This window comes from Octopus bimaculoides, chromosome 4, assembly GCF_046866305.1.
Source record: "Octopus bimaculoides isolate indiv1 chromosome 4, ASM4686630v1, whole genome shotgun sequence".
Lineage (NCBI taxonomy): Eukaryota > Metazoa > Mollusca > Cephalopoda > Octopoda > Octopodidae > Octopus > Octopus bimaculoides.
In genome coordinates this window covers 125,335,095-125,392,594 of record NC_142931.1, presented here as the reverse complement: position 1 = coordinate 125,392,594, position 57,500 = coordinate 125,335,095, and the positions used below count along the sequence as shown (strand labels likewise).

Here is a 57,500-nt window from a genome sequence, read left to right as displayed (position 1 = left end):
AGTTGTGTGTGGTGATCGATGTATCGATAGGGAGATGGACTGGTGGTGTGATAGAGCGATGAAGTGATGCGGTTGTAGACCGACAGAGCGATGGAGCGTTGACACGTTGGAGTGATGGAGTGATGGGGTGGTGAAGTAATACAGCGATTCATCCTCCATGTATGCGTGCTTGTATGTATGTATGTATGTATGTATGTATGTGTGTATGTATGTATGTATGTGTGTGTAGGTGCATGGCTTGGTGGTTAGGATGTTGCATTCATGGTCGGAGAAACTGTGGTTCCGATTCCTAGACCGGGCGATGCGTTTGTGTTCTTGAGCAAAACACTTCATTTCACGTTGGCAGAAACGAGTAAACGTGCAATGAATTGGTATCTAGTCCAGTGAGGAAATACATACGAAAGAGAATCCGGAAAATCGGCTTTATAAAGCTATGGCACGTGAACGACCGTTGATTATTATTTATTTATTATGTAAGTATATACGTATACATGTACATGCGTAGAATTATCTGTATGACTGTATGTACGTAGACATAAACACACACGCACAGAAGCACACACACACACACAACACACACAACACACACATATATGTACATGTATGTACCGACAGACGTTCATGCCTATGCATGTATTTAAATGAGTCGAAAGGTAAGGTAGGTAGGTAGGTATATATTTATGCATATATTTATGTAGTTAGGCAATATGTAAATATTCATGTATATATATGCGTTCAAGTATGCATATATGTTTGTTTGTGCGTATGTGTGTCTGTGTGTGGGTGTGCGTGTGTGTGCATGCGTGTGTGTGTGTACATTTGCATGTCAGGTCGCTTGTGAGGTTTCTCATATGTGCTATGGAAACAAGTGCAACCTGCTATATGGTGAGGTCGTCAGCCTTTAAACTGGCGCCCTCACTAGGCTTGCCTGGTGATGAGGATTGCTAGAAACCCAGTAGAACTAAAAACAAGGCCCATATAAAGGACGGATGAACCTCGTGTAATTTCAACTTCTGTCTAGCAATAGCTCGTTCCCTCAGAAATCCCGGTTTGGTATCCAGCATGCTGGAAGATCACTGGGAGTGAGGCACCCCTTAGATTTTGTTAAAACATATCTCGAGAATTAGATCATCCCGATACAAAACCAGATGTACGGGGAATGGCATCGAACACATGGGAGAACATTCCATTGCAGTTAAGATCATGGCGCACCCACATTCCTTGGCCTGCGACCCTTATTGCGATAACTGGCTGTAGTATGTATGTATGTATGTATGTATGTATCATTATTATTCAAGTCACTGTCTGGAATCGAACTAGGAATCTTGGGGTTAGTAGCCCGCGCTCTTATTCACTACGCCATATGCACTGACCTGAACAATAATAATAATAATAATAATAATAATAATAATAATAATAATAATAATAATAATAATAATAATAACAACAACAACAACAACAACATCGAAAAATACCTTAGGAATGAGAAACCAGGTTCGAAATTTCCCCCAAGACACCTGAAGAAGGCTGGAGGGTATATCAGCGGAAACGTTGTGTTAACAACAAACAATATGAGGACAAATATCCATCGAGTGTAAATAATGTAAATAAATTCATTTTCTTCCGCCAGCTTTCAAAATGTATACGTACAGAAATAAAATCTAGATTTAAAGGGGCTGTTAGGGGTTGCTATGCATTTATACACTATATCTTTATAACACTAGTTTTTGGTTACTATATGTAATCGTTTGCTCAGGCTTTATCCCCACAAACTATTTACTTAAGTTAGGTGCTGCCAAATTCCTTTCTTTTGCTGATGCTATATTTGAAAATCCCTAGTGTCATAATTCTAGCAATATAACTCTCTTTCACGGGATTTGGTTTCCACAGTCTTATACAGTGACACTTAGGCACATTTGCTTCACTCGTTTCTTCACCTCCAAAGCTCCATTTCCGCCAGTTCCGTATTAACCAGTCCTTTGTTCCAGGAAATCGGCTCTTTGGAATCACTCCTTGGTCGTGTCTTTCTTACAAGTGTTGACTTGCAAAATTAATTTAAAACGGAAGTTTAACAGTATCAAGCTCACCGGTCTTGGTGGTTGGAGTTGGGCTTACTGCGTCTTCCTCTAGATTCTGAGAGTAAAAATATAAATATGATGAGAGGATTGTTTAGCAGATAGCTCTCATTTAAAATTGTGTAATGATTGCACTGTTCATTTAAATGGAGCCGCTTGGAACGGTCGTACTGCATCACCTCTTGATATCCTGTTGCTTTTTTTGATATATATATATATATATATATATATATAGGTTTAGATTTAGATTCAAGATTGAATATGGTACTAATATTTAATCATCTTTGAAATCCGTGTTGCTTATTTTGATTTTATATATATATATATGGAATTACAGGCTGCAATATGTTTATATATATATATATATATATATATATATATATATATATATAGTCTGTTAAAGTCTGTCATACCGGCCATGACGAAGGGAAATAGCCCTGAAACTCGAGTCGCCTTTATATATTTATATTTATATATTTATATATTTGATCCTTTATATTGAACACTCAATATTTCATCTACATTCAATACTTTCTTTCATGGTGCCATCCATTTTTATTTTATTTTATTTTATATTATATATTGTATATTATATTATATATTGTATATTCCATATTCTATACCCCACATTGGTTCTGCAGGAATATAAATAAAACATAAAAAAACAGTGTTGGAACTCTTTTAAACAAAATAATATATTCCTCTATACACAATCATACAAAAAAACCACCATTTTTGTATTTATTTTTACTCGCATATATATATATATATATATATATATATATATATATATATATATATATATATATATATATATATATATATATATATATATATATATATATATATATAATATATTTATTCACATGTATATAAAGAGAGACAGAGACAACATGTGAGAGTGAGTGAGTGAGAGAGAGTGTGTGTAGGAGAGAAAATTTGCTATTCTCCGTCACATGTTACAGCTACGATTGCGTTATCATGCCACGCAATCTCGTATACTTAAATCATTTTGCATTAATCATCTCTCTACCTGACTGTAACAGTGCCTCGCTTCCGTAAATTTCCATTAGTAAAACAAGGTATTGTTTTCCTTGAATTAACGGAAAAGGTGGAGCTTCCTCTTCGTAGTTTTGCTTTTAATCAACAAAACAAATTTTGTCACCTGGCATCGAACTAATGGTTTTAATGGGAATAAAGTTGTCCATGGTTTTATAAATAACCACTGTAACTTGATAGTTTCGCAATATCTTTACTTTGAAGGAAGGCCGAACAGTCAGCTAATATAACGTCTATATAGATGTAAGTGCTATATATATATGTGTGTGTGTGTGTGTGTGTGTGTGTGTGTGTGTGTAATGTTTATATGCATGTATGTATGTATCTATGTATGTTATCTGTGTCTTTTGGTGGATGTGTGGCTATTCAACATTTATATAAATAGCGATCATCCTTCGGTTTAAAAGACCTTCGGATCAATTTGTTATTTATCCATCTACGAAAATATATACGTTCGCAAATGTTTACGTTAAGCACATGCATGCACATATTCAGATACAAACACACATATATACACACACACACACACATATGCAAACAAACAAGCATACATACGTACATATATAATTTTTACCTATATATATATATACACATATATATATATATATATATATATATATATATATATATACATACACATATGCATGTCTATATGTATACGAACACCCACACACACACACATATATATATGTAATAGTTTATCTTGATTTATTTAGATGCACATGTGAGTTTGTTTATTTGTGTGTGTGTGCGTGTGTGTCTGACAGCGTGTGTATGAGCGTATATATATATACATATATATATATATATATATATACATGGATACACACAAATGTATGTACACGGACATGCAAAGTGTTGTTTGAGTCCAAACAAGTAAATCAATACAATACAAACATGTCCACTAAACAATTCACTTCAACAGTGGAACGTCCGGTTGGAAGAGTCGAAGAATCAATAGAGCGATCCCAGCGACGCTTCCCTTATTTGACCATTTGACCAAAGCACTTAAAAGCGAAGGTCAGTCTCAACGTAAATATGTACATAGGAAGGAAGGAAACCTATCTCATTTATATATTCCGTTTTTAGTGGTAGGTGACTGTGTATACACCGTGATAGAAACGTGAATTAATGTATGACCATGCTAATCAAGCCATATACATACATACATACATAAATATATACATACATAAATATATACATACATACATACATATAAAATATATGTATATATACATATATACACACATACACATATGTGTATATATATGTGTGTGTGTGTGTGTGTGTGTGTGTGTGTGTGTGTGTGTGTGTGTGTGTGTGTGTGTATCTATGTACATTGTTATTAATGAAGTTGAAAATGCAGAAAGAATATATTAGAATTAATTATGTATACATATATGCATGCATAAAATAATATATGCATACATGTATGTATGAATGTATGTATGTATGTACATATGAATGCGCAGTCGGTATGGAGGATGCTTACACCCACTGAAATGAGAAGAAAAGAGTGAGGTTGGCTGGAGGAAGATAGGAGAGGTAACCGAGAAACCTTCTTACTGGTTATCAAGCAAGATGGCGGGAGATGTTGAGCAGTGAATTGGTCACCTCTTCCGACACACTAAAGTAATGGGGTACAATTCAGGGTCGAAAAGCCTTATGATTGTGGGATACCGTCTGATGATATCAGTTCCGCCTGGCCGTCAGAGATCCATTGACTTTGGAGAGTGGAACAGAAGCACCGTCTTCAAGGTGTTATCGATAACACACACGCACGCACACACATACACACACACACACACACACACACACACACACACACACACACACACACACGTGCACACGCACACACGTGCACACACACACACACACAGAGGCACGCACAAACACACGTATGTATATGTATATATGTATATATATATCATTATATAGATGTGTGTGTTTATACGTACATATGTACATAGACTTTTCTCAAGTTCTAAATGTGGATTTGTGTGTGTTAGCTACATCCCAAAAATGGAGCCTAGTAGCTTTGTTGGAAACAGGCTCACTCCTCAGTGGAAGATTTATAATAATTAAAAAATAGAAGAGACATACATACATAATTACATACGTACATTGGGGGTACTGGGATATATAGCACGCTACCTATATACCAATCTTGAGAACTTAGGTTTCTCAAAACCAGAAAGGAGAAAGCTGATTCGAAGACTACTGATCCAAGCCATCACTGGAACTGAAAAATCTATAAAACTTTCGAGAGGTTTATCATTTAAGTATATATGAGCATGTCCAGATATGCAAGTATATGCATGAGAAGACATACATAAAACAAAACATACAACTCTGCACATATACATACATACAAAATACCTTTTTGATGTTGAAATTCCAATGAAGGAGCCTTGGATCTAGGTTAGAAACCGACTCTTTCTCTATTGACAAGAAATTTTGAAGTAAACAGAATAATGATAAACATACATACATACATACATACATACATACATACATACACACACACACACACACACACACACATATATATATATATATATATATATATATATATATATATGTATATATGTATCTATTTATCCATATGTATGTATTGCCCCAGCATGATCACAGTCTAATGACTGAAACAAGAAAAAGATAAAAGATAGGTGTGAGAGTGATGAAGTTTTGGAGGGAAACACCAGGTTTGGATGAGGACTAATTATCTGGTGTTTCGGAGTACTTTTGGGCCGGAGAATACTATGAATAATTTCTAGAAATCTCTCGCCTGGCAGTGCTACCGAGAGGTAATTCCATTTTGAGATAAATTCCACAGGCACGGGGTACCCAGGCAGCGCTGTTTCAGGAATTCCAGGTTTCTTAGGAGTGTGGAATCACCTCTTAGCCACTTTTGTTCCCAGGTTTAATCCGGAGTAATAGCAGCACTCGCCAGTGTATCAACAATGGATTAACTAGTATATCACGGAATTGCTTCCTCAAAAAGTAAGTCGATCACAGACGTCCCAACAGATTCAAGGCAGTTCAGGTCCTTCAGCTCTCTAGCTGCTCATCCAAGAGAAGGTAACTCCGTACAAATTCTGCATTTTGCTAACTACTGAGCTTGTGGCAATTGTTGCACCAGGTCAGTATAAGATTGAAGAACGAAAGTGTGGGACTGGCCATACGCAAACCATGCCTGCAACAAGAAAATTCATCGTGATTGTTCAGTAAACCAAGACACAAGCAACAATAGTATCATACTTTCATCGTACGAACATTGCATTCGGCGAAGCACCGAGGGAAACATTAATCGAAGAGACGAGGGAGCCCACGATCACCAACTCTGATTGTCAGTTGATGGTGAGTGTATCTGCAATCTGACAGGTTTTGCTTTTCATCCTTCATGGTGTCCATAAATCATCTCACTGCCTAAGTCAATTGGTTATGCAAATATAGTAAGTTGACCGCGAACGAAGCATGCCACAGGTTGTCTGGAGTTACATATTACCAGAAGCACTTAGGAAAGATTTGGCACATACATATATACATACATACATACATACATACACACATACATACATACATACATACATACTCACATACATACATACACACATACATACATACATGATGATGATGGTTGTCCACTCGTGACCGAGGAAGACCGCTGACCATTGCATGTGGTCATTGTGCCAACAGTCAGCTTTATCCTGGTTGGCATCCGCAGCTTCTATGTTCACTGTAGCGTCCTCCTACTCGACCGGGCATCAGATAGTGGCTTTCCCATCGATTGTACAACGTAAAGTTTTAGTTTCAATGAGACTTGCGTAGCACCTCGCATACCTTCTCTCCTCCATTGGCATGAAGAGCATGACCATATAGCAGGGTAACAAGTATCATACTTTCACTAAATTGTTTTAGGGCCCCGTTGATTCCCCAGCAGACACTAACAAACGCAGATAACTTCTCGACTTCCTTTGTCTTGATCCAGCAGTACATCAACATGAAAATAATGAATACGTTTAATATGAAAATGACAAAACAAACTATGAGTAAATATCTAATCAATATATAATTTTATTCATTATGATAATTAACAATTAATGTTAAATATTTTATTTTAAAAAATGTTACTGTTAGCAACGGTCATTTGTTCCGCTGATACTGTTGACAACAACAGGTCATGAAAAAATATCATTAATTATAAGCCCTGATTATCCTTGAAAATTGAAACCGGTTGGATACATAGACATTCTGCTTTGATCATGAAGGTTTCTTTTAAAGATCTCACTCTATAGTCTCCTTTGCTGTAATTTTATTTTGATTCCTATGGAAATTCTTAAGTTCTTATATTTAAAAAAAAAATATATATATATGTGGTGCACCAGCATGACCGCAGCCACTTGGCTAAAACACATAAATAAAAAAATATATATATATATACATATAAATATTTGTGTAATATATATGTTCATGTTTTACAGGTGTATATATAAATATATATGTGTGTATGTATGTGCGTGTAATGTATGTATGTGTATATATATATATATATATATATATATATATATATATATATATATATATATATATATATATATATATATATATATATATGCATATGTGTTGATATATATATATATACACACAAGAATATGATATATGTACATATATATTCACATATTTATGCATATATAATTATATACACGCACATACACTTATATATGTATACATATGTGTGAGTGCGCGTGTGCATGTATATATATATATATATATATATATATACATGTCTAGCTGTCACATATTCATCTTTTCAACTCCGCCATTCAGTTAGATGTTAGATATTCAGTTAAACTAACTGTATTCAGATTCTCAACTGTCTAAACACGTTCAGCCTCATAAATACATTCATTTGTATTGCTACTCTCAGTTGTATACAGTTTAAAAAATTTTGATTTGAAATAAGGGATCTTTCTTCTTCATATTCCAGACAGTTCTATAACGCATTTCAAATTCTTTTTTGAAACAACGAAAGGAAATAAACTCGAGATACTCTCACTGCAACACACTGTGCACCATTATCGTCGCCGTCGTCATCACGATGATATTTTTTGTAAAGATAGGATTTCATCCTACAAGATGACGCAGCCATAATCAATATAGAACATAATGTACATTTACTTTGCTTATATTTTCTGTCCACGGTACATGACTTTCTGTGTATGATATATATCTTGATATCGGCGAGTGTATGCGGGAGCGTATGTAAGAGTGCGTATATGTGTGTGTGTGCGATTGTATGTTCGCATGTTGTTAAATATGTCTCCTACCAAAAAAAAAAAAAAAAAAGGGCTCGTGTCACCGGTTTGCGATCTGTAAATATGTAACAGTGCGTACATGAGAATTTTCGTATGTACATACAACTGTATTATATATACAAGCATATATACATACATACATATATATATATATATATATATATATATATATATATATATATATATATATATATATATATATATATATGTATGTATGTATGTATGTATGTATCCGTATGTATTTATGTATAAATGCATATTTTTTGTATGTGTGTGTATATATATATATGTATATATATGACCCGACGAGCTAAGTTGCCGTAAGAAGTCTACAAAACTTTAGTTTGCATGGGGCCGAACTAAACTGCTTTAAATAACAGCAACAACAACAACAACAATAATAGTAGTAATAATAATGATCCTTTCTACTATAAGCACTAGGCCTGAAATGCGGGGGAGGTTACTAGTTGATTACATCGACCCCAGTGTTTCACCGGTACTTAGTCGATAAATTAAGTTTATCGACCTCCGAAGGATGGAAGGCAATGTCGAATAATAATATTGATGATAATGACAATGATATCCGCAACTCCTATTGTGCTAAGTGCCTCTTTCTTTTGTCCATTCCCCGTATATATATGTGCTTGTGTGTGTGTGTGTGTGTGTGCGTGCGTGCGTGTGTGTATGTATGTATTATTTCTTTACTACCCACAAGGGGTTACACACAGAGGGGACAAACGAAGACAGACAAACGGATTAAGTCGATTATATCGACCCCAGTGCGTAACTGGTACTTATTTAATCGACCCCGAAAGGATGAAAGGCAAAGTCGACCTCGGCCGAATTTGAACTCAGAACGTAGCGGCAGACGAAATACCGCTAAGCATTTCGCCCGGCGTGCTAACGTTTCTGCCAGCTCGCCGCCCTATGTATGCATGTATGCGTATCATAAAAAAGACGAATAGATTATCTGGTGATGCTACAATTTATGGCAGGATTTACTTTGATACGTCACGATCCTTTAGTATCCCTTATAACTCAAACGTTATATGTGCGTGTGTATATATATATAAATATATATATAACAGATAGATCAATAATGTCACTATATGTTTTATTGGACTTATTTATGTATTAATGTATGCACAATGTATGTGTGTTTGTGTGTGTGTATATTCATGAATGTGTACGTGTATTCCAGAAAGAGCGTATTCACATCTATAATTCAGCTTATACATACCTAAAGATATGACCAAGACTGTACAAATAAGAGAATCAATCATTAATTATCTACAATGCACTTATAGACACTGTTACCATGGCAAATCAAACGTTGATGTATTTGGTTAAGTGTATCTCGGATCCCATCATGAACAAACTTTTCTGAAACAATTTTTTTGTAAATGATTTTATAGAAAAAAAAAACCATGATATCTGTACGTATTATTTGCCGCTTCATCACTCGTCTGTTCAACGCAGTCATATCGAGGAACCATTCACCGCTTCTATAAGTATTAACACAGGACGGGGGTTGTGAGCCTGTCTACTTGAAGCGTTACACTTATACGATCATTTTGAATTGTTCCTGCCATTTATAATCAATTTCTAACGGCAAAACACTGTTCCCATACTGTGTTGAATTCAATGAGTTTGTTCTTTGATTTAACTTCAGGTCACGGAAAACTGATTACTGAGCGCTGGTCTTCTTTGGACTAAATAAATTGTGGCGATGTCATGGTTAACGTGATGACAACGACAGCTTAATTAATGAACGAAGTCAAACCCTGCTGAGTAGTAATCAGATCATTTATAGTGACGTACACTATTTTTCCCGCCAATAGCAGATATTATATAAGTACATTGCATGATAGAATTACATTTATGATACACCCTCGTACCTAACCACACACATAGTCCCAACATATATATGTATGTATATATGTCTGTGCATTTATATGCATTTATATGCATATATATATATATATATATATATATATATATATATACATATATATATATATATATATACATGTATGTATGTATGCATGTGTGTATGTGTGTGAATGTGTGGGCATATTGTATGTATATACTATTATGTGAACTAATATGTTGTATGTACACGTTAGTATGATTTAACTTCCATATTTACATGTGAGTACACATACATATATATATAAATATATGTATATATATATATGGGTGTGCGTGTGTTTGTGTATGTGTGTGTGTGTGTGTGTGTGTGTGTGTGTGTGTGTGTGTGTGTGTGTGTGTGTGTGTGTAAAATCCTTGTCATACAAACTTTGTCAATTCTCACGTATAACTTTTCTTTGGAAAGGTTCTTTCAAAATATCACCGGGACAAGGATTTGTATTTTTTGCTGTCTTCCTCCTCTTGTTAGAAGTATGCTGTCATCATCTGATGGACATTCAGAGTTTAACACTGATTGAACACACAACTAATTAATATTAGTGTGATATATTTAAGCAGAACTCAACATTGAAGATCACAACATCAGTAGAGCCTCTCATACATCTAAACTGTAAGTCCAGTTTGAAATGGACCAGACTTTTTGACCTGGTAGTGGGTCATGTTGAAAAGCAATAGCCCATTCGTTCATGTTATCGTAGTCATAAATTGCACTCGATGTTTCGTTGATATCATCGTCCTTTTCTGTGCTAAAATCGCTTACGGTATCTTCGGCTGTATCCACCTCATCGGAACTACTGTAAAAAAGTGTGGAGAGAGTGGTATTGTGGGACATGGGATAACCAGGGAAATTGTCGTTAAAGGGGGAACAATAGAAAATGTCAGACCACGAACCGAATGATTCGTCTGATATGAAGGAATTGTCCGACCCTTTTAAGGATTTAGCTTCTTTAATTTTGCTTCTTTTGCTATTTAGTTTTCTACACAAGCGGACTGATATTAGAACAGCAAATATGGTAAACATCAGTAGTAAGAGGCTTCCTACTACGGATATTATTACAAAAGCCAATGACCAGTCGTTGTAGATTATCCGAGTCACTTTGTGAGTTAATTTCGGCGTAAATGTTGATAAAGGCGCGAGTGGATTTAATTCACTAACGTAAATTTTACAGCAGTTTTTAGCGAAGATTGTTTCGTTTGAAAGAAGACTTACGATACAGATGAAATGAGAAATGTTTGACTTAAGGCCTGATAGACGATAAATAGTACTATCGGCAGGTAATGTGTCAATTATGGTTTCGAACGAGCCATTTGTTGCTTTACTCACAAGGCGAAAACCTGTAATTTTGGATATATGGAATAATGATACATTCCATCTAACTTCAAGCGAAACGGATGAGGAAGAATTTGTTTTGATTTTATGCAAATCGAGGTTTATAATTCGATCTTGATAACTATTTGTGTTTATTGATTTACTGCTGTTTTTAGACAACTGAAGCATGCCTCTCATATTTCCCTCTACTTCCATTCTCATTTTCTGCTTCAGCGATTCTCTAGCCTCGTCAAATGACTTGAATTTATCTTTCGATTTATTTCTTAGCTGAGCATGCTTATTTGTGATAGACTTTATGTTTGATATATACGATTTTCCAAGTAATAAATTGATATTTGACGTGCTATTTCTCACATTATCCTCTACTAATATTTTCTTTTGAATTAGTGACGACTGTGTCATATTTCCTATGTTTCTACCAATTCTCCACTTAGAATCATGGGTGGGATTTGTATACGGTTTATCATTTGCTGAATCTAATGATTCTATGTTGGATGTAGACATTCGTTTGAATTTCTGTGAAATACTTATCACAGTTTCATTCGTGAACTTTCTTTCATTTGTAAAAGATTCATTCCTTAATAACTGAACGGCTTTTATACTATCGTTTGCATAGAGACTCCTTTTATTATCAAAAGTTTTGTTTTTCTGTTCAACATCAATTCGCTTATCTTCACTAATCATATTATCTATAACTGATTTATTGAATTTACGTCTTTCTTTCAAAAGAGCAGCAGCAAAATTGTTATTATTGTTAGGAGATAACGTAATGTGTTTTGCGTGGTTATGGCTTTGTAAATTCCCCATCGTGGAAGAATACTTGAATTGTTTCGCCTTCAAGTTATCAATATGAAATCCTCTTGATGTTTGATTCGGAATCTTTCTAATATTCAACTCTTTGTCTCCATTAGTTACTTTCAGTGACATCTTTACTGAATTTATTGTAGAAGAGAAATAACTGTCGACTGAATTTGGTTTAGATGACTGAGTTATAAATGAAAATGGCTTCGTTGCATAAGTCGTCCTGTCTGCTTTACTGGCAGACGATACTTTACTGGCAGACGATACTTTACGATGTTTATCTCCCATCATTTTCGCGACTGAAACCGTAATTATTGAAGATGATGTTCTCAAAGGAGACACCTTAGAAAATAAAGATCTTAATACTTGATCTTCTTCAACTAACTGCTTTCTCTTCCTTCTCGAAGAAGTTGGCCGAGAAATTGTCGACTCCTTAGGTGGCGTAATTCCCCACCGGGGCCTTTTATAAACATGGTTCGTTGTAGATTTGTTTGTTGAAGACGACGGAACAGAAACGTTTTTTGCAAATGAAAATTTAGCGTTAGAAATCTTATGGGAAGTAAACACGTTATGCGTAGAATTTCTCTCCTTTCGGGTAGTTTTATTCACATTCGAAACTGGTTTTGTGGATAACTTTTTACTTTTTAGCTCATTGTAGGGACGAGTAGGTTTGTTCTTATTTTGCTTGGTAGTCTGTTTTCTTGTACTTGATTGCAAGTGTTTACGAGTAACATAACTTCTCGGATTACGAGTTACATTTTTTCTGCTTCGAGAATTTTCTTCTAAAGACCTGGTAACTACATAAGGGTATGTATACGTTTCTAAGTTACTTTGAGATTTTCGAGCACTCGATCGAAATCGATGCTTAACTCGTTTCTTCTGAAAATTATTTATTATATGCTTCGATTTCTTTGAAACAGGAAGCTGACTTTCCAAATGTTCTGATGATTTCAACATATCGAAAGACGTTTTCTTTACATTACTTAACTCCGATTCCCATAACGTGTTAATAGACGAGGATAAGAACGATTCACTGGAAGTAGATAAAAGGATGGACAGATTTCCTTGGGGGGATAACATCGATGATCTATTTATTGACTCGCTTAACAGTGATCCAAGAGATGAAGATAGAAAGTAAGCAGTCGTTGAATTAGAAACAAATGGACGGTATGTTTGAATCACATCCGGCTTAGAAACTGGTGGCATAGAGGTACGCAGCTGTTGAGCCTTATTTGAGTCATAGAATTTCATTCCAAGGATAATATTATTTACAGTCGAAGAACTCTGATTGATTTTCGGAGCAGAGTTTTGCTGATTGATTTTTAGGGGTACAGTGGATGCCTTTTTATGGGTCACTGTGACGGTGTTTTCTAGTAAAAGGGGATCTATTTCACCATTATCCAATAAGAAGTCATTCGTAAGTTTTTTTGTATTGTTTTGCTTTTCGGTTTTCATTAGCATCGTCACTATTGGAGAAGGAAGAGGAAGAGACGTTGAAATAAATGGAAGAGAGGAAAGTGAGAGAGAAGAACTAGGAGTAGAAACAAGAGAAATGCTCGTTGGCAGTGCTTGCTTTGTCATTTTCCGCCTATTTCTGCCACTTAATTTATTGTATTTTTTAGTCTTGAAATTATTTATGTTTCTGTGGCTTTTTATATTTTTAATATTACCGCTGCTGCTGCTGCTGCTACTACTACTACTACTACTACTACTACTACTACTACTACTACTACTACTGCTACTGCTGCTGCTGCTGCTGCTGCTGGTGTCTTTACTGTCACTGACACCATCGACAGTACTAAGGCCATGACCACCAACTGTTAAAATATTGTCATTATTTACTGCCCTATCATAGTAGCTGTCATCAGTGTTATTACTTCCATCTTTAGTACTTACACCATGATCGTTAACATCATCATCCTCATTACCATCATCATCATCATCCTCGTCATCATTACCATCATCATCATTACCACCATCATCATCATCATTACCATCAATACTAACATCAGCAGCATCACCATTACTACCATTGCCGTTACTAAAACCTCCTGTTGGGTTAATTATCGGTGTACTACCTGTGACATTTCCGATAACAATGTTATTCTTGTCGAATAATTTAATGTCATCCGAAGTAGATAGAGTTGGAGACAATTCCATTGCAGATACTGCAACCATTATTATATTGGTTCCAACACTCTCTGTCGAGGTAATCGATTTAATGGAACCACGGCTTTTCGTTACCAAGTTTGTGGCATCTAGTTGTAAATTCCTAACCAACTTCCTCGGAGATTCCGAAGCGGAAAAGATAATAGGCTTCAGAGCACTATGTTTTATTGGCTTACCATTTTTTTGTTTATTGTTGACAACAGCAGGAACTCCATTATTTTTGGTTTGAAGAATTAGATTCTTAGTAATGGCTTTATCATATACATTCGTTGATTGCTTAGCGTTTTTTCCAAAGTTATTTGATTTCTCAGATTTGTTTTTATGGTGATCGGTACTTCTTGGTTTGACGGTTGTACTACTAACATCATTGCGGTGGGCCTGAAATACAGATCTCTTGATTCCCGAAGGTTTCAATTTATTTACGCTGAAACGATGGCCAATGTTTGAGGTTTTAATCTTCCGTTCAACTAAACTTTCATGGCTTTGTGAATTATTAAATGAACTTTCAGTTGTGCTTGCTGAGATAATTATCGAGAAATTTGGTATATGAGTGGAACTTTTCGTCTTCTTTTGCTGCATAAAACTAATATGAACAGAAGAGAAACTATCTGTTGAAACATTGTTGCGGAGATGATTCAATGGAATCCGACCTTCAGCAGTCGATGTTATATTCCTCAATGATAAACTTGTACAGATATTTGAAAACTTTTGGGTTCTATTGCACTTAAAATCTTCTTTTTCCAAGGAGCGAAAATATTTCCTCTGTAAACGTTGAGGGCTTTGGCATTGCCAATCGAGAGCTCCTTTACGATATCTACCATAATGGCGATTGGCCCAGTCCATGAGCCAAGCTAAGTTGCAATCGCATTGAAGAGGATTCGAACTCAATTCAATATCTCTAAGAATTCTGAAGCCGAAGAAAGTACATTCTGATAGGATATTTATCTTGTTCATTTTAAGAATAATTTGTCGAAGTGTTTTTTCCAAACCTTTCAGTGAATTATCACTTAGATACGTCAAGTTATTCCCGGTAAGATCTAAACGGCGGAGATTTTTCAGACCAGCAAATGAGAAATCAGGAATGAAATTGATTGAATTATAACTTAATGTGGCTACTTTTAGCCTGGTTAGTTTGCGAAGACATTGCAAATTATTAAATTCCATTCCAACATGTTGCATACTTAAAGTTTCTAAGCTTTGTTCAAGATCTTGGAAGCTGTTTAATTTTAGAGATTTTCCTATCAATGTATTGTCGAGATAAAGATGTATTAAACGGCGAAAACCAGAAAACAGACCGACGGGAATTGCCTTTAAGGGGTTTCCACTGAATATTAAAACCTTTAGGGATTTTTCGACCCCTTTAAAACTCATTCTATTCATTTCACTTATATTATTAGACTGCAAACCAATGAAAGCAAGTTCACTGAGTTCGTTGAAAGAGCCAGGATTAATATTACTGATAACATTATTTCCGATTTCTAACCGAGTTAGATTGGCAAGATTTTTTAGCGATTCGAACACTTTATCATTTAGTTGATTCTTCTGTAAACCAAGGAATTTCAATGTCGAACGGATGTTTACAAAGGCATATTTGTTGATATCGTAAATGTTATTGTTTGAAAGGTCAAGGTGATACACGTGACTAAGCGGTGGGAATATTTCAGCCGGAAGCGACATGATCTTGTTATGTGACAGAATCAACTTTTTAAGCTTCTTAAATCCTTTGAGAGATTTGCTTGGTATGTCTGTTAATTCATTGGCCATTAAGTTAAGTACCACTAAAGACTCTTTGATTCCCGAGAAAGCTTTTTCTCCAACTTGAGAGATTTTACAAGATGATAAATGTAACTCATTCAACTGTGTGAAAGAAGAAAACAAAGCCTTTGAAATCGACGGCAAATAACAACCAGTTATGTAAAGTTGTTTCAAATGGTGCAGTGAGCTCAATTGCGTGTCTGGGAAATCTTTCATCGAATAAAGACCGAGACGTAACACTTCTAGATTATTCTGAAGACCTTCGAACGCATTTGGATGAATAGAAGAAATAGCGTTTGAAGAAATATCAAGAATCTTCGTCTGAATTCCTTTAAAACCGTCTTTAGGAAGATCTCTTATGTTATTTTGTCGGAGCGAAATTTCTTTAAATCGTCTTTCAGATGGTTTTACAGAAGGTAAAGAAGATAAATGCAGTTGGCGACAGTTGATAGTTTCCTCTCGCACGCTGAGCACACATTGGCAGAGGTGCATGGGACACGTGGTTCTGTACGACACGAAAACCGGTACTTCGATCGTCAGAATAAGTAGCATATGATAGCATAGAAACACTACAAACTGTTTGAAATGAAAGAACGGTAATTCCATTGTAGTACTCTGTAAAAGAAAACAAAATAAAAGTTAGTTGAGGTATAAATAGGCGAACAAAAAATTGGTTTTGTTACAGTAGTTTTGTGATTTTATATGAATAAAACTTTTTGTTGTAACTTAGGAAGCCATTACGCCAATGATTAACACATACACTGGTTCTATTTCATTTCCTTTATAATAATAATAATAATGATAATAATAATAATAATAATAATAATAATAATAATAATAATAATAATAATAATAATCCCTTCTACCGATTGTTAAGCAGTGGTGGTATACACACACACACACACACACACATATATGTGTGTGTGTGTGTGTGTATACACTATGGGTTTCCACTTTTCCGCTTACCAAATAAATTCACAGAGAATTGGTCGGCCCGACACTATAATAGAATACACTTGCCCAATGTACTGCATAGCGGGATAGAACTCGAAACCATGCGGTTGCAAAGTAAACATCTTGACCACACAACCATGCTTGCACGTAATACGTGCAAGCATGGTTGTGTGGTCACAAACATGTTAACGAATGCACTGACCTTCACCATAAATTAGAAAACGATTGAAGTTATTGAAGAAATAGCTAAAGTTAGAAGAGAGACATGTTATCGATGAACAACCGAAGCAAGTAGTAAGACGGCGGGCTGGAAGAAACGTTAGGACGCCGGGCGAAATGCCTCGCGGTATTTCGTCTGCTGCTATGTTCTGAGTTCAAATTCTGCCGAGGTCGACTTTGTCTTTTATCCTTTTGGGGTCGATAAATTAAGTACCAGTTGTGCACTGGGGTCGATGTAATCGACTTAATCCCTCTGTCTGTCCTTGTTTGTCCCCTCTATGTTTAGCCCCTTGTGGGCAATAAAGAAATAAGAAACGTTAGCACGCCGGGCGAAATGCTTAGCGATATTTCGTCTGTCTTTACGTTCTAAGTTCAAACTCCGCCGAGGTCGACTTTGCCTTTCATCTTCTCGGGTCGATAAATTAAGTACCAGTTGTGTACTGTGGTCGATCTAATCGACTGGCTCTTTCTCCCAGAATTTCGGGCCTTGTGTCTAGAGTAGAAAAGAACAACCGAAACAAATATTCGTGTTTTGCTTGAATCACATTCTAAAGAATTAACTGTTTATGACTTTCTTAATTAGATTATCAGTTTAAATATGAAAACGCAGGTAATCGAATAGTTGAATAACTGAACAACGAATGAAGATAATTACCGTAAAACAATTTGATATGATGCATGAAATGAGTTTGAAAACTTTAACCTATTATAGTCACAAGTACAACTGTACGGGAAGAAATTTGCTTCTTGACCACATGGTTTCAGGCTCAGCCCGACTGTTGCATCGTAGTTTCAATTCCTAGACCAAGTGGTGCGTGGTGTTCTTGAGCAAAACAATCTCATGTTTCTCTGTGATCACTTCGACACCTGATGTGTGGTACACCGTGCTGCGTTTGTTCAGGCATCGTCTAACTGATGGTGGGAGTGGGTTAATCTACAGTACATACATTTGATCAGTATAAACAAATCATTTGTTCACCCCCATAAAATGAAATGAAAAAAACTGAACATTTATACGTCATCTTCGACGAGTGATTTCATTATATATATATATATATATATATATATATATATATAATTATGTTGTAGAAATACACAGCTTGATCAATAGATAGTGAATGCATATAATATAATCTTATAAATATGTAAGAAAAAGCACTTAGGATACATGAGGGAATAGAAAGATACAAATATTAATATCAATTTTCTATTAATTTTATGCTCCGCGTTCTTGTATTTTATACAGTGACGTACAATTATCTCCAACGTGAAGGATTTGTATAACACAGCACTTGTATCTAAATATTTGCTTTCGATTGTTCCATATTATCGACCGGTCGAGGTTACAATACTTTTGGTGTCCGCATTTCGTAACCTTACTTTTGATTTCCATTATGAATTTCTTCTTTCTTTATTTTATTTCCTGCTTTCTTTTGGCGGAATCGAAAACGGATCAGACAAAATGTAAGCGGCATTTCTTCTGGTTGTTGAAATTCTCCCGAGATCGACTTTGCCTTTCATACTTTTGAGACCGATAAAGTAAGTATCAGTTGTGCTGTGGGGCGTTGTAACTGACTACACACTTCCCATGAAGTTAGTAGATTTATGCCAAAATTTGGAACTATGATTATGTTATGTTCTTTTTATATATAACAATTTGAGGTCAGAACATAAAGACGGACGAAATGTCGATAAGCATTTTGTCCGTCTTGCTAACGATTCTGCCAGCTCACTCCTTAACGCTAACACTATAATGGTTTCAAAAGTTGACACAAGGCCAGCAATTGTGGCAGAGGGGTAAGTCGACTTCACTGCTCAACTAGTATTTATTTTATCGACCCCGAAAGGATGAAAGGCAAAGTCGACTCGGCGGAATTTGAACTCAGGTTGTAAAGCCGGAATAAATACCACAGAGAATTTTGTCCAGCGTGCTAAATATTCGTTGCTTTAATCATGATCCTTTCTACTATAGGCACAAGCCTGAAATTTTGGAGTAGGGGACTAGACGATTGCTAATCGATGACCACAATGTTTGATTGGCCATTATTTTATCGACCTCGAAAGGATGAAAGGCAAAGTCGAACTTGGTGAAATTTGAACTCAGAACGTGAAGACGGACGAAATGCCGGTGTGCTAACGATTCTGCCAGCACAACGCCTTAACGCTAACACTATAATACAATGTATACATATTTCTGTTCAGTGAACAACTGAAACGCTATTTGCAAAAGCTGACAGAAGATCCATCATACACCATGCATGCGTACTGTATGCATTGCTGGTTTTATTATGTATGATGCTTGTCCTGGTTATATACTTAAATGCTTTATATTTATGTGTCTCTGGGGACTATTGTATATTTTTGTTATGATGGACATGCGATGGGAATGTTTTAGCAACGGGAAATGAATTTGGACATAAACATAAAGCAACAATAGAAAACAAACATGACGCAATTTCACTGCGCCAACATTAATATGAGATGCTCTCGCTTCTATCAATACAAAATTAGTCGAGCATATGATTTTGATCTGTATGTGTATTCGTTTGTGCAAGCACAGGCGCGATTCTCTCTCCTTTACTTGCTCAACTCTCACTCACTCACTCTTCTCTGTCTCTCTGCTCTTTCTTTCTCTCGATCTCTCTGTTCTCTCATTTCCTCTCTGTATTACTTTTAGTGACTATAGATGTCACTCGCAAGCAAGCATGATTTGATACCATTCATCACGCTTTCGCTATAAAGCGGCGAGCAGATGATATCTTCTTTCTCCTTAGAACACACTGTTTGCTTTCCCATCATTGACCTAGCGGAACATCGAGGTTTTGAAAGAAAGAGAAAGGGGAGAGTACTCATTTACTCATTTCTGGTTGGGTTGCCTGAGTTCAAATTCCGGTGTGGTCGATTTTTCCTTTTATCCGGAAAGGATAAAATAAACACCAGTCGGTCACAGGGTCGATGCAATTAACTTCCGCACCCACCTTCCCCAACATTGGCGGCCTTGTACCAAAATTTGAAACCATTAATGACAGCAGGGATTGAAGCCGTAATGCAGAAACATCTTATCAAGCGTCTGTTTTCTTTATTTCCTTGGCGAATACGGAAAGGAAAGAAAAACATTGATTTCTTATATTAGTACAAGGTCACTTAATGTAAAGCAAATATATAGTTGATGGAATCAACGGCAACATATTATAGAGGGGCTCAGCTGTAAAGCACTTGATCATTGATCTATTGGTTCAGAATTACTCTAAGGCTAAACAACAGAAACAATAACTAGATGTACTGTATAGAAAATGGGTGTTAACATATTAAATGGAGAATGCTAAGACATGATAATCAAGTAAAAGTACGCATACATACATACACATGCACACATACACACATACATACATATACACATACGCACATACATACACACTTATGTTTATATTTCCTTTGAATTGGTAAACTACCTAAAAAAAAAAATAAAGAAGTTGTTTCACGCCTGTCCATAAAGGTAGGAGCAGTGAAGATGCTAAAAACTACTTCTCAATTTCTCTGACTTTACATATCACTAAAGTCATGGAACGAATTGTCAGAATAAAACTGATAACCTACGTAGTAGAAGAAAATGACTTCTTGAACGATCCAAAGCATGGCTTCCGTCTAGGAAGCACCTGCCTCAAACAGCTCTAAGGACGCTATCACTGGGTTTTGAAGCAGCTGCTTAACCATTCAGATGTCAACGTAATATATCTTGACTTCGCAAAAGCGTGGATCATGGCCTGATGCGTCATAAGCTGCGAAACCTGGGCATAACTGCTAAACTGGGAGAGTTGGCAAAGTTCCGGCTATTGTGAATGCTCTGAGTCTAGGAAACTTCCTTTTCTGTTACTTCTGCATTAAGGGACCTTGCTCCTGCTTTGAAATTGCAGCCGAATCATATGACGTCTTTGGTAAAGCACGGGCTATTTTTGAAGGCGCTTTTTCAAGGTACCGTGGAGTGGAAACGCTCTCAGAAACAAACTGTGAAAAGAAGCTTTATAACCACACAATCATGACTGCACCTAGATATGTACGACTTGAAGTAGAAGTCGAAAATGCATTATGAATTTCACTCACTACACACACACACACACACACACACACACACACACATCTATATAAGTGTTTTACTTGTTGCAGACATGGCTGTGTGGTCAACAAGCTCGCTTTACAACCACATGATATCCGGGTTCAGTCCCACAGCACGGACCTTGATCAAGTTTCGCCTCTTATTACTCCGAACCGACCGGTGCCTTGGAAGTGAAATTAGTTGACAGCAACTGAGTGGAGGCCCATCGTATATATAAGTGTGTGTGTGTGTGTGTGTGTGTGTGTGTGTGTGTGTGTACTTGCGTGCCTTTGTGTTTACTCTCCCCACCACCGTTTAGCAACCAATGTTGGTTTGTTTACATCCCTTCATCTTGTGGTTTGGTAAAAAAGACCAATAGAAAAAAAAACTTATACCGGAGTCGAGTTGTGTGATTAAACCCTTGAAGGCTGTAGTATGGCTACAGTCCAATATTTAAAGCAAGTAAAAGATAAAAAAGAAAAAAATTATAATTAAGGTTATTACTGTACCGTTGGGTTGTTTTGATTTAGTTCAATTTTTCTGTGGTACGCTACCCGTTATGATAGAGAATATATATATGTATATATATATTTTTTTTTTTGAAGATCTTTAGTTAATCTCATTGACCAGGTGTGAATTAATTACCTGTCCTCTGTCGGTGTTTAACCGTGAGTGAACCAGGAAATATTTTACAATGATGACAGGACTGACAGACAGGTCACATAGCGAGAGAACAATAAAGGAAAAGACAATTGAGCAGAAAGCTACATAGACACACAAACACGGGAGCATACAACATAGAGGGACATAGAGATAAAGAGAGGAAGGGGTAATACGAAAAATAGGGATCGCTTCTCCAAGGAAGTAGACTAAACGTTAGGGAAAGCGATGTAAAGATCTACTTACTTTCTTTTACTGTCCCTATTGAGAGAAAAATAAATAATTGAATAATGGAAAGGGGAAGATTTGAAAATCAATGACTTAAAATTAGCAACGTTAGCATTGTGCTAGCTTAGATCCAGTCTTTATTGTAACCCTAACAAACAAGAACACCACTATCACCAGCGTTTGCCCCTGCACCGCCTCCACAGAAACGAACACAGCAAAAATGACAAAAGGACAATCACAAAAATAGGTAAGTGCTAGGAGGATTCTAAGAGTGACAGACAGACAGATAATAGTTTTTTTTTTTTTTGTTTACCTTCATCGTATCTGCAGTGAATATTTCTTTATTTGGTGTGTGAGAATAGACGAGGAGAAAGTAGAAAATCTCATTGATTGTTAATTTAAAATAAAGTCAGGTGTATGTGTGAGTTAAGGTATGTTTGCATGGATACGTGTACATATGCACAGGTGTCCGTGAGTGTGTATGTGCGTATATATATGTATGATGTATACATAAATATGTGTCTTCGTGTATGCATATATATGCATTTGTATGTATATATATATATATATATATATATATATATATATATATATATATATATATATGTGTGTGTGTGTGTGTGTGTGTGTGTGTGTGTGTGTGTGTGTGTGTGTGTGTCTGTGAGTGTATGTGTATATATGTGTGTATATATATATGTATATATGTGTGTGTGTGTGTGTGTGTGTGTTGTGTGTATGTATATGTATATATATATATATATATATATATATATGTATATATATATATATATGTACGTATGTATGTGTACATATATGTATATACATATATTCTTTTATACGTCTCATCGCTAAGGCTGTGGCCATGCTGAGGGTACGTACGTACACACACACACACACACACACACATATATATATATATATATACATACATCCATGCATACTTACATACATACATACATACATACATATATGCATACATACATACACACACATATATACATACATACATACATACCTAAAGACTATAAAAATGTGAATAAAATTGTATACATGTGTGTGCATGCGTGTGTTTGGAATCGTGGGGGTGGGGGTTCCGTTCATGTGTGTGTGTGTGTGTGTGTGTGTCTGTGTGTGCACCACCGTCTGCGTTCATGTATGTAGTATGTATGGGTGGTGTGTGTGGTAGATGGTAAACGACCGTCAAATGACCAAATATTTATCATTAACGGCGACGATACAACATTGGAGTTGCTGTTTGTGGGAAAAGATCAGTGTGAGTAAACACGACTGCGAAGGACGTTACGTGATTTGATTGGTTATCAGTTGCTGGACCAACTCGAATGCAATTTAAATCTTATTGTCACATGGACACCAGAATCTCATTTAAACACGGCACCCACTGTTGTATAAACACACTTCATCTCACTGTGCTTCACAAATTTTGCTGTCGGGTTCAACTCTGGATTGAGCATTTCAACAGGAGACAGTCTGATGTATGCAGAGTTAGTTCATATCTCTATTCATTTGTATGAAAAGCACAATTGGCAGATACATTAGAGCGTCGGGTACATTGCTCTGTGGTAAGCCTTTAGAAGTTGTTAAATAATTTACTAGACCTACACCAGAGTCGATTATTTTCTACTTCTCTCTCTGTCTTCTTGTCTGTCTATCTCTGTCCACTCCCTCCTTTCTCTCTCTCTCTCTCTCTCTCTCTCTGTCTCTCTCTCTCTCTCCCTCTCTGAAAATAATCGACTGTGGTCGGACCTGGAATGTTACTGGCCCCGTCAGGTTTAAAATGTGTCCAAGACATGTCGTATGTCACGACGTTGTGCCAACAATTCTATTAGGAATCGACTTCATGACATCATTACACGTGAAGATGATTTATATTTAGACAGTCACACCATTCCACGGCTTTTGAAAGACTCTAATCTGAATATAGTTCATTCATGGGTGTGTTCAACAAGGAGAATGTTGTTACATTAGAACAACAACGCAGATAGCCGAATAAATGTGATAACTGGCCACTGTGGTATCATCCATAACCGTTACTTCACTCTAACCACAGAGACGTAGGTGATAGAGCCCGTACCGCTGTTAATACCTGAAACACTCTACGACTAACGCGAGGGACTCACATCCCGTGGGGCATATCAGCTACTTCTTTCTTGCGGCTCGATAAATCAAATACTAATCAAGTACTGAAGTCAGCTTTACATAATCCCTAAATTTGATGCCTTGTGCACTTGAGTAGCCCATGCGATATGGGATCAATTTTTGTGGTTATATCTAATCTGGGAGCATGTTGCAAACACAGCAAAGTAAAGATTTGTTGTTCGGGGTGCAAAATGGAAGTTAGGGTATGTTATGTCGATTTTGGTGTACAATCTAGTTTTACTTGGTTTGGTTAAGATTCACCTGAGGAAGCGATCAGCAACCCAACACCAAATTCAGAATTCAGAAACAGTGAAGCTATTAATGTTACAGAGAGTATATTTCTATCCACAGACAGATTGCTTTTGTGTTGGAAAACCTCGGTCAGTGGAATGTTTCGACCTACTATGTCTTCAACTGCCCACACTCTCTTTACTTTAAGCTAGTGTTCGGATTGTTTCAACTGTAAACTGAATTGAATTCCTCAACAATTGCTTTTAAAATGGTGAAGAACAGCAGGTAAGATTGAAACAGAATAAAGGCGACGAGCTGACAGAAACGTTAGCACGCCGGGCGAAATACTTAGTGGTATTTTTTTGCCTTTGCTTTTCATCATTTCGGGGTCGGTAAACTAAGTACCAGTTACGTACTGGGGTCGATCTAATCGACTGGCCCTCTCCCACCAAATTTCAGGTCTTGTGCCTAGAGTAGAAAAGAATATTGAAACAGAATAATTGTCTCAAGAGAAGTTTCATATAGAACCTAACATGGTTTCATGAAACAAATATCATTGTATTATTGATTTTCAACTAAAGGCGGCGAACTGGTATTTTCGTCAGCACGCCGGACAAAACGCTTAGCGACATTTCGTTCGTCTTTACGTTCTGAGTTTAAATGCCACCGAGATCGCCTTTCAACCTTTAGAGGCCGATGTAATTGACTAGTCCTCTCCTCACAGATTTCAGGCCTTGTGCTTTATATAAGGGAGAATTATTAATTTACAGTCGGTGATTTGAGAGAATCGTTACCACGCCGGATAAAATACTTCGATGCATTTTGTCCGTCATTATCTTCTCGGTTGTCCAAATTCCACTGAGGTCAACATTACCTTTGATTCGTTTAGGAGCGATAAAATGCGTACCAGTTGATAACTGGGGTCGCTGTAATAAACTAACCTCTCCCCTTAAAATTACAGGATTTGTGCCAAAATTTGAAACCATTATTAAGGCGGTGAGGTGGCAGAATCGTTAGCACACCGGACAAAATGCTTAGCAGCATCTCGTTCGTGTCTACGATTTGAGTTCAAATTCTGCCAAGGTCGGCTTTGCCTTTAAACCGGAAGGCTTTCCAAACAAAGCTTCAGGAAAAATCGATCTTATACCAGTAAATAAGTACTCTAGGCATAAGACCTGAAATGTTGGGAGAGGAGGCTAGTTGATTACATCAACCCCAGGGCTCAAATGGTATTTATTTAACGAACCCCCGAAAGGGTGAAAAGTAAAGTCGTCTTCGGCGGAATTTGAATTCAGAACGTAATGACGAACGAAATGCTGCTAAGCATTTTGTCCTGCGTGCTAAAGAACCTGCCAGCTTGCAGCTTTATAGTTGTATATAAATAATGCTTTCAAGTTTTGGCACAAGGCCTGCAATTATATGGTGGGTGATACAGATTGATTTGATCGACCCCCCCCCTCCCAGTGTTCAACTGGTACTTAATTTATCGACCCCGAAAGGATGGAAGGCAAAGTCGACCTCGGCAGAATTTGAACCCAGAACAGACGAAATGCTGCTAAGTATTTTGTCCAGAGTGATGACGATTCTTTTCTACTCTTGGCACAAAGTTCGAAATTTTGGGGGCAGGAGCGCCAGTCGATTACATTGACCTCAATACGCAACTGGTACTTAATTTATCGACCCCGAAAGGATGGAAGGCAAAGTCGACCTCGGCAGAATTTGAACCCAGAACAGACGAAATGCTGCTAAGTATTTTGTCCAGAGTGATGACGATTCTTTTCTACTCTTGGCACAAAGTTCGAAATTTTGGGGGCAGGAGCGCCAGTCGATTACATCGACCTCAATACGCAACTGGTACTTAATTTATCGACCCCGAAAGGATGAAAGGAAAATTTGAACACAACGTAAAGACGAACGAAATACCGCTAAGCATTTCGCCCGACATGCTAACGTTTCTGCCAGCTCGCCGCCTTATAGCTGTACATAAATTATAAATATTATAACAATTTAACATATATTGTCTTCTGTTTTTAGTTTATGCCACTAATATATGCTTCAGAATCACAGATGCCTAATCTCACCACCACAATCCTTATGAAACTGAAGATTTGCTTTCACTGAGAACGATATATGGTAATATTTAATTCATGATGTGTTGCGGCATTTTAGCAATTAATTAGTATTCGACAACGGTAAATAGTTGTTCAATGGTTTAGAAGCTATAAATGGCTAATGTTGAACTTTCAGCCTTCGCTAAAAATGCACTAAAGTGCTAATTCAAATATTCACACAGACAAAGTTACATGCTCTCTTTCTTTCTCCCCTATCATGTATATCGATTTCCAGCATTAAATGCAAGGGCACACATAACTGAAGGTGAGATATAATTGATCGAATTGACGCCACTACACGACTAGCAATAATTTCATTCTACTCGCGGATGAAATTAAAACCTAGGAAAATGGAACGAGATTCGAACACCGAACGTCGAAAACAACATGTTAATTGCTACAAAGCTTTTTGTTTTCAACTCTATCGCATCGGCCACCAAAACACGGCTGTGGATATATTTAAATATAAAAGCTATATGCGCTAATCATCATAAATCCAGCTACTCGCATCCTTCCATGCAAAAAAAATATGATAAAATGTATTTTCTGTCCTCATTGTCATTAGTAGTAGTAGTAGTAGTAATAGTAGTAGTAGTTGCAGTTACTGTTGTTGCTTAAGCTGTTGATGTTTCTGCTTAACTCCAGTGCCGTCCTGATTGGGAGGACACTATTCTTTTATTCTTTTACTTGTTTCAGTCATTTGACTGAATAATAATAATAATAATAATAATAATAATAATAAAAAAATTTTTTTTAATATTCAGACAAATAAATAACAAAAACACCAGGACTTACAAATATATATAACATACAGAAAATTGCACTACTGGGTACTGCACACATTCTACGCAAAACACTTTCAATACAGTAAACATAAGAGCACCACAGCAAACCACAGCACATACCCAAGGCGCACAGAGCTGCGCTCGGTAGTGAAGTGAAAGCACGTTATAAAAATAAAACTACTGAACAAGAATAATAATAATAATGCAGGGACCTTTTGAGCGTGATGGGCTACTCAACCTGAAGAAAATTCTAACTGGGTCCCACCTGCGAGGTCATGCGCTGTTTATATTGATATGAGATCACCAGGTCGCGCACATATGGTTGTGATGCATGTGCCTGGTGTACCCTTATCAGACGGGTAGTCATGATGGGTATACTGGGCTTCGTATATTTTACCCCAATGTCACTTTGACGGCATGCACTGCTCTCTCACTCAATAATAATAATAATAATAATAATAATAATAATAATAATAATAATAATAATTCTGCTATTACTGTCGCTGACATTGTTGTCATAGTTATGGTTTGCTAGAATCAATCAAAATCTTGTTTTTACTTTCTCCTCTGCTAGATTTATTCTGGCATTGCAGGTCATATTTCCGGTCTCGAGATAGGGAACCCTGACCCTAACCTACCCCTACAATAGACCTGCCATCCACCACCTGCACCATCGCCACCACAACCCCTGCTATATATTTCTCACTAAGTATGTATTCAGTTATGTCAATGTTTAACTTCGCAGCTTCCCCTATATGCTGGACATATAGGTCCAGTTATTTTCGTCCACAGCTGTACTTCCGGCTCCTCTTTTCACTTCAGATTAAAAGAACTTTCATATTCCTTCTGTCTCTCTCTCCCTCTCTCTCTCTCTCTCTCTCTCTTTCTCTCACACTCCCTTTCGCTCTCTCTTTCTCTCTCTCTCTGTCAGTCCCTTCTCTCTCTCTCTCTCTCTTTCTCTCTCTCTCTCTCTCTCTCTCTCTCTATCTATCTATCTATCTTCCCCTTCTCTCTCTCTCACCCTCTCTACCTCAGCATGGCCGCAGTCTAATGACTGGAACAAGCAACAACATCAAACGTCTATCTATCTCTGTCTTTCTCCCCCTACTCTCTCTGTGTCTCTTCCTCTGTTTGTCTGCCTCTTTATCTGTTTCTCCCGGCCTCTTTCTCACTTCTACTCTATTCTCTCTGTCTCTTTCTCTTTTCCTCGCTCTCTCTTTCTTTCTCTTTCTTTTTCTTCTCCTTTCTCTCCATTTTTATTTTCCCCTGTGCTTTTTTTCTCGCATTTCCTTTTTATTTCGCTTTCCTATTTTTCATTCTTGTAAATGCAGACTTACACATGTTCATAGTTCAATAGCCGTTCTCTAGCATTGTTCCCTATTACTACTACTACTACTACTACTGCTGTTGCTGCTGCTGCTACTACTACTTTTGGTTCTACTGGTACTTTACAGCTCCTTCATTACTAATATCGGAATTGTCCACGCGTGTCTACAAAAACATTAGAATCTCACATATGTAATACAATGAGTTGAAAACTTTTCATAAGCTGAGATCATCCATGCAACTAGTCAACACATATTCCCTCAAAGGTGTGTTTAAATTCGAAAAGTAGAGACAGACAGAGATAAACTCAATAAGATGAGTCGATCGAAAGCTTTGGAAAACAAAACTAATATGAATTTCAGTGGATACTGTCATTAAATCCCACTGGTGAAAACAACTGCCATGTTTCGGTTTTATTTGACATGCTCAGTGAAGAATATTATATTATTAATACATTAATTTCTAAGATTGATCATTATGTCAATAGACATATAGAGAGTATACATGACATTGATGATATGTATAAACAATATGGTTGAGAAATAATACTGCAGACGGACTTTTTGCTTACTAAAGAGAAATAAGGTGTATCACATATGTAACATAGTGAGCTAGGTGGAGGTGCAATAGCCCAGTGGTGAGAGCAGCGGATTCGCGGTCGTAGGATCGCGGTTTCGATTCCAAGACCGAGTGTTGTGAGTGTTTATTGAGCGAAAACACCTAAAGCTCCACGAGGCTCCGGCAGGTGATGGTGGCGAACTCTGCTGTACTCTTTCACCACAACTTTCTCTCACTCTATCTTCCTGTTTCTGTTGTAACTGTAATTCAAAGGCCAGCCTTGTCACACTCTGTGTCATGTTGGATCTCCCCGAAAACTACGTTAAGGGAACACGTGTTTGTGGAGCGCTCAGCCACTTACACGTTAATTTCATGAGCAGGCTGTTCCGTTGATCGGATCTACTGGAACCCTCGTCGTCGAAACCGACGGATTGCCACGACAGTGAGCAAAGATTACCCAAGTAATTACTGTATAAAATCTCCCTCTAAGACTGTTGTATCCTTATTTACATGTGTGAGTATTCAAATAAATGAGTGTGTGTGTGTGTGTGTGTGTGTGTGTGTGTGTGTGTGTGTGTGTGTGTGTGTGTGTGTGCGTGTTTGTGTGTGTGCATGTTTGTGTGTGCGTAAGTGTTGTTTGAGCGTATGAGCGTGTATGAGCATCTGTGTGTTTTGCTATACGTTATCAGCTTATGGGTTATATCTGAGTATATGTACTTGTGTGTGTGTTTCTTAATGTGTTGCTTGTGCATGTCTTAGTTTATCTTTATGCACCGATGTCTCCGTCTATGACTTGGTGTGTTCGTGCATTTCTCTGTTAGTGCGTGCGTGCGTGCGTGCGTGTGTGTGTGTGTGTGTGTGTGTGCGTGTGTGTGTGTGTGTGTGTGTGTGTGTGTGTCTATATACCTGACATTAGTCGTAGTGTTTTGAGGTGGTGAGTGGTTGTGGTGGAAATAAAAGTAGAAATGACACAGGTCTGGTGATGATGAGGTAGAAGGGTAGAAAATGAGAGTTGTTGTTGGTGGTGGTGGTGGTGGTGGCACCCGCGACGGCGGTGGTGGTGATGGTGGTGGTGGTGGCGTTGATATTGACTAAGGTTGTGTACCGGTAACGGAGGAGTGATGGCTGCGGTATATATTAGTATAGGCCGCCACTGATAATGACGGCGTCTGCGATGTTAGTGATGTTGAACGGAAATAATGGTGTTTTGTGGTGTAGCTGTAGTTAGTTATGCACAGCTAGACATATAACACGGACGTGCTTAATTAATAACAGATGATTAAATCTGTGTTGCAGTCATCGGTTCTCAATATTTGTCGTTGGGAACGCTGCTTTAATATTCTGAACTTACAAAGGCAGAAGGTAGACAGAATCGTTGAAGCTTTGGGAAATGCTTCTTGGTATTCATTTCAGCTCCTTACCTTTTGAGTTCAAATACTGTCGAAGTCAACTTTACTTTTCATCTTTTCGGGATCGATGAAATAAAGAGCCAGTCGATACTAGCATTGATTTAATCGATTAACAGTTTCCTTTTAAAATGACTTGTTTTCTGCCTAAGTCAGAAATAATATTTAAGACTTAGAACATTTGGCTCTTATGTGAAAGATAGTGAAAATTTTCCATGGCGCATGTAGATCCCACAAGGCAATTCAGATTGAAGGAGGCACAATGGCCCAGTGGTTAGGGCAGTAGACTCGCGGTCGGAGGATCGCGGTTTCGATTCTCAGACCGAGTGTTGTTTGTGTTTATTGAGCAAAAGCACCTAAAGCTCCTCGTGGCTCCGGCAGGGGGTCGTGGAGACCCCTGTTGTACTCTTCCGCCCCAACTTTCTCTCACTCTTTCTGCTTGCTTCTTGAGTAAAATGCTGCGATGGACTGGCGTCCCGTCCAGCTAGCGGGGAGCACATACGCCATGGAAACCGGGAAACCGGCCCTATGCTTCACAGGGGACTAAGAGGATTTCCAAATTCAAATTGAACAGTACAAAAAGAAAACATACATGTGAGTTGTAATGAATATATTGCAAAAAAAAAACATGTAACCTGAAAGGTTAACTCTTCAAGGTTCTACTGACAGTCAGAGATTTTCAATATAGGGGTGACATGCTGACATCTAACATGATAGTCTAGTTCTTGCCACATTTGTGCCAGCATAGCCTAATGAATTGAGTCGACCCCGTCGCCTATACGCCGTTTTAACTCCTGGAAATCCTGTGGAAGTAAGGGAGCACCTTTGTGTTTCAGATATACCCAAAGGAAACAATCACAAGGCGTTAGGACGGAAGACCTGGTGTGGGAGGGGGTGCAGTCCATCAATGGGACATCATTCACCCGCCCCCCCGTACGGCCAAACCAGCATTTTTGAAGATTCTACGGGATGTAATCCTGCCAATGTGGCAGGACACATCTTGCTGCATAATGAAGTCGAGCACCTCTTCTTCCAACTGGGGCAACAACCAAATAAGACAACATTGTACCATTGAATTACTGTGTGTCTTAAGGCAAGTTGAAATCCAAGTTAATCCTATTAAACAAATATACGAACTTCTGGCAGAATACAAGGCGGCGAGCTGGCAGAATCGTTAGCGCGCCCGGTGAAATGCTTAGCGGTATTTCGTTTGTCTTTATGTTCTGAGTTCAAACTCCGCTGAGGTCGACTTTGCTTTTCATCCTTTCGTATTCGACAAATTAAGTACCAGTTGCGTACTAGGGTAGATCTAATTGACTGCCCCCACTCTCCTAAAATTTCAGGCCTTGTGCCAAGAGTAGAAAAGAATTGTTAGCTCGCCGGACAAAATACTTACATGTGTTTCGTCTGTTCCCGCGTTCTGAGTTCAAATTTCACCGAGGTCGACTTTGCCTTTTATCGTTCGGAGTCGATAAAATAAATACCAGTTGAGTAATGGGGTTGATGTAAGCAACTTACCCCGTCCCCTGAAATCCTTGGCGTTGTACCTGGACAGAATGAGTCAATACGGATCAGTCTGTTATTGATAATTTTATTATAACCATGCTTAATCGAATGTAAGCCGTTAGATTATCTAAAGGTGGGCCAAGAAAACTGGATTATTTTTTCATGAATTCAAGTTAAATTACTTCGCTTTTGTGTTTGGTTTGCAGGTAATTATAATGTGAATTCGAGTATTGGAACATATATTGTATATCGGGAGGGTCATTATGCTAATAATGATGGAATCAAACTTGGATTAGAGAGACACGTCAATGATGAGGTGACGAATGGTGACGAAAGAAATTTGACAGATTAAGCTGACTGACTGACTGATCGAACGATTAATCGAATAATCGATTAGTTTATTGGTCAATTGGCTAAATGATCAACCACTTGACTTATAACGATGATGATGATGATGATGATGATGATGATGATGATGATGATGATGATGATGATGATGATGATGAGGAGGAGGAGGAGGAGGAGGAGGAGGAGGAGGAGGAGGAGGAGGAGGAGGAAGAGGATGGCAGTTTTTCGTGCCAGAAGATCATAAAGAAGGGCGGCAAGCCCTTAAATAGCTATGTAACCGGATCTTTGAGTAACGGACTCTGGCACACTTGGAACAAATGAGCAAGCTTTGATCAGATGGCGGGTGGTGACAATAGCTCACCCATTCTTTGATTTTTCTCATCCCCCGCAGTAGCTCTGGCTTTCTCAGAACTGCTTGTGGTAGTAGTAGTAGTAGTAGTAGTAGTAGTAGTAGTAGTGACGGCGATGGTAGTAGTGACGGCGATGGTAGCAGTAACAGTAGCAACTGTAATATTAATAGCAGCAGCAACAGTAGTCGTAGTAGTAGTAGTAGTAGTAATAGTAGTAGCAGCACGCAGAGTTAACGTAGTTGCGTGTTGTGCTGATAGACTCAACCGTGAGTGACCCTGAATTTATGCAGGGATTAAATAAGAATCCTTAGGGATTTGCTGTCTTTGGTGTTTTGCTTTTCTATTTTTTGCTTGTTTTTTGTCCGCGATGATGATGATGATGATGATGATGGTGCAGAGAAGGAGGACAACGACAGCGACGACAGTTGTGGCTTTGGTTGTAGTAGAGGTAATAGTAGTTGTAGTGGTGGTTGTGGTAATAGTTGTGGTGATGGTGGTGATGTTGGTGGTGGTGGTGGTTATCGTGTATGTGACAGCCACTCCTGTTAGGATTGTGGTTGATGTGGGTCGATAAGGCAGCAACAACAGCAGCAGCAGCAGTAGTAGTAGTAGTAGTAGTGGTGGTGGTGATGGTGGTGGTGGTGGTGGTGGTGGTGGTGGTGGTGGTGGTAGTAGTAGTAGTAGTGGTGGTGGTAGTAGTAGTAGTAGTAGTGGTGGTGCTGGTGGTGGTGATAGTATTAGTAGTAGTAGTAGTAGCAGTAGTAGTAGTAGTAGTAGTAGTAGTAGTAGTAGTGGTGGTGGTGGTGGTGGTGGTGGTGATAGTAGTAGTAGTAGTAGTAGTAGTAGTAGTAGTAGTTTCATCATAGTCATCATCATTAGCAGCAACAGTAGTGGTTGTAGTAGTAGTAGTAGTCACGCAAGTAGTTGTTGCTAACGTTAGCGAATCGTTTTTATGTGATTGTTGTTGTTCTTGTTGTCGTTATCACGAATCAGCAGAAATAAAGTGGCGCAGTGGGTGTAGGGTGAAACCGGTAACATCAAAGTTGACCTTTGGAAGTGTGCATTATTTCTCCCACTCCCAAGGGTAATCTAACACACACAGAAACACACACACACACACATACACACACACAAACACACACACACACACACACACACACACACACACACACAGTCATACTCACACACACCGATACACTGCAAAAACAGTTACACGACCACGTTTAGTTTACGACCATTGCTAAAATCACCTTGTAACCAATCGCTTTTAACATTTATCTTTTACTTCTTCCAGTCATTGGAATACGGCCAAGCTGGGGCGCCGACTTGAACGTTAGTCGAACGAATCGACCCCAATACTTGATATCTTTTTTAAGCTTTACACTCATTCTACCGCGGTTCTTTGCCGGACCACTAAGTTACGGGGACGTAAACCTGCGAATACCGGTTGTCAAGCGGTGGTAGGAGACAAACACAGACATAATGACTTTCTCACTCTCTCTCTCACACACGCATATATATATATATATATATATATATATATATATATATATATATATATATATATATATATATATATATATATATATTAGGTCACCCCATAGATAATGGAGCTTTTTTCAATTGGATGAACTAAAAGTCGGAAGGGAACGGGATAAACTACCCGCATCAACTTGCAATAAAAACAGGTTGTAATTTTACCTTGTGCTTACTCTTAGTGCAAGTTTTGAAGAGTGCAGTTCGATTTGAACAGTTATTTTTTTTTTTTTTCAAAGCTATAATGGAAGTGACAAAGGAGCATATTCGGTATATTTTGCTTCATGAGCTGAATGAATGCAAAGACGCCACCACCACTACTACTACTACTACTACTACTACTACTACTACTAAACTACTACTACCAGCAGAACTACTTACTACCACACAACAATCTGCCCTTACAATCACAACACCCAAAACCCTCTCCCCACGGGCCCCTTGTACCACAACTACTACAAGACAAATAAAGCATTACCACATCTTCCCCCATACATCAAACGACTCACGCCGCTACAATTCCACTCCTCTTTCTCCACCACCATCTCCTGCTCCAGCCCCTCCTACTACTACTACTACTATTACTACTGCTACTACTACAACTGTTCCGACAGCTACTGCTGCTGTTACACAATTTCGAATTCTTGTTTTTTTTTAACGTGTTTCTCTGATTAAGGGCCGATTAACATGTTTACCCGACTTAATACGGTTGACCCTTTCTATAGAAAGAAGATTGGTTTAGAGATTAGTCGCCGTTGCTCCTCGACAGACATTTAAAGATCCGACAGCGCCCATCGGATTAGTGACTGCAACCGTCATCCTCATGGCAACATCCCCCACCGCCACTACTGCTACTACTACTACTACTTGTTTGTAACAAAGACGCAAGGTTAGAAATTTAGGAGAAAGGGGTCAGTCAACTAAATCGACCTTAGTACTTAACTGGGTACTTCACTTCATCGACACAGAAAAATTGAACGAGGTTGATTTTATCGAGATTTGATCTTAAAACTTGAAGATCCGAAATAAATGCAGCAAGGTCAGAAATTTAGGAGAAAAGGGGTTAGTTAACGAAATCGACCCTAGCACTTAAACTGGGTAGTTCATTCCATTGATACGGGGACATTGAAGGACAAAGTTGATTTTGTCGAGATTTAAACTCAAAATTTGAAGAGCCGAAACAAACACCGCAAAGTTTATGGTTTCACCCAATCCACCGTATGGAAGAATACCTAGACATGATTTGAACTCAGAACATAAAGAGCCGGAATAAATACTGAAAGATATTTTATCCGACACTCCGACGATTCTACCAATCCAAAGACACATTATTCTTTTCTACTCTAGGCACAAGGTCCGAAATTTTTGGGGAAGGGATTCAGTCGATTAGATCGACCTCAGTACGCAACTGGTACTTAATTAATCGACCCCGAAAGGAGGAAAGCCAAAGTCAACCTCGGCGGAATTTGAACACAGAATGTAAAACAGACGAAATATCGCTGACGTTTCTTATTTCTTTATTGCTCACAAGGAGTTACACACAGAGGGACAAACAAGGACAGACAAACGGATTAAGTCGATTATATCGACTCCAGTGCGTAACTGGTACTTAATTTATCGACCCCGGAAGGATGAAAGGCAAAGTCGACCTCGGCGGAATTTGAACTCAGAACGTAGCGGCAGGCGAAATACTGCTAAGCATTTCGTCCGGCGTGCTAAAGTTTCTGCCAGCTCGCTGCCTTCCAAAGACACAATACTGATTTTAGATTTTGACAGAATGTCAACAATTTCGGTGGTGGAGAGGAGTAAGTCGACAACATTGACCCAGTACTCGACTGGTACTTATTTCATCCACCCGCGAAAGGTTAATACTGCCCCAGGTCAATACTGATCAAGACAACCACAACTAACTTGATCAAGTGCTTTTCAGCCAAGACCATCTTTTCATTTGCAATTCTTCGCTCAAAATTTGTTGGCAGGAGCTCTAGGACACACCAGTCATATTAACAAGTCTGTCAATTGTTCGGCGACAGTCCTCCAAGATCAGTCCATGAATTTTCATGATGTTTCCATCCATTCGGGAGGTCGATGGTCGTCCTGAACAAGATTGGTCTTCAAGCGACAAGTGACCATTCTTACAGCGTGAAAACCACTCGTAAACTTTTGTTTTGCTAATGACAGTGTCCTTATAAGCTTTTAAAAGCATGACGACTGCTTCAGCCGCCGTTTTCACCAGCAGAAAACAAAATTTCACAGAAGCACGCTGTTCCATCGTTTCAACCGTCGCAAAAATCGACGAACAGGGGAGAAGCACTGTAAAACAAAGACGCACCACACGGCAGTACGACCTCACTGCACGCCGCCGATCGGCAGACAGATGCCTGAGGGTTGAATCAAGTGGCTTCTAGCGGCAGAAGCCAGAACTTCATCAGGCTTGTCATACAGAGAAAATTTCCGGTTACTTTTGGGTACCTCTTATAATGAAGAGTAATGCAAAATATTCAGCTTTTCCCACTTATGTCAGTCTTCGCGCTAATTCGCGAAAATGACCGTAACCTACAATTAACAGCGTTGACATAGCTGAAGGGAGGTAAGAGTGAGAAAATTTACGAGAGTATGTTGTTAGTAAAACCTAAAACAACAACAAAGTGTAACAAAAAAAAATAGTTAAACCAATTGAAATAGCAGGAATGACGCTCAAAGTAGTTGATAAATTTAAATATTTGGAAAGAATAACGGGATATGAGAGATCAAAGAAGGAACTAAAATGACAGATTACTACAGCTTGAGTGGTTTTAGCTCGGTTAACATTAAAAAAAAATTACTGTAAAAGAACTAAAAAGTATTTATATATTCTGTTGTTATCGTAATATTTTTAACTGCATTCATTGGGTGCTGGTCATTTCGTTTAATACGGAAAGTGAGAAATTCATCATAGAACTTGGTATAAAATCTCATAGTAAGACGTTATGGAATCATTTAAAAATAAAAATAAGAAAAACTGTTTTGCTGCTTTTTTAATACCAATAATTCATTTGCTCTCTTTGGTGCGAGTTATAGATATTTGATACGAAAAGTGAGAAAATGATCATACCTTTGATATAAAAATCTCATAGAAAGACGTTTTATTATACTTAGGATCCACTTTAAAATAAAATTAGAAATAAATATTTGCTGTAGGCATGGCTGTGTGGTTAAGAAGCACGTTTTGCAATCACAAGGTTTCGTGTTCGGTCCCACAGCGTGTAACTTTAGGCAAGTGTTTTCTACATGCCCTGGGCCGATCAGTGACTTGTGAATGAATTTTGTTGGTGGAAAGTGTGTCGAAGCTTGTCATATGTGTTTGATCTGCATCTGCTACTCAAGAAGGAATTTGGTTACTTCTCTAATAGACATTTATATATAAAAAAAAAACGTAATAGATTCGATTTTTTTCCACTAAACTCTTCAACACCGTACCCTAGCATAGCCCAATGATTAAGACAAGTGAAGGAAAAAGAACTTTTTTTTTCTTTTTGCTATAGCAATAATATCTAATGTTCTCTTTCGGTGTGAGCCATAGATGTGTGATTGAGAACGTGTTAAAGCTTTTGGAATGAAACGTTGTAGGAAGACGCTTTGCATTTTACATAAAGAATATTATGGAGAGTGATGTAAAGACTGCGAATACGAAAATTTTTTGTCAGTTGGTAAAAAATAAAAGAGAGGAACGGAAATAAAATGCGACTATGACGCCCAGTCTATAATGTGTATGGTTATGCATGGATGGACGCAGTCCTGAGTAAAATAATAATCCTTTCTACTAAATGCACAAGACCTGAAGTTTTGGGGTAGGGAACTAGGCGATTACATCGACCTCAGTGTTTCACTGGTTCTTAACTTACCTACCCCGAAAGGATAAAAGCGAAGCCGACTTCGGTGGAATCTCAACTCAGAACGTAAAGCCGAGTGAAATGCCGCTTCACACTTTGGCTGGCGTGCTAACGATTTTGCCAGTTCGCCGCCTCATTTAAATAATAAAGGTAAAATAACAATAAAAAAATAATACAGAAAAAACTGAATGGTTGGAAAACATCAAGGAATAGACTAGAAGGAAGATGTTGGAAAACACGAGGATCGCTGATGCCTAGGAAATGCAGAAGTATGTGTGGGGAAAATAGTTGTCTCTCTTGCTGTACTCCTTACGGTCACTCATGGCTGGGGGTTTTGACTGAAGGAGGACGAAAGCCTGCACACACAGGTACACACAGGTACATATATACACACATACAGGCATACAAACATACAGAAATAAAATTGAAAGGGAATATATATAAACGTGGATATTCTTCAAACGCATAACGAAATGTTATGCTTCACAGTATCTCTGATAATCCCTTATGTCAGATACTGTTAAGTGCCCCACTAAGAAATTTCTACGCTGTTCCTCGATCAGCTAAAAGTAGCAGCAAAATCTTATTTATATCACGCTCTACTGTCTTAAAATCACTTTCTACTGCAATAAGAAAATAGGTATAAACATTAGACAATGTGATCCTTGATACAATATGTTTTAACGAAGTGTAGGATGAGGATGAGTGAAACCAGGACTGACGATATGAGGCAAGAACTACGACAAATGTTAAGTACAAGATTAATGAGAAGATCGTGATGCGTGAAAAAAGTCAATGATACATGGACGTAAATGTTATTTTGTTGCGAAATATTAAAGATACATTAGGGAATTTAATAGTAAGAATGCGAGTGTTCTTTAATCATTCATATAAGCAACACTGGTACACTGTGGTTGCTTTCGTGCCAACACATGGTGTCAGATCAAATCTCTCGATAAACAAGCACATCTTTAAAAAGTACGCGCGCACACACACACACACACACACACACACACACACACACATGAGGATGTATGTATGTGTGTATGTATGTATGTATGTATGTATGTCATTATTCAGTTTTTCAAGAATTCTTGCCAATAGAGAAGGAGTTGCTTTCTATTCTAGATCCAAGGCTCCTTCATTGGAATTTCAATAACATCAACAGGGTATTTTTTCATGTATGTGTGTATATGTGCAGTATTTGGAATCAGTACATGTGCAGATTTGCATGTTTTGCTTTTTGTATCTATTCTCATGTATATAGCTGCATGTCTACATATACCCATACGAAATGCTTAAATGATAAACTTCTGGCAATTTTTACAAATTTTTACAGTTCTACTGATGGCTTGGATCTGTAGTCTTCGAATCAGATTTCTCCTTTCTGGTTTTGAGGAGCTTAATTTTTTTGAGATTGTTACATATCCCAGGAACCTGAAATTGAAATTTGGGTATAATAACTGCAGATTTCTCAATAGTTCAGTGTAGGCATTTTCTTTTTCACTCAGCTATAATCTTTTGTTAGCGCAGCTAATTTCCACTACCCTACACAGTTTCCACTACTTTACAGTACCAAATCACTATATCAGATCGAACATGTATACATTTTATTAAGGTTTCACTCGGTCATTTAACCAGTGTTCTTATGTATGCATGTCTGTCTGTCTGTCTGTCTGTCTGTCTGTCTGTTTGTCTGTCTATATGTATGTACGTATGTATGTATGTATGTATACAGGCTTGCACATGTACGTATGTACTGTAACACGTGTTCCTCAGAGTACGACTTAATTAATCCAAATATGTAACAGAGCTATCAAAAGTTCTCCTTAAAAATAAATGGCAAAAATGAATGGTAAAAAAGAAAAGCAGCAGAAAATAATATGGGACAAACACACATATACATGCACATACCTATTTTGGGCATATTTCACCATACATTCATAGATACATGTTTAGTAACCATATACACTTCCTTACTATCTTCATAGCAAATAAACTCTTCGAACAACATTATAGTAGAAAATTTAACGCTTGAAATGCATATTATTAATTTTCATTTCAAATCCTTAAAGAACCAATTGAATTCTCAGGACTTCATTTGCCTTTTGCGGCTTTATTGAAATCATAACTTTCCCGAGTAGGTCTCTCTTCAGCGTCCATCAAAAACTGCGTCTCAATCTTTTTAACAAACGCCCTGCACGAAGTGGATTCAGCTCTCCCCACTCTCTTTATCTTTTTTCTCTTCCACTCTCTCTCTCTCTCTCTCTATCTCGCTCTCTTTCTCTCTCTCTCTCTCTCTCTCTCTCTCTCTCTCTCTCTCTCTCTCTCTCTCTCTCTCTCTCTTTCGTCTTTCCTGCCTGCCCGTCTCCCTCTTTTACATACACACAAAAACACAACAAACTGCTTGGCACACAATTGCATGTTTGTATATGCTATTTGTTTCTAATGGAAAATCTACAAATCATTTGTTCTGTAAGATGTGTCTTGGGGGCTGCTGTTGGTAGCTGCGTGTCAAAAATAGTTTTGTGTGTGAATAATAGCATCATCTTTTACATGAACCGTTGTCTGTCATTAAAGTATGTATATACATGCGCATACATACTTACATACAAATCCAAATACATGGATGTATAATGAAAGATACGAGGACAAATAAAAAGGATCGAGATAAATCAACAACGAAGCAAGCAGCATGCTTTGGTGAGCCAGAATATCTTGAAAAACTCAAGTAAACAAACAACTCAGATTAGCGATTAAGTCTAATAAGAAACTATATTTCACGGGTATCCGGCATTCAGTAAATTCAAACGTATCCAATGGTTCATTATTTACATTATTTACATTCGACGGATATTTGTCATCTTGTTTCTTGTTAACACAACGTTTCAGCTGATTTACCCTCCAGCCTTCATCAGGTGTCTTGGGGAAATTTCGAATCTGGGTTCTCATTCCTATGGTATTTTTCGATGTTGTTGCTGTTGTTGTTATTATTATTATTTTATGTTTGACTTTTGTCTTGCATTTGTACAAGTTGGATCCAAGTCTCACCCAGAGACCTCAGCTTCCAGAAGAGTGCAAACACAAACATAAATACGCACGCATATGTGCGCAGATAGATAGATAGATAGATAGATAGATAGATAGATAGATAGATAGATAGATAGATGATGGATGGATAGATAGATAGATAGATAGATAGATAGATAGATAGATAGATAGATAGATAGATGATGGATGGATAGATAGATAGATAGATAGATAGATAGATAGATAGATGATGGATGGATAGATAGATAGATAGACAAACTGACGGACAGACGGACGGACGGACGGACGGACGGACGGACGGACGGACGGACGGACAGACGGACAGACGGATGGATGGATGGATGGATGGATGGATGGATGGATTGATGTGTGAGTGAGTAGATAGATAGAAGGATGGATTGATGGCTGGCTGGCTGAGCCTGTATGTTCGTTGATGTAAACGCATTCATTGTTTGTGCTCTTGTTTGTTCATTATACGTATATGTTTACAGCAAATTGTTACTTTCTATCCGTACCTCCCATTGTAGGGCAATATTCCACTAACTCCTCCAGCTTTCAGAATGTTTTTCATTATAATGCATGTCCTGTATCCCTCTATTTTTATTCATCTACCGTCAGCTCCTTACTTTTATCAACCAATTTGTATCCTTCTACATATATTCAAGTAGCAAATCACAGTACAACTCCCACCTCTACAAAAAGAATTATCATTATTACATTTCCTTGTTCTACGTCACAATTTCACAAACCTATCCCCTACCATTCACATATCCGTCACTGCATCATTTCACAGTTATCTTATCCATTAACGAGACGAGGAAAAACCGATTTGCAAATCTCCAGTGGCCACGTTTACTTCCCCCGTAATTTCTAACATCACCTGACTGCTCGGATAATAAAAATAATTGCAACACATTTATCTCTCATTTTCTCCCTCTCACTCTTTCTTTCTCAACCTCTCACTCTCTCTCTCTCTACTTCTCTCCCTTTATCTTTCTCATTACTCCTTTATCTTTAATTTACTTTCGATTTCAGCTCAATTTTTATTTGTTAAAAATAATCTAATGATAAGACGCGATCGATTCAATATGTCGCTCATTATTACCACAGCGCTCTCTTCGTTCTGAGGTGAGAAAATAACTGATTCTGTTTCGGTTCTGTTGCTGATAGATTAATCAGGGTTCTGTTTACTGAAGTGCCATCATGGATTCTGTAGTGTTCGTCTCCTTGAGATTTTAATGTCGTCCATTAACATCATCCATTAATAAATTAACACTAATGTAAAACAGCAACAAAAACAAGCAAAAAAACATCAGGATGACCAGCTTGTCTACTCCGCCATTTTGTTTTGTCCATATATCTCTCATGTATGCACAAATATTCTCTCTCGCGTATTATTCTCTTTCTGTTTCTTTTTTCAACCTTCGATTTTATTCCCTTACATCAATTTTATATTCCAACACTTCTTACGTCTTTCTCATATTTCTAACTCTACGTTTTTCAATCGTTATTTTTCCACCTCCATTCTTCACTTCTTCCAGTTTATCTACTTTCCATTTATCTCCAACTTTCTTCCTAATTGGCTTTACATTAACATATATATTCCATCACCCACCGTTTTTTTTCTATTATTACATTTTTGTTTGCTTTATCATCTTTACTATCTCTTCTCTCATTTCTTCCTCAATCTCACTTTAAGGCGGCGAGCTGGCAGAAACGTTAGCACGCCGGCCAGAATGCTTAGCGGTATTTCGTCTGTCTTTACGTTCTGACTCCAAATTACGCCGAGGTTGACTTCGCCTTTCATCCCTTCAGGGTTGATAAACTGAGTACCAGTTGCGTACTGGGGTCGATGTAATCGACTGCCCCCCTCCAAAATTTCGGGCCTTGTGCCTTGAGTCGAAAAGAATTAATCTCACTTTTGTTTTCTTTACTAAATATTTCTTTCTTGTTACCTTCTTTTACTTACGTGTCTATTTTTATGCTTCTCTGATCTTCCTGTGGGTAACTTTCTGTACTCTATTTTCTTTTTCATCTTTTTTTATTATTGCGTTTTCTGTGCGATTGTATTTTTTACGTAACCATTTTTCGATAACTTCTTTATCAAAGGATGCGGGTCAGTGTTTTCTGCTCCCTCGGATCAGAAATACGCCGGCAATGCTTGAGCTATTAAAATAGCTCCTCATCAATTCAGTCATGGTAACTCCTTAATATCATGTGCAAGAATATAAGAAATATAGATGGAGATTACACACACACACACACACACACACACACACACACACACACACACACACACGCACACACATATATGTGTACATAATACATACATGCATGCATATATACATACATGTGTATTCACACAGAGATATGTAACTGATATGTTAATAGTATTTTGTTTCATTCTTATAATGTACTACACAACATACTGTATCTATAGAATCTTGGGGGTAACACTGCGTAACACTGCGTAAACCATACAATGTATATCTATATACATACATATAGGCCTTTCTTTCTCTCTTTCTCTCTCACCATATATATATATATATATAAGATTAAGATATACATCAAGGATATGTCCACCAAACGCTCAAAAGAAAATATAAGGGAGATATACAAAAAGAAAAATCTATTAATAAAGCATAAGCCTCTTTTGTATGAAATTCATGAAAAGAGCGCAGAAGAATTATTATTATCTTTCACAATGAACATTCGCACAGTGTTACAAAGAATACTCGCCCTGTAGCTAAGTAAAACAATAATAAAACAAAAATATAACAGATCAATATAAAGAATGTAGATATGGAAGTTATTATAAACGTTAACTGCGGACTCGTCCAAGAAAGTGTAACACAGTGTTTGAGTGGAAGAGATAGTTAAGATACCTTTAATAATATTATTAATTATTCTGTAAACTTGTTATAGGTTTACTAACATACTTATGCTGCTTGCGATAAGATATACTTATAAGTCTCTTAGCATTGTCTTGCAACCAACTCTATATCCGTGTGATCAATATCTAGGAAAATAGATCTGTATTCATTGATTAGATTTCCATCATCGATTGATTGATTAAGTGATTTAAATAATTATATCATTGATTAGTGAAAGGAAAATTTTGTGCACCTGTTTATATACGCGTTCTGAATTATATAGTTAAAAGTTTGTGCCAAAGTTGGAGCCTGTATGTGATTTTTGTCACGCTAGAAATAGCCACCTACTCTACCTCAAATCACACTCTATAATCTTAAAAAGGGACACTGTGGACAAGTATGTTCTAAATACTTGTTTCAAGGAAAGGAGGGGTCATCCTGTCACACTAGACAGCTACCATCCGTCTCAAGCTAAGCATAAACCATCAACATTATTTACATTATTTACATTCGACGGATATTTGTCCTCATCTTGTTTGTTGTTAACACAACGTTTCGGCTGATATACCCTCCAGCCTTTTTCAGGTGTCTTGGGGGAAATTTAACCACTACGCCATATGCCCGTGGGCATATGGCGTAGTGACTAAGAGCGCGGGCTACTAACCCCAAGATTCCGAGTTCGATTCCAAGCAGTGACCTGAACAATAATAATAATAATAATAATAATGACAGCGAAACGGGCTGATTACTACCTAGCTCAGATACCAGGAAACCCCAAAATGGCTGAAGTTCAAAAGATAGTGCTCATGGGAACTGCCCATATCCTACGTAAAATACTGTCTATGTGATCTCAAATATTAAAACAAACACATAATTTTCTTATGGTTTCTTAAACATTCTCTGGAACAACACTATGTACAAATCGAAATATATGGTACCCTAGGCATAACACCTACATGAACTTCTAACTTGTTGTCTCTTGAGGTCTCTGGGTGAGACTTGGATCCAAATTGTACAAATGCAAAGCAAAAGTCAAACATAAAATAATAATAATGATAATAATAATAACATCGAAAAACAGCTTAGGAATGAGAACCCAGGTTCGAAATTTCCCCCAAGACAACCGAAGAAGGCTGAAACATGTTAACAACAAACAAGATGAGGACAAGTATCCGTCAAATGTAAATAATGTACATAATACCTCATCTCTTAAATATAGAACAGAAACCATCAAATTAGGTGCTATCACACCACAGTCAGTGTGCCTCAATGCGTAGGTTATGTAGGGCTTAGAGATACAAGTAGTCAGAAGTACGAATGCTAAGAATGCACCAAGAGTCAGAAAACAATTGAAAGCCAACATTCAGTCAATAATCCTGGAATGTAGAGAATACGATCATGAGACTGTCATGTTACCTCCTGAACATCAGTGATGCACGAAAAGCAACAGTGATTAACAATGAACTTCTAAAATTTGGAATGGACATCACTACACTCCATCAGATACGTCTTGCAGAATCAGGAACACTTTCTGAAGGAGGCTTTTACCTTTTTTTTCTAGCAGGGAAAGAGCTAGATGAGACTAGAGGGCTTTGCCGTGCGAAACTTTCTTCTAAAGATAATGGAGCTCAGTAAGAGAGGGACCGAGTGGATTTTCTCACTTCGATTCCAGACAAGCTATGGGACTGTCAATCTTGTCACTATTTAACTTCCGACGCTGTAATTTACATAAATTATGAAGGAACGCGCACACACACACACACACAAACACACACACAAACACACACAATCACACACACACACACACACACACACACACACACACACACACACACACACACACACACACACACACACACACATATATATATATATATATATATATATATATATATATATATATATATACATATACATACATACATACTTACGAAGGGACTATTCAAAGCAACCACCTGAAGAGGTGCATTTTACCACAGATGGATGATGGAGATTACACATCTTCCCAATGTGTTACGAGTGTAAAAGCGTGTCGAAACGATTATAGTGGTTTTTAAAAAAGTAGTTCATTTCATGTTTTTTGCTTTTTCTTTAGCTTGGTACTTATTCTATCAGTCTCTTAGGCCGAACCGGTAAGTTACTGGGACGTAAACATACCAACACCGTTTTTCAAGCGGTGGCGAGGGATAGACACAAAGAAACACACGCATACACACACACACTTACACATGCACACATACATACACACATATACACAGGTGCAGGTGTGACTTTGTGGTAAGAAACTTGATTTTTCTATAGCCACGGGCTGACCATAGACTTGTGAGTCGATTTGGTAGGTGAAAACTAAAAGAAGCCTACCGTATGTGTGTGTGTGTGCGTGTGTGTGTATTTATGTTTTTGGTCCACCACCACTGTTTGACACCCAGTGTTGGTGTGTTTACGTACCCGTAACTTAGCAGTTCCGCAAAAGAGTTTGATAAAATAAGTACCAGGCTTTAAAAAAAATACTGAGGTCGATCCATTCTGCTAAAATCCTTCAAGGTAGTGCCCCACCATGGCCGCATTCTAATGACTGAAAAAACTGAAAGATAAGATAAAAGATATACGGTACTCTTCTTTCAGTTTCCACTCACATGCTTTTGATCAGCCCGCAGTAATAGTAGAAGACACTTGCACAGGGTGCCACGCAGTAGGACTGAACTCTGAACCATGTGGTTGGGAAGCAAACTTCTGACTACGCAGGAAAAAGTCTTTATACAGTAACAATATATGAAAAAATGTAATCTTTTCTACTCCAGGCGCAAGGCCCGAAAATGTTTAGGGAAGGAGGACAGTCGATTAGATCGACCACAGTATGCAACCGGTACTTAATTTATCGACCCCGAAGGATAAAAGGCAAAGTCGACCTCGGTGGAATTCGAACTCAAAACGTAACGACAGAAGAAATACCGATAAGCAGTTCGCCTGTCGTACTACCGTTTCTGCCAGATCGCCGCCATGATAAAAAACTGTATTCTAAAATTAAAAACTATTAATTTTATACAAAAAATGTCTTTAAAAAACAGATAACAAGACCATTGGAAGTGGGCTTTTTTTGTAAAGCACGAAATTTCCTTCCATCAGGATTGTGTTAATCTAGTTAATCTAGAAAAAGAAACATGTATAAATATAGATATATAGGTGGAAACTTAGAGACATACATGCAAACAAGAAGATAGATAGATAGATAGATAGATAGATAGATAGATAGATAGATAGATAGATAGATAGATAGATAGATAGACAGACAGACAGACAGACAGACAGACAGACAGACAGACAGACAGACAAATTGATAGATAAATAGATAGATTGATAGATAGATAGATAAGTAGACAGACGCGCAAAAATGCTTTTAAACATAACATTCGTTCACACAAATATATACACAAGCCTACATAAATACGTACAAACGTACAAACATACTTAGAACAGCTTTGATTCTTCGAGTTAGGAATGGATTTTTCAGACAAATGAAGCTAACAGCATTAACATACACACACGCACACAAACAAACGCATACATAAAACAAACATACATACATACAAACATATGTACAGGATTACATGCAGTAATTTATATATGCATATGTGCTTTTATAGGCACGACATTACCATACGCATTCGCAACACTGCAGAAACACGGCAGAAATAGCTGCTAGTTTAAAGTGTAATAGAAAATCGATAAGAGGCCAAGAGATATGTGTGCCTTATCTCAACTGGGGTTAGTTGAAGTATTAGAAATATCCAGAACATTCTAGATTAAATGACAGCGGCAGCTGGGAATGTTACCTTGAGAATCAGAAAGGATTTCAAAATCTGAGATATATTTAATGAACAGAAGATGCGATTAGCTGAGTGAGTTTGTTGTTCATTAGTTACATAATAGATTCTATGAAAGTCTACTCACGATTACCAGTTAAATAAAAGAGCTGGAGCAGGGCAGAAGGGGAAATGAAAACAGAGAGGGAGGTGGAAAGTAAATGACAAAAAGTGAGAGACGCAGAGAGAGAGAGAGAGAGAGAGAGAGAGAGAGAGAGAGAGAGAGAGAGAGAGAAGGAGAGAGAGAGAGAAAGAGAGAGAGAGAGAAAGAGAGAGAAAGAGAAAGAGAGAGAAAGAGAGAGAGAGAGAGAGAGAGAGAGAGAGGGGGAGGGCAGAAAGGATGTGGGAAAGAGGTGGGTGAGATACAATAGAAAATTACTTGATTCTTTGTGTTACAAATGGATTTTGAAAGAATGGAATTATGGAATTACAAAATTTAGTGATGCATACATACATACATACATACATACACAAACACACACACACACACACACATATATATATAGACACACACACACACATATATATAGACACACATACATACATACAAACAAACATACATACATACAAACATACATACATACTAATATATACATACATGTATATATGTGTGTGGAGGGTTATGTATGTATGTACGTATGTATGAATGTATGTATGCAACCAGGTAAAACGTTCCGGGTTTGTGCATACATTATCAGGTGTTGAGGCCTATTAAAGCAACCCATACATATATACATACATACATACATACATGCATACATACATACATACATAATATTATCATGCATACATACACACGCACATACACACACACACACATTATTATTCGTTTATTTTTTTACTTTTTTCAGTCATGTGACAGCGGCCCTGCTGGAGCACCACCTTGAAGGGTTTTAGTTGAAAAAATCGACTCTAACACTTATTTTCTTTTTCAGCATGGTACTTATTCTAAGAAACGGGGACATAAACACACCAACACTAGTTGTTAAGCGGTGATGGGGGAACAAACACCGACACAAAAACACAAAACACACGCATGTGTATATATATGTATATATACGACGGGCTTCTTTCAGTTTCCGTCCACCAAATCCACTCACAAGGCTTTGGTCGGCCTGAGCCTATAGCAGAAGGCACTTGCCCAAGGTGTTTCTATCATCCAGAAAGGTTCTGTCAAAGAGGTAAATCAGTAATAGAGAAGACCGTTTGGACCAAGAAGTTGAAATACTGGAATCAAATCTCTAGTAGTTTCCGAGTTGTTTTCCAAGTGACCGAGTAGTTACCGTAGCAATTCCAGACTCAGCCACGCTAGCACATACTCCAGATAAGGTCGAGATCGAGCTTGACAACAACATTCCAAATGAAGCGTATCATGATGTCTAAAAATCGCTTTGACATTACACTTCTGATTACTAATGGAACACCTAAATATCAGAGCGAACAAACTAAGGAACATCCTACGTGTTGTTCTCCTCGGATTAGAAGATTAATAGAAAGATATGATAATACTTTTAAAAATGTATTGAGATAGTTCTTTAATATTTTAACCACTTGGTCATTCATGTTGTTCTAATATTTAACATAAGCATTTTTGTAGTTTGGTTAGGTGGGGAAGAATGTGGTCATTTCAAGACATAATAGTTTCTAATTTAGGCACAAAGACAACAATTTTTGAGGAGAGGGGATTAATCGATACTACCGACCCCAGTATTTCACTGATAACTTTTTTTTTAGGGTGGGGGGGGGACAAAGTGACAACAGGCGAAATTAACTTCGGTGGGATTTGAGCACGCAACGCAAAGAGTTCATAGCAGGGAAAGTTCATGCCATTACAATAACAATAGAAATGGTCAAATCTTCGGGAGATTCTGCAGCTTCCACAGGTGCTATGAATATTTTTTAACTGCTATCTTTGGCAGTCTTGTGTGAAGGAACCAATGAAGTTTTTCTGAATTCGAACCGTGCATTTTGTGTTATTCTTACTTTAGCCAACTTACCACTTTATGATAGATAAATTACTGGACTAAGTGTATATTGATAGCTTTTAGTATCGGTGCTTGCGGTTCGTGAATTGAAAGTTCACCCCGATGGAATAAAAGGCAAGTTGACCTCGGCGGAATTTGAGCTCAGAGCATACGGACGGACGAAATGGTGCTAAGCATTTTGCTCGGCACGGTAACGATTCTGCCATCTCACCACCTTGAGAATCCTTTTTACTATAGGCACAAGGCCTGAAATTTGGAGTTGGGAGATAGTCGATTACATCGACCCCAGTACACGACTGATACTTATTTTATCGACCCCCTAGAGATTGAAAGGGAAAGTTGACCTCGGCTAAATTTGAACTCAGAACGTAAAGACGGACGAAATACCGCTAAGCATTTTACAGTGTGATACCGATTCTGCCAACTCGCCTTATTATTATTATTATTATTATTATTATTATTATTATTATTATTGAGTGAGAGAGCAGCTCATACCATCAAAGTGACACTGGGGTAAAATATACGAAGCCCATTATACCCAACATGACTACCCGTCTGATAAGGGTACAACAGACACATGCACCACAACCATATGTGCGCAACATGGTGATCTCATATCAAGATAAACAGCGCATGATCTCGCAGGTGGGGCCCAGTTAGAATTTTCTTCAAGTCGAGTAGCCCATCCCGCTCAAAAGGTTCTTGAATAAGGTTTAAGTATTTTGAGGAAAACACCCATGTTACCAAAGGTGAATTATCTAAACCCCAAAGAATTCCTCTCAACTCATGGCTATGATGCTCTCCCACTACTTCTGCTCAGGATCAGAGATGCACATATCGTCAGCCACCAAGGGACATGCTCAAATGGTTAAGGTCAAACAAATGACTAGCAAATCTGTGGTATTAAGCAGAATATTTGCTGTAGCCCATATTTTATACCAAGACAAAACATATACATGATAACACTTCCAATCAATTAAGATCAGAAGCCATGAGAGCCACTGCCTGGTACTACAACCGGGCAATTATTATTATTGTTATTATTATTATTATTATTATTATTATTATTATTATTATTAGCCTTATTAATGGTTTTAATTTATTGAAAGGTGAACGAGAGTAGCGAGCATGGTTCGTGTGAACGGACCTGCTCTGAGCAAGCCCTTCTTAATGGAGCAAAAGGGAGAGGAAATACTTGCCTAAGTGGTCAAGGAAACTGATTTTCTGTGGGGTTTGCACGGTTTTCCTTTGGAAGTTCCCCCACCACCCTACTGAGGAATTGTACTTGTTTAATTTTATTGTTAATATTTGTTATTGTTTTAAATGTTTACTCGGTAGACCTCTCCGTTTCTGTCCGTTTGTGCCCCTATATTTGCGTCCGAGTATGTTCTATGTGGGCCCATGTGGCTAATAAAACAAAAAACATTATTAATGGTTTCAAATTTTGCCACAAGGCCAGCAATTTTAGGGGAGGTGGATGAGTCGATTATATTGACTCCAGTGTTCAACTGGTACTTATTTTATCAAACTCGAAAGGATGAAAAGCAAAAGCGACCTCGGCGAAATTTGAATTCAGAACGTAATATTTCGTCCAGCGCTCTAACGATTCTGCCAACTCACCGCCTTAATAATAATAATAATAATAATAATAATAATAATAATAATAATAATAATAATGATGATGATGATGATGATGATGATAATCTTTTCTACTCTAGGCACAAGGCCCGAAATTTTGGGGGAGGGGGCCAGTCGATTAGAACGACACCAGTACGCAACTTGTACTTAAATTTATCTCCCCCGAAAGGATGACAGGCAAAGTCGACCTCGGCAGAATTTGAATATAATAATAATAATAATAATCAGAAGAAGAAGAAGAAGAAGAAGAAGAAGAAGAAGAAGAAGAAGAAGAAGAAGAAGAAGAAGAAGAAGAAGAAGAAGAAGAAGAAGAAGAAGAAGAGGAAGAAGAAGAAGAACAACAACAACAACAACAACAACAACGACGACGACGACGACGGCTACATCAAGAACAACAACAAGGACAATGAACAGAAAAGTCTACGAAATAGAAATCCAAGAAACATCTCCACTCACCTTAGAAACGTTTAAACTCTCGGCAGACGTTTGGTTTAGCTGCTTTCAGAGCTAGAACATTTTACAAATGAGGCAATAGAAGGGGTGCTGATTGGTGTCTAGCAAACAGGAAAAGGGGCACGTGACTTCCTCCCTTCTCTCTCTGCATTGTCGCTGTTGCTTTTCCCCAACATTTGTTGTTTGCTTTTGTTGTGCTTTCTTTATTGTTTTTCTCCTTTACCATCATTATCGTTTTTATTTTGTTGGGGTATGGTATTTTTGTTGGCATTTCTGTGCTTTCCCCTCCGTATTTGTAACATGTGTGTGTATGTATGTATGTTTGTATGTATGTATGTATGTATGTATGATTGTTTATATGTATGGATGCATGTATGTAGGCATGTATATATGTATGTATTTGTACGTGTCTCTGTGTATGTCTGTGCTCATCTACACTTTCTGTACGCGTGGCTGTGTGGCACGAAGCTGACTTCTTATCCACATGATTTCAGGTTCAATTCCACTAAGTGGCACCTTGGGCAGGTGTCGTCTGCTATAGCTTCGGACCAACCAAAGCCTTGTGAGTGGATTTGGTAAATGAAAACTGAAAGGAGCCTGCAGTATATACTTGTATGTGTGTGTGTTTTTGTGCGTGTGCGTGTGTGTGTGTCTATGTCTGTTTGACTCCACAAGTTTCTTTCTTAGTTTCTTTTTTTAGTTTCTTTCTCCAAAGTTTCTTTCTTATATAAACTACGTAATTTTTAATTATTAATCTTTGATTTTTAGTAAAGATTATTATAAATAATTAATGCAATGAAATTTATAATATTATTTGCTATTTGGTGATAAAAAATTTGAAATATATTATTTTGCTATTTACCCATAGATAAATAGGATATTGTTATTATAATAACGTCTATTTTTTAATAATATGAAAGAATGAAAGGGATATTTCTTATTTCGCCATGGTTTTTTTAAATATATTTTTAAGATATTGTTTCTGGTATTTAAAAAAAACAAACTAATGAGCTAAGATATATTTAGATTAAAATACTTAATAGTATACAAATATATTTTATGTCCTTTGTATTAGTTTATTTTTCATTTTTTAAATTTTTTGTTTGTTTTTGTTTTTAATTATTGACGCGCACGCTTGAAAACATGAATATATTTAAATTCAGTCTTTTCTTGGATCTGTGAATCCTCATATATCAAAAATTACACTGAAGAGATTCTTACCCACAAACAATGAAATTTTGTAATTTTATTATAGGTAAGAATCGAAACAATTGCATGTAATTTGTATTCGATATATATTATTTATTATATTATTATCAAAATATAATATAATAAAATATTATGTTAATAAATTTTAATTTTTGAATTGTCAACTGTATATCTCCAATTTCTTTTCATTTACACACACACACACACACACACACATATATATATAAATATATATATATATATATATATATATATATATATATATATATATATATATATATATATATATATATATATATGTATGTATGTCTATATATATATATATATATATGCATATATACATATGTGTGTGTGTGTGTGTGTGTGTGTGTGTGTGTGTGTGTATGCGATTTTCCGTCTACCGAGTCCACTCATAATGATTCGTTCGGCCCAAAGCAAAAGCAGAAGACGTTGCCATATATTGGGACTGAACCTGGAGCCATGTGGTTGGGAAGCAAGCTTCTTACCACATTGCCATGCCTCAGTGTATGTGTGTGTGTGGTGCAATGCAAACTACCGAGACTGAAAATGATATCAGAGAAAATATCCAGATATAATTATCAAGAACAGGAATTTGTTTCTTGCAAAACAATAAATAATTCTTTCTACTAAAGGCACAAGGCCTGAAATTTTTGGTGAAAGGATTAGTCGATTACATTGACCCAGTTTTTCACTGGACCCCGAAAGGATGAAAGGCAAAGTCGACTTCAGTTGAATTTGAACTCAGAATGTAAAACGGACGAAATGCCGCGAAGCATTTTGCCCGATGTGCTAACGATTATACCAGCTCGCCACCTTTGCGATACGAATAATAATAAAATAAGAATTGATTCAAAATTGAACGGGAAGAAGCGAGCCAATTACATCAATCCCAGTGCTTGACTGGTTTTTTATTTCATTTGCTCCGAAAGCATGAAAGGCAAAGTTGACCCCGGCGGTATTTGACCTCAGAAACAGTAAAGAACCGGAATAATTATTGCAAAGAATTTTGTCCTATGTTTTATTGACTATAACTGCTCAGCGCCATTTAATAAGGGTATTTTATTTAGTCAGAAGGCCATTAATTTTGAGGTAAGGGATTTATTCATTACCATCGACAGTGACTTTTCACTGGTACTTTATTTTATCAACCGCTGGGAGGATGAAAGGCAAAGACGGCCTGAGTGAGATTTGAATTCAGAATGTTAATACTCTAAGAATTCTGCCAGAAGAAAAAAAAAAGGAATATGAAAAATAAAATAGAAGAAAAGAAAGGAAAAGAATGCGATTATACAAGACAAACATGAGGCAAACACGAGCCTATTGTTAAACTTGGAGACAATGAATACAAAACATATTTCATCGACGATGTTAAAACGGTAGAGATGCCTTCGTAAGCTTAAACTCAGGACAAATAAACGAGCTTTTATGGCAGCTGTCAGATGTTCTGCATATGTACAATAACTGTTGATACACGCGCGCGCGCACACACACACAATCTCTTTATCAGTTACTCTCTCTGCTTCTCTCTCTCTCTCTCTCTCTCTCTCTCTCTCTCAATTCAAAATCTGGCACTCTTTCCTCTTTATTCAAAATTAGATGCATAATAGTATATATATTAATTTCAAATTTTGGCACAAAGCCAACATTTCCGAGGGAGTGTGCAAGTCTTTACATAGATCCCAGTGCTCGATTAGTACATGTTTTTTAAGACCTCGAAAGGATGAAAGGCAAAGTCAACCTCGGTGGATATTGAACTCAGAACGTAAAGACGGAAGAAATACCGATAAACATTTTTCCCGGCGTGATAATAATTCTGCTAGTAACCACATGTGAATCGTTGGCAATTTTTTTCCTCCATCTTTCTTTTCTCTTAGTCTTTCCTTTTTCTGAAGAAGAGCTTTGCTCGAAACGTAAAAGCACCTTTCTCTTCTTCCCTGAGCGTCTGCTAATACTTTGCATGTACCGCATCCATGCGTTGTTGTTTGTTTCTTGTGTTTGCTCTTCGCCTCTTTTGGATTTACTATATATATATATATATATATATATATATATATATATATATATATATATATATATATATATATATATACATATATATATAATATATTTATATATATATATATATATATATATATATATATATATATATATATATATGTATATATATATATATATATATACATACACATATATATATATATATATATATATATATATATATATATATATATATATATGTGTGTGTGTGTGTGTGTGTGTGTGTGTGTGTGTGTGTACATATGTAACGACACATGTCGTTTTCTCGGACTATTCTTTTCCTTCTCTCCGGACATTTTCCTCTTTTCTCTTTCTGACGAAGAGCGATGTACGAAACGTCACGCCCCTCTTTTTTTCATCTTAAACCTTCTTGAGTGTCAGTGTAATACATTTACTGCATACGCCCATTTGACTCTTGTTGTTTTTTCTGTTCTTGTTTATATTTTTGATTTGCCTATATATGTATATATTAATGTTTGTTCCTAAGTGAAGTTATATATAAAAACAATTTAATATGAAACCGAAGGATATTTTTTTGTAGAGTTTATATTTATTAATATTTAGCGTGACCTCGAAGTTTTAGCTTGCATGTTGTCGTCAGACTAACGACGGCGAATCTGCTGAAAATTAGAAGTCACTGAATATGTACTGCAGCTGTATTTGACTGTTGTGATACTGGTTATTTTTCATTTAGAAGTCGCTAAAATACACGAATGATTAATTAACTTTTACAGGTAGAATTTCCGAGGAGGTATTTCGGTACTGAAAATTCAGGTGTTGCATACCGGAAATTATTTCAACTACAGATCTCGGAAAATTATTTCAAAGACATGCTTATGGATACGTGCAAATGACTCATGCCTTATATGTGGATCTAGGTATCAGACTTAAGCAAATACAGGTGATGCTCATAGAACTATGACGTTTTCTTTCAAACTGTCATGCAATCTAGAGGTCTGGCCCAACATTCCATCTTTCAGTGGAATTCATTTTGTATTCGAACCAGGAATTCATTTTGTATTCGAACCAGGAATTCATTTTGAATTCGAACCAGGCTGACGCTTTTTCGCTAACCTATCTATACTTTTCCCTAGTAGACGTTCATATTGAGTATCGACAACATCATTCTCATAAGGGGGCGTAGGTTCGGCAAACGTTAATGCTTTCTTCTTTCATGGCTGGCTCATAAAAACAAATACTGCAATGACAGTATTGCTAAAAGTTCGGATTGCCTCTAAGCTGAAGTGCAATTTGGGAAGTACATTTGTTACTGTAAACAATCTCCTGTGATGTAATTATGTTCATGGCAAATTGCCGATGTCAGGATGTCAACCACTGTATGTTTGTCTAGTTCCTAATCTTCTCAAGTCATTTTGCTACTTTAGTAACACTGAGAATGATTCTTAATGTTCTGTCTGAATACTTTTATGAGCCACCTTAAACTCTAAAGAAATATTACGATATTTGCAGTTAAACAAAGCGAAACGTGCTGTTACAAATAAAATAATACAAAAAATAAAAGAAAATAAATATAAGGAAACTAATTCTCACATATTTTCATCCTTGTTTAAATCTGCAGGTTTTTCTTTTC

The 57,500-nt window shown here is 37.2% G+C and overlaps 1 protein-coding gene across 1 annotated transcript; it reads right to left on the bottom strand.

Moving 5' to 3' along the window:
• Nucleotides 1-10,976: 10,976 nt before the first annotated feature.
• On the bottom strand, nt 10,977-52,714 carry LOC149136224 (uncharacterized). The gene is made up of 2 exons (XM_089350118.1): nt 52,646-52,714; nt 10,977-17,051 (listed from the first exon to the last, which is right to left on the bottom strand). The coding sequence occupies exon 2, from the start codon at nt 17,040-17,042 to the stop codon at nt 10,977-10,979; it is 6,066 nt and encodes a 2,021-aa protein (XP_089206244.1). The 5' UTR covers nt 17,043-17,051; nt 52,646-52,714.
• Between the last annotated feature and the right edge of the window lie 4,786 nt (nt 52,715-57,500).

Excerpts from the sequence above, each read along its gene's own strand:
- LOC149136224 (XM_089350118.1), bottom strand. The coding sequence starts at position 17,042 with ATGGAATTACCGTTCTTTCATTTCAAACAGTTTGTAGTGTTTCTATGC.